The following is a 71,414-nucleotide window of genomic DNA, read 5'->3' as shown; positions in this document are numbered from 1 at the left end:
GACTTTAAAGCGGTGACGGCTACTGCAAACATGGAAGACAATGTCCGCGACGCCTTGGTGAGAGGCATACGTTCCGACTACACACGGCAAAGACTGCTTGAAGCTAAGGACATAGACCTGGACAAGGCCGAAGCCCTCGCCCTCACCCTAGAGGCCACCCAGCAAGACCAGGAAGCGTTTGCCAGGTACAATTCGCGACCCTGGGACTCGGGCCCGACCCCCACCCCACCACCCTTCACAGCGCTGCCCCCGGGACCTACCTCAGCGTCTGCATCACGGATCCGACCGGGCCCGCTAGCCCCGGTACCGGCCCCGACATCAGGCAACCCCGATCGGGCCGCTGGCTGCTTCTTTTGCGGCCAGGAGAAGCATCCGAGGTCGCGCTGCCCAGCCAAAAACTCGACCTGCAAAACCTGCCTCAAGAAAGGCCACTTCTCCAAGGCCTGCAGAAGCAAATCCTCAGAAGCCAGCAGTGCCTCATGCGAACCCTGGGGGCGGCCATCTTTGTGCGGGGCAGCCGAAGCCTGCAGAGCCTCATGGGAAAACCAGGGGCGGCCATCTTTGTGCGGGGCAGCCGAAGCCTGCAGAGCCTCATGGGAAAACCAGGGGCGGCCATCTTTGTGCGGGGCAGCCGAAGCCTGCAGAGCCTCATGGGAACAGCAGGGGCGGCCATCTTTGTGCGGGGCAAACGATTTAAACAGAGCCTCATGTGAACTACGGGGGCCGCCATCTTCGCCGCCATCTTGTCATGACAACGACGCGCTCATCTACACCCTAGCTTCCGTGACCCTGGATCAAGCCCGCCCGCACCACCTGGCCAGCTCAATGATGGACATCAAAGTCAACGGCCACGCCACGACCTGCCTGTTCGACAGCGGAAGCACGGAGAGCTTCATCCACCCAGACACGGTGAGCCACTACTCCCTCCCCGTCCTGCCAACGCGCAGCCGCATCTCGATGGCATCGAGGTCGCACGCCACAGACATCAGCGGCTACTGTGTCGTGACATTGTCGGTTAAAGGGACAGAGTATAAAAATTTTAAACTCCTCGTACTCCCCCAGCTGTGCGCTGCCGTCATACTAGGGCTGGACTTCCAATCCCACCTCCAAAGTGTTACCCTAGCATACGGTGGACCCCTCCCCCCACTCACAGTCGACAACCAGCGAAAGTTAAACCGCCCACCGCGTAACACCTGCAGCCTATCCACCCTCAAGGTACCGCCACCTTCCCTGTTCGCTAACCTCACCCCCGACTGCAAACCTGTCGCTACTAAGAGCAGGCGGTACAGCGCTGGGGACAGAGCCTTCATTAGCTCTGAGGTGCAGCGACTCCTGAAAGAGGGCATTATTGAGGGGAGCAGCAGCCCCTGTCGTGCCCAGGTGGTGGTAGTCAAGACCGGCGACAAAAATCGCCTGGTTATCGACTACAGCCAGACCATAAACAGATACACCCAGCTGGACGCATACCCCCTCCCCCGCATATCGGACATGGTCAATGAGATTGCACAATACCGCGTATTCTCGACCATCGACCTCAAGTCGGCCTACCACCAACTCCCCATCAGCCCGGAGGACAGCCAGTACACCGCCTTCGAGGCGAATGGCCGCCTCTACCAATTCCTTAGGGACCCTTTGGTGTCACCAACGGGGTCTCGGTTTTCCAACGGGAGATGGACCGGATGGTTGACCAGAACGGACTACAGGCCACTTTCCCCTATCTCGATAACGTCACCATCTGCGGCCGCAACCGGCAGGACCATGACGTGAATCTGGAGAAATTCCTCCGTACGGCCCAACGGCTGAACCTCACCTACAATAAGGAGAAATGTGTGTTTAACACAGCGCGCCTTGCCATCCATGGCTGTGTAGTAGAGAACGGAGTCATCGGCCCCGACCCCGAAAGAATGCGCCCCCTCATGGAGCTACCCCTCCCCCACTGTCCAAAAGCACTTAGGAGAACACTGGGGCTTTTCGCCTACTATGCCCAATGGGTACCCAATTATGCGGACAAAGCCAGACCCCTCCTGAAAACCACATCCTTCCCCCTCACGGAAGAGGCGTGCACGGCCTTCTCCCTCATTAAGGGAGACATAGCCAAGGCCACAATGCACGCAGTGGATGAGTCAATCCCCTTCCAAGTGGAGAGCGATGCATCCGACTTCGCCCTAGCCGCTACCCTTAACCAGGAGGGTAGGCCGGTAGCCTTCTTCTCAAGGACCCTACAGGGCCCCGAGACCCGACACTCGTCGGTCGAGAAGGAAGCCCAGGCAATTGTGGAGGCAGTACGGCGCTGGAGGCACTACTTGGCAGGCAAACGATTTACCCTCCTCACCGACCAACGCTCGGTTGCCTTCATGTTTAATAACAAGCTGAGGGGCAAGATCAAGAACGACAAAATCTTGAGGTGGAGAATCGAGCTTTCCACCTATGATTATGAGATCTTGTACCGGCCCGGTAAACTGAACGACCCCCCTGATGCTCTTTCACGCATTACATGCGCCAGCACGCAAAGTGATAGACTTCAGACCCTCCACAATGACCTCTGCCACCCCGGAGTCACCAGACTCTACCATTTCATTAAGGCCCGCAACCTGCCATACTCCATCGAGGAGGTCAGGACCATGACCAGGAACTGCCAGATCTGTGCTGAGTGCAAACCGCACTTCTATAAGCCGGACAGAGCAAGCCTGATCAAGGCCACCCGCCCCTTCGAGCGTCTGAGCATCGACTTCAAGGGGCCCCTACCGTCATCCGACCGTAATGTGTACTTCCTCAACATCGTTGATGAGTACTCCCGTTTCCCCTTTGCCTTCCCCTGCCCAGACATGACCAGTAACACGGTCATTAAATGCCTGAACAAACTCTTCGCCTTGTTCGGGTTCCCGAACTATATACATAGTGACCGGGGCGCCTCCTTCATGAGCGAGGAACTCCGTCAGTTCCTATTGGAGAGGGGTATTGCAGCAAGCAGGACCACCAGCTACAACCCCCGAGGGAACGGCCAGGTGGAAAGAGAGAACGCGACGGTATGGAAGGCCACCCTCTTAGCCTTAAAGTCTAAGGGCCTCCCAACCTCCCGCTGGCAAGAGGTCCTCCTGATTGCGCTGCACTCCATCCGGTCACTACTTTGCACTGCCATTAACACCACCCCCCATGCTCGAATGTTTGTCTTCCCCAGGAAGTCGACTACGGGAACCACCCTACCAACCTGGCTGACCTCTCCGGGACCCGTCTTGCTGCGAAAGCACGTGAGGGCCCATAAAACGGACCCCCTGGTCGAGAAGGTGAACCTCCTGCACGCCAACCCCCAGTACGCCTATGTGGCTTACCCAGACGGACGGGAGGACACTGTCTCCTTACGAGACCTCGCACCCTCACCCCCCCTCCCAACCCCCCGAGTCCAGCCGAGGTAGACGGCATGCCGGAACCCCACGAGCCTTTGCCGACTGCGCAGACACCAGCTTTAACACCGGATAATGTAACACCGCCGCTGCGACGATCGGAGAGGCTAACGAAGCCTCCGGACAGACTGACATACCAGAGCTGGTAATACACTTCACCCCGCCGGACTCTAATCTAAACAAGGGGTGAATGTGGTAAACCACTGTTATAGTTATCACTGTATATTGTTCTCACTGTTCTCACTGTCACATCACTACACGAGGTCGCCTCTTGTCGCACTGTTATACCTGGGCTGACCACCTCCGACTCCGCCCATTAACTGCCCAGGTATAAAGCTAGCTGACTGGCTAGTATTCCTCCCTGTTGGATCGGATCACCCACGAGGGTGGGCTCTGTTATTTAGCCAATAAAAACCTTCAGTTACGTTCTTAACTCGTCGCCTTTTATTGGACTAATTGATAGGCATATCACTGAGTAAATAGCTTCATGCACTTCTCCCTATTGTCTGTTCCTGCAGCCACCTTTCTATCCATTCTGCTGCTTGTCCCCAACTCCATTTGCGCTGTGATTCAGTCTGCTGTGTGGTACTTTATCGAATGGCTTTAAAAAATCAATGTATATTACATCGACTGCATTACCGTTATCAACTCTTTCTGATATGTATTCAAAGTATTCACTAAGGTTACTCAAACAAGACATTCTAAAGCGGGTGCAGGAACAGCGGGACCTGGGGGTACATGTACACAAATCGTTGAAGGTGGCAGGGCAGGTTGAGAAAGCCGTTAAAAAACCTTACGGGAATCTGGCCTTTCTAAATAGAGGCATAGAGTAAAAAAGCAAGGAAGTTATGAGGAACATCTATAAAACATTGGATCGGCCACAACTGGAATATTGTGTCCAATTCTGAGCACCGCACTTTAGGAAGTGCATGACGACTTTAGAGAGGGTGCAGAAAAGATTTACAAGAATGGTTCCAGGGATAAGGAACTTCAGTTACGTAGATATACTAGAGAAGCTGGGGTTGTTTTTCTTAAAGCAGAGATGATTGACAGGAGATTTGCTAGATGTGATCAAAATCATGAGGGGTCTAGACATAGTAGATTGAGAGAAGCTGTTCCAATTGGCAGAACGTTCGAAAACCAGAGGACACAGGTTTTAGGTGATGTACAGAACATCCAAAGGCGACATGAGGAAAAACTTTTTAAGGCAGTGATGCGCTATCAATTACTCATAAAAGACAGAGAGATAGGAGAGTAACTAAAAGGCTTTTATTAGCAAAGAACAGAGCATGCCTCTCGTGGTTGACTGGGTTCCAAGAAGGCAGGGGGCTGCAGAGCAGTCACCTTTATACCTGGGCCTGTGGGTGGAGCCAGGGGCGGAGCCAGCAGAGACATGCTGAGGCATGCATAGGTACAACAGTGTGCAACAACAACAGCAACGGTGAACAACAATAAAAGTGGTTTACCACATTCACCCCTTGTTTAAAATTGAGTCCGGTGGGGTGAAGTGTACTAAAGGTTCGTGTAAGTAAGTCTATCAGGTGGCCTTGTATGCCGTCCTGATCGTCGTGGTGGCGGCGGTGATGGTGCAGCATCCAACGTTGAATCAGGCATCTCATTGAGTGGTTGGGTGGTCAATGACGAGTCCTGGGGCTGCGGCATGCCGTCTAGCGGGGTTGGGTTGTGGGTAGTGGTGGATGGCAATGGTAGTGTTTCAGGGGCACTTGAAGGTGCGAGATCTCGTGTGGAGGCTGCGTCCTCCCGCCCGTCCGGGTACGCTACATAAGCGTACTGGGGGTAGGCGTGGGTAGTGGTGGGTGGCGAAGGATGTGTTTCGGGAGCACCTGAACGTGCGAGGTCTCGTATGGAGACTGTGTCCTCCCGCCCGTCCGGGTACACCATGTAAGCATACTGAGGGTTGGCATGGAGGAGGCTCACCCTCTCGACTAGGGGGTGTGTCTTATGGGACCTCACGTGCTTCCGCAGTAGGACAGGTCCTGGAGAAGTCAGCCATGTCGGTAACGAGGTCCCCGATGTGGACTTCCTGGGGAAGGAGAACATTCTCTCATGAGGGGTGGCATTGGTGGCTGTACAGAGCAGTGACCGAATGGAATGGAGCGCCGCAGGGAGGACCTCCTGCCAGCGAGAGGTTGGAAGGCCCTTAGATTTCAAGTTTAAAAGGACTGCCTTCCAGACCGTCGCATTCTCCCTTTCCACCTGGCCATTCCCCCGGGGGTTGTAGCTGGTGGTCCTGCTTGTAGCAATACCTCTCGCGAGCAGGTACTGACGAAGTTCGTCGCTCATAAAGGATGAGCCCCTGTCGCTATGAATATAGCTAGGGAAACCGAACAAGGCAAAGAGGTCATTCAGACATTTAATGACCGCGGTACTGCTCATGTCTGAGCAAGGGATGGCAAACGGGAAATGGCAGTACTCGTCAATTATGTTGAGGAAGTACACATTGCGGTCAGAGGAGGGGAGGGGCCCTTTAAAATCGACGCTCAGCCGTTCAAAGGGGCGCGTGGCTTTGATCAGGCTTGCTCTGTCTGGCCTATAAAAATGCGGTTTGCACTTGGCACAGATTTGGCAGTTCCTGGTCATGGTCCTGACCTCCTCGATGGAGTAGAGCAGGTTACGGGATTTGATGAAGTGAAAAAACCTGGTGACCCCCGGGTGGCAGAGGTCATTGTGGAGGGTCTTCAGTCTATCAACCTGCGCGTTGGCGCATGTTCCACGTGATAGGGCATCTGGGGGCTCATTGAGTTTCCCGGGCCGGTACAAGATATCGTAATTGTAGGTGGAGAGTTCGATTCTCCACCTCAAGATCTTGTCATTCTTGATTTTGCCCCTCTGCTTATTATTATACATAAAAGCTACTGAACGCTGGTCAGTGAGCAGGGTAAATCGTTTTCCGGCCAGGTAATGCCTCCAATGTCGCACAGCTTCCACAATGGCCTGGGCCTCCTTTTCGACAGAGCAGTGTCGAATCTCGGGGCCCTGGAGGGTCCTTGAGAAAAAGGCCACGGGACTCCCCGCCTGGTTAAGGGTTGCAGCTAGGGCAAAGTCGGATGCGTCGCTCTCCACTTGGAAAGTGATGGACTCATCCACTGCATGGATCGTGGCCCTCGCAATATCTCTTTTTATGAGAGTGAAGGCTGCACAGGCCTCTGCTGTCAGGGGGAAGGAGGTGGACTTGATGAGGGGTCTGGCTTTCTCCGCATAGTTGGGCACCCACTGAGCATAGTACGAGAAAAACCCTAGGCATCTCTTTAGTGCTTTTTGGCAGTGGGGGAGGGGGAGCTCCATAAGGGGGCGCATCCTGTCGGGGTCGGGGCCGATGATTCCGTTCTCCACTACACAGCCAAGAATGGCAAGGCGCGTGGTACGAAACATACATTTGTCCTTGTTGTATGTTAGGTTCAGCTGCTGGGCCGTACGGAGGAATTTCTCTAGATTAACATCATGGTCCTGCTGGTCGTGGCCGCAGATGGTGACGTTGTCTAGATAGGGGAAAGTGGCCTGGAGCGCGGTCTGGTCAACCATCCGGCCCATCTCCCGTTGGAAGACTGAAACCCCGTTGGTGACGCCGAAGGGAACTCTGAGGAAGTGGTCGAGACGACCATCAGCTTCAAAAGCTGTGTACTGGCGGTCCTCACCCCTGATGAGGAGCTGGTGGTATGCCGACTTCAGATCAATCGTCGAGAACTCCCGATATTGTGCTATCTGATTGACCATGTCAGATATGCGGGGGAGTGGGTATGCATCTAGCTGGGTGTAGCGATTGATCGTCTGTCTGTAGTCAATAACTAGGCGCTGTTTTTCGCCAGTCTTCACTACCACCACTTGTGCTCGCCATGGGCTGGTGCTACTTTCAATAATCCCTTCCTTCAGGAGTCTCGCTACCTCAGATTTAATGAAGCTCCTATCCCCGGCACTGTAACACCTGCTTTTGGTAGCGATGGGCTTACAGTCGCGGGTGAGGTTAGCGAACAAGGAGGGGGGGGGACTTTAAGGGTGGAGAGGCTGCAAATGGTGCGCAGCGGGCGATTTAAAAGCTGCTGGCTGCAGACTGTGTGTTGGGGGAGGGTTCCGTCGTACGCTAATGTGACACTCTTAAGGTGGCACTGAAAATCCAACCCCAGTAGAATGGCAGCGCAGAGATGTGGCATGACCAGAAGTTTAAAATTTTTGTATTCTGTGCCCCGTACTGAAAGGGTCACTACACAATAGCCACCGATATCCGCTGACTGGGCTTTGGAAGACAAAGAGATCCGATGGCGCGTCGGCAGGACCGGGAGAGAGTAACTGTGCACCGTGTCGGGGTGGATAAAGCTCTCCGTGCTCCCGCTGTCAAAAAGGCAGGTAGTGGCGCGGCCATTTACCGTAATGTCCATCATGGACCTGGACAGTTGATGAGGGAGAGATTGGTCCAGTATCACGGAGGCCAGCGTATGGTCGAGCGAGTCGATGTGGTCGTCAGATGAGGCGGTGGTTGAGTCCGGGTCCCCCGTGGTTGAAGTTGGAGACGTCCAAGATGGCGGACAAAATGGCGGCGCCCATGATCCCGAACCCCACGCGGCTGGGGGAGCCCAAGATGGCAGACAAGATGGCTGCCCCCACGGTTCGCACGCGGCGCTGCTGGCGTTAGCGGTTTTACCTTTGCAGGCGCTGACATAGTGTCCTTTCTTCCCGCAGCCAGAGCAGGTAGCGTTTCTCGCCGGGCAGCGTGCTCTGGGGTGTTTTGCCTGGCCACAGAAATAACATTTCTGTGCCTTGGAGATCACAGCAGCAGTTGAAGGTGGCGGTCCCATGACCCAAGGTTGTGGCGTCCACGTTGCGGAGTGGTTAGGGGAGAAGGCGTCCATATTCCTGTGGGCCGCGTCGAGCGAGAGCGCGAGGGACACTGCCTTTCTCAGGTCCATTTCTCCCTTTTCCAGCAGTCTCTGCCGGGAGTAGTCGGACCTTAGACCCACAACGAAAGCATCTCGGATCAGTCCTTCCGTGTGTGCTGCGGCTGATACTTCTTTGCAATCGCAGCCTCAGCCGAGTATCCGTAGTGCCCGTAGGAAGGCCTCCACCGATTCCCCGGGCTGCTGTCTGCGGGATCTTAAGAGGTGCCTGGCATAGACCGTATTTACCAGGCGTGCGTATTGCCCTTTTAGCAGATCGATAGCCGCCGCGTAGCTCATCGCGTCCTGGATTATTGTATAAACTTGGTAGCTCACCTTTGAGGCCAGGATTTCCAGCTTGTTTTCGTCCAGGGTCACAGTTGAGGCTTGCAGGTAAGCCTCGAAGCAACGCAGCCAATGCGCAAATTTGGTAGCCGAACCCGCTTCTTGGGGATCTAGGTCCAGGCATGTTGGTCTGAGGGCTCGCAGCAGCTACTGCTGCTCAGCGTTTGGTGCAGCAGCCTGCTGCCCAGCGTTTGTTGCCGACATTTTGTTTTTGCTAATAAAATTGATGCGCTATCAATTCCTCATAAAAGACGGAGAGTTAGGAGAGTAACTAAAAGGCTTTTATTAGCAAAGAACAGAGCATGCCTCTCGCGGTTGACTGGGTTCCAAGAAGGCAGGGGGCTGCAGAGCAGTCACCTTTATACCTGGGCATGTAGGTGGAGCCAGGGGCGGAGCCAGCAGAGACATGCTGAGGCATGCATCGGTACAACAGTGTGCAACAACAACAACAACAACGGTGAACAACAATAACAGTGGTTTACCACAGGCAGCGAATGGTTACGATCTGGAATGCACTGTCTTAACGCGTGGTGGAGGCAGATTCAATCGTGGCTTTCAAAAGGAAATGGGATAAGTAACTGAAGGAAAATCATTGCAGGGCTGCGGAGAAAGGGTGGGGGTTGGGACTAGCTGAAGTGCATGTGCAGAGAGTGAGCACGGGCTCGACGGGCCGAATGACCTCCTTCTGTGCTGTAACCATTCTATGTTTCCATTTTGGAAAACCTACTGACTACTTGTTATTATATTTTGTGTTTCTAGATATTTTTCTGTTACACCTTTGAGTAGGGATTCAATTACCTTCCTACCATCGACGTTATGCTAACTGGTCTGTAGATCCTTGGAATTGTTCTATCTTCCATTTTAAACACAGGAATAACGTGTAAATGGTGAACCACAGAGGCCTTCCCTTCCCTTCCTCGAATTCTCGATCTTCATTTCAAGGGCTAGGCCATCCACCAATATCTACTATAAGCCCACCGACTCTCGCAGGAATCTTGAGTAGACTTCCTCCCACCCGGCTTCCTGGAAGGGCACTATTCTATTCTCACAGTTTTCCAGCTCGGTTGCATATGTTCTGACGATGCCACCTTCCACACCCGTGCTTCTGAAATGTCTTCATATTTCCTCAGCCGAGTAATCACCTGCATTGTGATTGACAGGGCCCTCGACCATGTCAATCCTCTGCTGCTGCCATCACCCCTTGCCCTCCCTGCTAGAACCTAGTCAGGGTTCCACTTGTCCTCAGCTTCCTCTGCAACAGCCTTCACATTCAACGGATCATCCTCTGCCATTTCCGCCATGTCTAGCAAATCCAACAACAAACATATCTTCCCCGGCCCTCCCATCGCCCCGGCCTTCGCAACACCCTGGCCCACTCTTCCTTCACCCCTAACATCTGCCTTCTCCAGCACCTTCCTATGCAAGCGCAGGAGATGGAACAGCTGCCCTTTCCCCTCGTTCGTTCCCACCATCCAGGACGCCAAACATTCCAACCACGTGAAAGACTAACGTACTTGTACTTCTTCCAATTTAACACGTCATATTCGCTGCCCACGATCCAGTCTCCTGTACATTGGGTGGACTAAATGTAGATTGAATAATTGCTTTGCTGAACGCCTCCATTCAGTCCACAAGTGTGACCCTGAGCTTCAGGTCAATTGACACTTTAATTCTACATCGCACTCACAATCTGAATTCTCTGTTCTCGGCCTTCTGCACTGTTCCCCTTTTAAACTCATTGAGGAACAGCACTGTATTTTTCGATTAGGCATTTTATTGCCTTCCAGTCTCAACACTAAGTTTACAAACTTCAGATCATAACCTCTGCTCCAGTTTTCTCGGACGACATGCGCAGATAATGGAGGACGGCTCCACCAGAGCCACTGAGAGTGGAGGAGGTGTAGGCTGGGGCTTGGGTGGCGATCCCGGTACACTGCCACTGCGAGTGGAGGATGTGTGGGCTGGGGCTTGGGGTGGTGATCCCGGTACATGGCCAGTGGGAGTGGAGGAGGTGTGGGCTGGGCCTTGGGGTGGCGATTTTGATACATGGCCATCGGGCTAGTCCAAATACCTGTGGTCTACCCAAATTTCTCTTCCACGTGTGCTACCCCTCCCCCTTGTTATTCTGCTGTAACCATTTACACCTCCTCTAGAACCATCTTCTGTTTCTTTAGTTGTCCCATTCGCTTTGCACCATCAGTCATTTTGTCATTCAATCACTCCTGCCCTCCACTGATCTCAATCCTTCATCGTTGTTCTTTCTTGATGCTACCGCACATGTCTCTGAATCTAGCATTGCTTTAACACTGTTCATCTCTGATATCTTCCACTTCTGATGAAACGTCATCGACCTGAAATGATCAGGCTGTCTCTCTCTGCACAGATGCTGCCTTAACTACTGAGTATTTTCAGCAATGTGTTTTTTATCAGACTTACAGCAGTCGCAGTACTTTGCTTTTGATCAAATACTTATGCATAGTTAATAAGAGGGGTGGGTTACATAGGCGATGACACCCATGGTTTGGGGTGGATATGTAATATCAGCAAGGTGGGGGACGCCGGAGCAGGACCAGGTAGGTCTGATGCACAAATCTGGAGGGGAATGGAGCCTCCAATCCGCTGGTGTGTCCGATCACAGACCAGGTGGTTTCACTGGTCCCAGGTGTTAGACTGAGACCGGGGGTTTGACCAGTCCCAGGGGTTTGACTGGTCCAGGGTTTTGACTGGTCCCGGGGGATTGACTGGTCACAGGTGTTAGACTGAGACTGGGGATTTGACCAGTCTCGGGGGTTTGACTGGTCCCGGGGGTTTGACTGGTCCCAGGGGTTTGACCGGTCCCGGGGGTTTGACAGGTTCGGAGGGATTGACTGTTCCCAGTGGTTTGACTGGTCCCGGGGGTTTGACCGGTCCTGGGGGTTTGACTGGTCCCGGGGGTTTGAATGCACCCGGGGGGTTGACTGGTCCCGGTGGTTTTACTGTTCCCAGTGGTTTGACTGGTCCCGGGGGTTTGACCGGTCCTGGGGGTTTGAATGCACCCGGGGGGTTGACTGGTCCCGGTGGTTTTACTGTTCCCAGTGGTTTGACCGGTCCTGGGGGTTTGACCGGTCCTGGGGGTTTGACTGGTCCCGGGGGTTTGACCGGTCCCAGGGGTTTGAACAGTCCTGGGGGTTTGACAGGTTCGGAGGGATTGACTGGTCCCATGGGTTTGACTGGTCCCGGGGGTTTGACTGGTCCTGGGGGTTTGATTGGACCCGGGGGTTTGACAGGTTTGGAGGAATGGACATGTCCCGGGTGTTTGACCGGTCCTGGGGTTTGGTTGGACCCGGGGTTTTGACCGGTCACAGGGGTTAGATCATTCCCGGTGGTGTGTCCAATTCCCAGTCTTGGGGATGTGGGAACCCGGGGTTCTATCCATGGGAGTCGGGCGATGGGTAGAACTTGGGGGTGCGTGGTGAAAGCATTCCAGAAGCCCAGCAAGCCCGGCCAGCCGTAGTTAAACAGGTAAAACAGGTTAAATCCGAAGCTGCCCGCCTCATTAAAAAATGTATATTGTGTACCCGCCTCTTGGGCGCGCTTCATTGCCCCACCCACCCCCAGCTTCCGTCTCCTTTAAACTCGGAAGCGGGCGGGTTGGAGGTGGGTTGGTTCGGGAGGATGTTGTTCAATTTTCACCTCAGACCCGACCTGAACCCAACTGTTTTTGGTGCGTTAAAATCCAGCCCTTACTGTCTGGGCTCATACACAGAGAATGTGTGATCAGTAATTACCAGTCTCTTTTCCCTTCTGTGTTTTACAGTGAATTTGCTGGCGATTGTGATCCTGTCCTGGGGAAAGTGCGGGCTCTCCAACTGCACCACTCGCTACCTGGTGGCCATGGCAGCGGCCGATCTCCTTGTCATTGTCACTGAGGTCATACTGCGGAGGATCAGCATGTATTATTTCCCATGATCTTTCCGGTCCATCACCCCTGTGTGTAGTGTAAACACTGTCCTGACCGCTGCAGCCACAGACTTTTCAGTCTGGTTCACCGTCACTTTCAACCTTGATCCATTTGCGGCCATTTGTTGCCAGAAGCTGAAATCTAAATATTGCACCGAGAAAACTGCGGCTGTGGTTCTAGCAACAACCGGCATTCTGCTCTGTTTTAAAAACGTTCCCTTCTACTTTGCAATTCAACCCAGGTGTACAATTGACAACGTGCCGTGGTTCTGTGACGCAATCCTGAGCTATTATACTGAACCCGGGTGGGTGGGATTTACCTGGTTTGATCGGGCTTTACCCCCATTGCTCCCATTCGCTTTAATTCTGTCGCTCAACGCTCTGACAGTCAGACACATTTTAGTGGCCAATCTGATCCGTAAGGGGCTGAAGGGTGAGAACAAGGGAGAGAAAGCCAGAGACCCAGAGATAGAGAGCAGAAAGAAGTCTGTAATTTTGCTCTTCACCATATCTGCCAGCTTCATACTGCTCTGGCTGGTCTATGTTATAAATTTCTTATATTATAACATTGCAGGAACAAGTCCCCATTATTACAATGGCTCTTTAATTATCTTCAGACAAGTCGGAGTTATGCTGCAGATTTTAAGTTGCTGCACAAACACATTTATTTATGGGGTGACCCAGTCCAAGTTCAGAGAGCAGCTGAAGAGCGCCGTGAAATATCCACTTACCTCAATTATTCAATACATTAATAATCAGAAATAACTGAATGCAGCCCAGAGGCGGCTCCCACTGTTTCCAGCCCAGGAATGTAATATTCAGCCCCAGACTGCCATCCACTGACTTACACCAGCAATCGCTGGAGATCTGAAGATACGGCCAGCGGCGGGGCGAGCACTGTATTTAGGACTCGGCGCTGTTTCTAACTGACATTTCCCACGTTGTCTTTCGGGCAGGGACACTAGTTTGCTGCTTTCAATCTGAGCTCTTCTGTAAAGAGTCCCTTCAGCGACTGAGGGCAGCAATTCATTTGCAGCTTCCAGAGCAACAGCCTGGTCAATAAGTAGGCAGACAGAGCTGAGCTGCAGTTCAGAGGATTATATAACATGGAACATACAGCACACAAACAGGCCATTCGGCCCAATCAATCTGTGCTGGTGTTTATGCTCCACACCAGTCTCCTCTCATTGAATCTACCTCACTTCAGCCTCTCAGAATATCTTTATATACCCCTTTCTAGCATTTACACGTCTAGTTTCCTTCTCAAAAAATCTAAAGTATTTTTCTCAAGCACTTCCTGTGCTAATATGTTCCACATTCTCAACACTCTCTGAGTACAGAAATTGCTCCTTATTTACCTATAGAATTTAGTAGTAACTGTCTTGTATTTATGACCCCAAGTCTTGCATTCTCCCACAAGTGTAAAGAGTCTCTCCACATCCACCCTGTCCAACCCATTCATAATTTTCAAGATCTTTATCAGGCCTCATCAAAGTCGTCTCTCTTCTATAGCAGAAAGGCCCAACCTGTTTAATCGTTCCCGATAGCTGCAATCTTTCAGTTCTGGTGCCATCCAAATAAATATTTGTAAGACCGAAGCTATTCTTCCCGTTCACAAACTCCGTTGCCTAGGCAACGACTCCACCACTCTCCTTAGCACCAGTTTGCTGTTTGCAACATTGGTGTCTTATTTGAGCACGGGATGATCTTCCGACCAGATATTCACTCCATCACCAGGACGGCATACTTCCAACTCCGTAATATCGCCGAAATTCGCCCCTGCCTCAGCTCATCTGCTGCTCAAACCATCATCCATGCTTTTGGTAGCTCTAGTCTTGATAACACCAACTCTCTCCTGGCCAGTTTCCCATCTCCCACCCTCCCTAACTTGAGCTCCTCCAAACCTATGCTTCCTGTCACCTAAACCACACCAAATCCCGGTAAACCACCACCCCTGTGCTCCGCTGAATTACATAGGCTCCCGTTCCGGCAATTCCTCCATTTTAAAATGATCATTCTTGTTTTCAAATCCCTGCATGGCCTCGCCCTCCCTACATCTGCAAGCTCTATCAGCCCCTCAAAACTCCGGAGATCTCTGTGCTCCTCTAATTCTGGCCTATTGCACATCATTGATTTTAACAGCTCCACCATTGGCGGCTGTGCTTTCAGTTGCCTGTGGCCTCAACTCAGGAATCCCCTCCCTAAACCTCTCTGCTTCTCTAAATCGCCCTCCCTCTTTAAGATACTGGTTAAAACATACCACTTTGACTAAGCTTTTGGTCATCTTTCCTAATATCTTGCTTATGTGGCTCAGGGTAAGGTTTTGTTCAATAACGCTCGCATGAATCGCTTGGGCAAATTTGCTATGTTAAAGGCGCTATATAAATGAAATTGTTCTTGTTGTAAGTCTTTTTTTGCACGTTCTCCATTTGTTCTATTCCATTTTTATGTCATGGTGAGCATAACTATGCACAGTTCTCTAAGTGTGACCTGACCCGGGTCCTAGACATGTTTAATACTATTTACAAAGTATTTACAGCACAGAGACAGGCCAGTCGACTTAAAATTCCACGTGGTGTCCATGCTCCACAGGACCCTCCATCTAACCCAGTAAAAATATCGTTCCATTCCATTCCCCCTCATGTGCTTGTCTCACTCCCCTTTAAATATGTCTCTGCTATTCGCATCAACTGTTCCTTGTGTTAGCAAGTTGCACATTCTGACCAATCATTTCTTCAACAGGTTTCTCCTGAATTCCCTATTAGGATTATTAATGATTATCTTAAATCTATGACCCCAAGTTCTGGTCTCCCCTGCAAGTGCAAACACCTTCATCAATCTACTCTATGAAACCCTTTCGTAATCTCAAAGAACATAAGAACATAAGAACATATGAAATAGGAGCAGGAGTAGGCCAATCGGCCCCTCGAGCCTGCTCCGCCATTCAATAAGATCATGGCTGATCTGATCCTAACCGCCAATCCACTATCACAGAAACATCTCCTGAATCTAACAGAATCAGACACCCGAAATAGGAGCAGGATCAGGCTACACGGCCCCTGGGCCCGCTCCGCTACCCACAGGGCCATGACCGATCCGAACCTTGTCTCAAGTCCAATTTCCTGCCCGCTCCCCGTAACCTTTAATTCCCTTTACTTGTAGGAAACTGTCTATTTCTGTTTTAAATTTATGTAATGATGTAGCTTCTACAGCTTTTTGGGGCAGCATATTCCATGGACCTACCACCCTCTGAGTGAAGTAGTTCCTCCTCATCCCAGTTTTGAAAGAGCAGCCCCTTATTCTAAGACTATGCCCCCTAGTTCTAGTTTCACCCATCATCGGGAACATCTTCCCCGCATCCACCCGATCCAACCCCTTCACAATCTTATATGTTTCAATAAGATCGCCTCTCATACTTCTGAACTCCAATGAGTAGTGTCCCAATCTACTCAACCTATCCTCATATGTCCATCCCCTCATCCCCGGGATTAACCGAGTGAACCTTCTTTGTACTGACTCGATAGCAAGTATGTCCTTTCTTAAGTATGGACACCAAAACTGTACGCAGTATTCCAGGTGCGGTCTCACCAATACCTTGTACAACTGAAGCAATACCTCCCTATTTTTATATTCTATCCCCCTAGCAATGAAAGCCAACATTCCATTGGCCTTCTTAATCACTTGCTGCACCTGCATACCAATCTTTTGAGTTTCGTGCACCAGGACCCCCAGATCCCTTTGTACTTCAGTACTTTCCAGTTTCTTGCCATTAAGATAATAACTTGCTCTACTATTTTTCCTGCCAAAGTGCATAACCTCGCACTTTCCAGTATTGTATTCCATCTGCCAAATCTCTGCCCACTTACTTAGCCTGTCTATGTCCCCTTGCAGTTTTTTTATGTCCCCCTCACTCACTAATTTCACTCCCATCTTAGTATCATCTGCAAACTTTGATATGTTACACTCGGTCCCCTCCTCCAAATCGTTTATATGGATTGTAAAGAGTTGGGGACCCAGCACTGACCCCTGCGGAACACCACTAGTTACTGATTGCCAGTCTGAGAATGAACCATTTATCCCAACTCTCTGCCTTCTGTTAGATAGCCAATCCTCTATCCATGCCAGAATATTACCCCCAATCCCGTGATTTTTTATCTTAAGCAATAATCTTTTGTGTGGCACCTTGTCAAATGCCTTTTTGAAGTCTAAATACACTACGTCCACTGGTTCCCCTTTATCCACCCTATACGTTACTACCTCAAAGAACTCCAGCAAATTTGTCAAACATGACTTCCCCTTCATAAAACCATGCTGACTTTGTCCTATTAAATTATGATTATCCAAATGTCCTGTTACTGTCTCCTTAATAATGGACTCCAAAATTTTGCCTACCACAGATGGTAGGCTAACCGGTCTATAGTTTCCAGCCTTCTGTCGACTGCCCTTTTTAAATAAGGGTGTTACATTTGCAGTTTTCCAGTCTGCCGGGACCTTTGCCGAGTCCAGGGAGTTTTGGAAAATGATTACGAACATCCAAAATCCCTACCGCCACTTCCCTCAAGATCCTAGGATGTAAGCCATCAGGTCCAGGTGATCTATCCGCCTTGAGTCCCATTATTTTACCGAGTACCACTTCCTTAGTGATTTTGATCGTGTTTAACTACTCCCCCCCTTTAGCCCCCTGTTTGTCCAGTGTTGGAGTATTCTTAGTGTCTTCTACTGTAAAGACTGATGTAAAATATTCATTCAGTGTTTTTGCCATCTCCATATTTCCCACCATTAATTTCCCGGTCTCATCCTCTAAGGGACCAACATTTACTTTAGCCACCCTTTTTCTTTTTATATAACTATAAAACTCTTACTATCTGTTTTTATATTTTTTGCTAATTTACTTTCATAATCTATCTTCCCTTTCTTAATCAATCTTTTTGTTATTTTTTGCTGTCTTTTAAAGTTTTCCCAATGCTCTATCTTCCCACTTGATTTGGCTACCTTATATGCCCTTGTTTTTAGTCGAATACTATCCTTAATTTCTTTACTTAGCCATAGATGGCTGTCTTTGCTTTTGCACACTTTTCTTCTCAGTGGAATATATTTTTTTTGGAAGTTGTAAAATAACTCCTTAAATGTACACCACTGATCATGTATCGTCTTACCCTTTAATCTATTTTCCCAATCCACTCTACTCAATCCCGCTCTCATACCTTCATAGTCTCCTTTATTCAAGCTTAGCATGCTTGTTTGAGATCCAACCGTCTCACCCTCTAATTGAATATGGAACTCAGCCATGTTATGGTCACTCATTCCAAGGGGATCCTTTACTAGGACATTTTTAATTAATCCTGTCTCGTTACACAGGACCAGATCTAAGATGCTTGCCCCCTGGTCGGTTCAGTTACATACTGCTCAAGAAACCCATCCCTAATACAATCAATGAACTCATCTCAAGGCAGCCCTGCCCAATTTGATTTGTCCAATTAATATGATAGTTAAAATCCCCCATAATTATAGATGTTCCCTTATTACAAGCCTCAACTATTTCCTGATTGATACTCCGTCCAACAGAGTTGCCACTGTTTGGCGGCCTATAGACTACGCCCACTAGTGTTTTTTGCCCTTATTATTCCTTACCTCCACCCAAACTGTTTCATTATCCAGATCTTTTGACCCAATATCATTTCTCTGTATTACATTATCTGATTATCCCTCAGTCTTCACTTCCCTAAAGAAAAGAGCCCCAGCCTGTTGAGTCTTTCCTGACAGGTATAACCTCTCAGTTCTGGTATAATTCTCGTAAATACTTCGCCTTCGCCAGTGCCTCTGTGCCCTTTTTATAAGATGGAGACTATGCTCACAGTACACCAGGTGTGGTCTAACCAAGGTTCCATACAAGTTTAAAATAACTTCTATTTATTTACAAATCTATGCCTCTAGTAATGAACCCCATTGCTTTCTTTGTTTTTATGGCCTTATCAACCTGCATTGCAACTTATACTGATTTATATAACTGTACCCTCTCATCCCTCTGTCCCTCAACCCCGTTTAGAACTTATTTTCGAAGGAGTATGTGACCTCTGTATAATTCCTATTAAAATGCACTACCTCACATTTTTCTATATGAGGTTCATTTACCCATTCTGCCAGTTGAATTAAGTCTTCCTGGATTTTGTCGCAGTCCTCTGTATTAACTGTGAACCCTCATTTTAGGTAAGAAATCACACAACACCAGGCTATAGTCCAACAGCTTTATTTGAAATCACAAGCTTTCGGAGCGCTGCTCCTTCTTCAGGTGAAGTGGAGAAATGCATAAAGACACAGCTTATATAGTCAGAGAATCATGTCAGATGTTTACAGGTAACCTTTCCAACTGCCATTTATCGCACCTCGGCAGAGAGATAATCACAGCAGTCAAAGGTGTGAATGGTGTCCAAGCAGGTCAGTCAGGGAAACATTACATCAAAGAACAATGAGGTGGGGTCACAAGGGGTCAAATATTGCAGATGCTGGGGTCTGTATGAAAAACAAAAAAACAGACAAAAAACATTTTTTTTGGCTGGAAATCACAGCAGGTCCAGCCGCATCTGTGTAGAGAGAACAAGCCAATGTCGACTCGAGTCTGGATGACCCTGCATCAGGTGGGGTTACATGTAGCGTGACATGAACCCAAGATCTCGGTTAAGGCCGTCCTCATGGGTGCGGAACTTGGCTATCAGTTTCTGCTCGACGATTTTGCGTTGTCGTGTGTCTCGAAGGCCACCTTGGGGAATGCTTACCCGAAGATCGGAGGCTGAATGTCCTTGGCTGAATGTCATTTTAGGTGGCATCCACAATGTTTGCAATTGCACTTCCGATTCCTGAGTTCGAATTGTTTAAGTAAATGGTGAACAAATGTGTTCCCAGCACCGATGCTTGTGAATCATCACTTCCCACCATTGGCCAACTTCGCTTCTTTTGAATTCTATCACCTTAGAAATACACCCCAAATCATTATTAGCATTTTAATTGCTTTGCTGTCCAGTGATACTGCTTTTAATTTTTTGTTCACCTGTAGCCCTACAGCCCTTTGCACTTCTGCGAGGTTCAGTTTCTTATTTTCTAACGTATCTGTGATTATAGAATCATGGAATGATACAGCACAAAAGGAGGCCATTCGGCCCACCATACCTGTTCCGGCTCTTTGGAAGCACGGTCCAATTAATCCCACTCCTCTGCTCTTAACCCTGTATTTTTTTTATCTCAAATATTTTTTCCAAATCCACATTGAAAGTTACTATTGAATCTGCTTCCACCGCCCTTTCAGGCAGCGCATTCCAGATCACAACAACTCGCTGTATATAACAAAAACTTCCTCATGTTGTCTCGGGTTCTTTTGTATTAAGTATGTGTCCTCTGGCGACCCCACTGCCACTGGAAACAGTTGCTCCTTAATTACTCTATTAACTCTATTTAGGCTTATGAACAGACCGTGCACTCAATCGTCTCCACACCTTCTGCGTCTCGCTTATTCAGATAGCCACCACTTTTACATTGTTGTTTCTTCCATTTTTTACAATCTATCGACTGCCCCCCCCATTGCTGCCACTCTCGCAACCACCATCTATCCGCCGTTAAGCCGTTCACCCTTCCAAACTTGCCGTTTGAACCGCACCTGCCATCTGCTCCTGTGCTCCAATCCGATTAATATAACATGAATATTTTTTTTCCAATCTAACCTATCCAGACAGTGAAAATACATTAAGACAAGGATAAGCGAAGATCCGTTCTCTATAAGTAGGTGGTGAGCAGGAGTCTGTGTTCAGGATGCGGGTCAGATGTGTTTTTCATTCCATTCATCTGAGGAATGTTTGATTAGGAGGACAAATATTCCCTTTTATTGTCTCCTCTTATAATTGTGGTAACTTTCACGCTCAATGCGTCAGGAATAGTTCAGTTCAGAGAGCTTTAGAAGGAAGGTCACAATGAGCCACCTATGCTCAGAATTTTATTACCACAATTGGCACAATTCTCAAATATTTCTCTATGGAAATGGTTGTCGTTCTTTCATACCGTTGTTTTTTTCTTCCCTCAGGCTCGTTCTCTCCACTCTCACTGACTCTCTGCCGCCGGTTCTCCCGTTTTATTTGTTGTCCTCTTGCACTGTTTCCCATCAGGTTCACATTCTCCGCTCAAAATTGCACTTCCTTAGCGCCTTTCACCACCTCAGGGCATCCCAACGCTCTTTACAGCGAATGAAGTATTTTAAAGTGTATCAATATGACAATAATACATTTTCAGCCTGACACAGAGAGAGGAATGGATTCGATTTTAGGCGTTGTTACTTTTCCAGAGAGCACGAACGATCAGAGACTCAGTAGGCACAACACCAGCCGGCAACTCATTTCTGCCACTGGGAACAGTTGCTCCTTAATTACCCTATTAAACCTATTTAGGCTTTTGAACAGCTCTATCAAATCTCCTCTTAACATTCTCAGCTTTAATCTGAACAACCCCAGCTACTCCAGTCTCTTCACATAACTGAAGTCCCTTATCCCTGGTACCATTCTTCTAAATTTCCTCTTAACCTTCCCAACTCTAATCAGAACAAACCCAGCTTCTCCAGTCTCTCCACATAACTGAAGTCCCTTATCCCTGATACCATTCTAGCAAATCTCCTCTTAACCTTCTCAGCTCTAACCTGAACAACCCCAGCTACTCCAGTCTCTTCACATAACTGAAGTCCCTTATCCCTGGTACCATTCTAGTAAATCTCTTCTGCACACGCTCAAAGGCCTTAAAATTTTCCTAAAGTTTGGTGCCCAGAATGGGACACAATGCTCCACCTGAAGCCTAATCAGCACTTTATAAAATGTTCTCATAACTACTGTGCTTTTGTACTTTACTGCTTATTAATAAAGCGAAGGATCCCATATGCTTTATTAACATACTTATCAAATTGTCCGGCCGCCTTCAAAAATTAGTTCACATACGTGCCTAGGTCCCTCTGTTCCTGCACTCCCTTTAAAGATGTGCCATTGAGATCACATTGTTTCTTCTCATTTTTCACTTCACAATTCTCTCTGTTAAATAGAATCTGCCAAGTGCCTGCCTAATTGAATCAGATTTCGGATTATGCTGCATGCAAAGTGATTGGATTCGGAAAGAAACGCCATCAGAGAAGAGCAGGATCATGTCAAGGACGTACCTGAAGCACTCAAAACCTCCAGCCTGAAGTACAGTTTATAAGGGTAAAGACACAGCAAACTTTTCTTGGCCTTTAGATTCTTGCTTTCGGCTCCAATTATATTTTATTCTGTTAATGCAAAATATGTCAGTAAACTGAGTAACGAGATAACTTTATATGCATGAATGAGGGTCAGTTAGAAGGTGTTGCATGAATGACATTTTAACCGAAGGTCAGCCATGATCATATTGAATGGTGGAACAGGCTCGAAGTGCTGAATGGCCGACTTCTGCTCCTATTTCTTATGCACTCTTGTTGACCAGTCAGTCTGCATCCCCTTGAAGTATGTTACTATCCTCCTCGTTGTGTGCTGCTTTTCTGAGTTTCGATGCCCTATATACTTCCCTCCAGTATGAAAAACAAGCCGTCACCACGACTCTCTACTTTCTGACCCTTAGCCAATTTGGTATCCATGCTGCCCTGTCCCATTAATCCCATGGGCTATAAATTTGTGACCAGGTATGTCATGTGGTACTTTGTCAAACGCCTTTTCAAAGTCCATATACACAACATCAACCACACTACCCTCATGATGCTTCTATTTTCCTACCAAAGTGCATCGCCTTGCATTAATCGATGTTAAACTTCATTTGCCACATAACTGCGCAGTCTGTACGTTTTCTAATGTCTATTGTGAGAAGTCATATAGAGAAATGACTTTTCAATATTTGAAGCAAAGCATCAGTGTATTGAATATAAAACAATAATCCATATATATAAAAGGATTGTGGTGTCTGTCTGCGTGTCTGTGTGTCTGTCTGTCTGTGTGTATGTCCGGGCATAACTCAAAAGTTATAGAGCCTACCTGCATATATGCTATAACAAAAGAAAGCTTATGATTAGGGGAGTGTCATAGACGTATTTACTTTTTGGCCAGACAAACGTTGTTCGGACAGTATACAAAAAACTTTCACAAAACGGACAAAATCCACTCATTAGCTGTTGACCAATCCTACGGGGGAATCTGCTCATTAGCGTTGACTGACGTGAAGGTTGACCAATCCTACGGGGGGAGCGCGCTGCGTCACGGGGGGCGTTTCATGGTGTGTGTGGGCGTGGCCTAATGCTTCAAACTGCCGTTAGTGCCTCACAAAATGGCAGCCACCCATCTTCACCCACAAAATCTCCCTCCGCTCTCACCTTTTACCGGGGGAGAGGCTGCTTTAAATTAGATTCACTCAGTGGCGTCTCTCTTTATCTGTTTTGATGCGGCCCGAGAGACAGCGTGTGGGGGAGCAGCGGCGGTGGGGTGTTTGTTATGGATAAACTCTGCCTCTGTCCGACCATGGGCCCCAGTCCCACCCTCTGTCTCCTCCTCCTCCTTCTCGCCGCTTTCTCCCCTCTCTCCTGTGACCCCGGCCTCTCCGCTCTGCAGGATGTCACTGCCGAGCTCGTCGGGTCGGGGTCCCGGGGAACCATGGCCGCTTTCGGAGACTTCAACTCGGTGACAGGTGAGGAGGGTGTTTGTTATTCACGTTAGGTGGCGGGCCGAAGTGAGAGCTCAGCTCAGGTGACTCGGGCCGGGCCTCAGGTGCTACGCCGCCCATGGGGGCTCCGGGGCAGCGGACTGCAGCGCGAGTTCAGCTCGGGTGACTCGGGCCTGGACTCAGGCGCTGCGCTGCCCACTGGGGCTCCGTGGCAGCGGGCCACAGTGGGAGCTTAGCTGCGGTGACTCAGGCCGGGCCTGAGGTGCTACGTCATGCACGGGTGCTCTGGTCTATCTCCTTCCCTCACTCTCTCCTGCTCTCTCTCTCTCTGTCTCTCGCACCTTCCCTCTCTCTCTCTCTCCTTCCCTCTCTCTCTCTCTCTCCTTCCCTCTCTCTCTCTCTCATCTCCCTCCCTCTCTCTCTCTCCTTCCCTCTCTCTCTCTGTCTCTCTCCCCTTCCCTCTCTCTCTCTCTCTCTCCTTAGCACTCCCTCTCTCTCCTTCCCCGCAATGTCAATCAACAAGGCACAGGGGCAGACTTTGCACAGGCACCGCTGGGCACTCCAGCTAGTAATTAATAAAGGTTGCCATCTAAAACAATGTGTGGTTTTGGAATTTTACCCCAAAATCTGAGGATTTATTGCAGAGAAACCTCATGGCTTCTCACTTTGTACCACTGCATTTCGAAGAAGTTGGTGAAGATATTATTTTTATCAAATAACAGAATTGCCCTCCTGTATGCTTCAGCCTCACTTTGTGACTTTCGAAATCTATGTATGCATCGAACATACTAAACTCCTTCCCACCCCAGCTAATATCCGCAGCTCCTCCCCACCCCACCTAATATCCTCAGCTCTGCCCCACCACACCTAATATCCTCAGCGCCTCCCCACCCCATCTAATATCCTCAGCTCTGCCCCACCCCATCTAATATCCGCAGCTCCTCCCCACCCCACCTAATATCGTCAGCTCTGCCCCACCACACCTAATATCCTCAGCGCCTCCCCACCACATCTAATATCCTCAGCGCCTCCCCACCCATCTAATATCCTCAGCTCTGCCCCACCACACCTAATATTCTCAGCTCCTCCCCACCACATCTAATATCCTCAGCTCTGCCCCACCACACCTAATATCCTCAGCGCCTCCCCACCCCATCTAATATCCTCAGCTCTGCCCCACCCCATCTAATATCCGCAGCTCCTCCCCACCCCACCTAATATCGTCAGCTCTGCCCCACCACACCTAATATCCTCAGCGCCTCCCCACCCTATCTAATATCCTCAGCTCTGCCCCACCCCACCTAATATCCTCAGCGCCTCCCCACCACATCTAATATCCTCAGCGCCTCCCCACCCATCTAATATCCTCAGCTCTGCCCCATCACACCTAATATCCTCAGCTCCTCCCCACCACATCTAATATCCTCAGCTCTGCCCCACCACACCTAATATCCTCAGCGCCTCCCCAACCCATCTAATATCCTCAGCTCTGCCCCACCACACCTAATATCCTCAGCGCCTCCCCAACCCATCCAATATCCTCATCTCTGCCCCACCCCACGTAATATCCTCAGATCCTCCCCACCCCAACTAATATCCTCAGCTCCTCCCCACCCCAACTAATATCGTCAGCTCTGCCCCACCACACCTAATTTCATCAGCTCTGCCCCACCCCACCTAATATCCTCAGCTCTGTCCCACCACACCTAATATCCTCAGTGCCTCCTCACCCCATCTAATATCCTCAGCTCTGCCCCGCCACACCTAATATCCTCAGCGCCTCCCCACCCCATCTAATATCCTCAGCTCTGCCCCACCACACCTAATATCCTCAGCTCCTCCCCGCCCCATCTAATATCCTCAGCTCTGCCCCACCACACCTAATATCCTCAGCGCCTCCCCAACCCACCTAATATCCTCAGCTCCTCCCCACCACACCTAATATCCTCAGCTCTGCCCCACCACACCTAATATCCTCAGCTTTGCCCCACCACACCTAATATCCTCAGCGCCTCCCCACCCCATCTAATATCCTCAGCTCCTCCCCACCCCACCTAATATCCTCAGCTCCTCCCCACCCCATCTAATATCCTCAGCTCTGCCCCACCACACCTAATATCCTCAGCTCCTCCCCACCCCAACTAATATCCTCAGCTCCTCCGCACCCCAACTAATATCCTCAGCTCTGCCCCACCACATCTAATATCCTCAGCTCTGCCCCACCCCACCAAATATCCTCAGCTCTGACCCACCACACCTAATATCCTCAGCGCCTCCCCACCCCATCTAATATCCTCAGCTCTGCCCCACCACACCTAATATCTTCAGCGCCTCCCCACCCCACCTAATATCATCAGCGCCTCCCCACCCCACCTGATATCCTCAGCTCTGCCCCACCACAACTAATATCCTCAGCACCTCCCCACCCCATCTAATATCCTCAGCGCCTCCCCACCCCACCTAATATCCTCAGCTCTGCCCCACCCCACCTAATATCCTCAGCTTTGCCCCACCCCACCTAATATCCTCAGCTCTGCCCCACCACACCTAATATCCTCAGCTCCTCCTCACCCCATCTAATATACTCAGCTCTGCCCCACCCCACCTAATGTCCTCAGCTCCTCCCCACCCCACCTAATATCCTCAGCTACTCCCCACCCCACCTAATATCCGCAGCTCCTCCCCACTCCACCTAATATCCTCAGCTCCTCCCGACCCCACCTAATATCCTCAGCTCCGCCCAACCTCAGCTCATATCGTCAGCTCCTCCCCACTCCAGCTAATGTCCTCAGCTCATCCCCACGCCATCTAATATAATCAGCTCCTCCCCACCCCATCTAATACCCTCTGCTCCTCCCCAGCCCAACTAATATCCGCAGCTCCTCCCCACTCCACCTAATATCCTCAGCTCCTCCCCACCCCACCTAATATCCTCAGATCCTTCCCACCCCAGCACCTTCCACAGCTCCTCCACACGCCACGAAATATCCTCAGCTCCTCCCCACCCCACCGAATATCCTCTGCTCCGCCCTACCACACCAATATCCTCAGCTCCTCCCCACCCCACCTAATATCCTCTGCTCCGCCCAACTTCAGCTCATATCTTCAGCTCCTCCCCACGCCACCTAATGTCCTCAGCTCATCCCCACGCCACTTAATATACTCAGCTCCTCCCCACCCCATCTAATATCCTCAGCTCCTCCTCACCCCACCTAATATCCTCAGATCCTTCCCACCCCACCACCATCCACAGCTCCCCCACACGCCACGAAATATCCTCAGCTCCTCCACACCCCACCGAATATCCTCAGCTCCGCCCTACCACACCAATATCCTCAGCTCCTCCCAACCCCACCTAACATCCTTAGCTCCTCCCCAACGCACCTAATATCCTCAGCAGCTCCTGCACCCACCTAATATCCTCAGCTCCTCTCCACCCCACCTAATATCTTCAGCTCCTCCTGAACCCATCTAATATCCTGAACACCTCCCCACACCACCTAATATGCTCAGCTCCTCCCCGCCCTACCTAATATCCTCAGCTCATCCCCACCCAACCTATTATCCTTAGCTCCTCCCCACCCCACCTAATATCCTCAGCTGATCCCCACACCACCTATTATCCTCAGCTCCTCCCCACCCTACCTAAAATCCTCAGCTCATTCTCCACAGACCTAATATCCTCAGCTCCTCCCCATCCCAACTAATATCCTCAGCTCCTCCCCAACCCAGCTAATATCCTCAGCTCCTCCCCACCCCAACTAGTATCCTCAGCTCCTCTCCACCCCAACTAATATCCTCAGCTCCTCCCGACTAATGTTCCATCGAATCTTTTTGTACTCAGCGGCTGCAATCTCTTTTGAGCTCGACCTTTTCTTCCACGGGCAAATTTTAAAACAACAAATATTAGAGCAACTTTTAGAAAAGCAACTTACCCAACAACGACAGCAGCAACAACCAGTTAAAATCAGATATACAGTAATGAGATATTGCCACCCCACCACCTCAAATCATGAGGCAATCAGATAAGTTTCTGCAAGTTAAACATAACTTCCCTGCTTTTGAAATCTATTCCTCTAGAAATGAGCCCGTGCTTTATTTGCAATTTCATGGAGTTTTAACCTGCGTTGCTACTTCTGATGATTTGTGAATCTATACCCCGAGATACCTTTGCACCTCTACTCCATTTAGACTCTTATTTTCCAAGGAGTAGCTAGGCTCCTTAAACCTGCTACCACAATGCACCACCTCACACTTACGGATATTGAAATTCATTTGTAATTTACATGCCCATTCTGCTATTTTGTTTACGGTAGAATTAATTAAAAGCTTTTAGTTCGTCATGTACAAATTCTATTTAAATAAAAACTTGTCAGAAATGACTGGGATATAAAAGAACTGCAGAATAATAAATTAACACTTCAGCAACGTCACTCAGTTACACATCGACAAACAATCCAAAAGCTCACCTTGAGCTGAATGAGGCAAATCCATTCGTGCAATTTGTATTAATTTTAAGGTTTTCAACTTATTAGCCCATCCCTCTTGTCACTATAGTAAAGGCTGCACAAGCAGCAGGCGCAGTGACTTTCCCATGGCGCTGACGTGCTGTACGTCCTGATATGTAATCAGAATAATAATCACAATGCAACCAGGCAACCAACAAATATGAAGTGCTGTAGTTCTTAACACACAATATTAAAAATAATTGAACAAAAACTGTATCCATATTTCCAAATTCAATCAATCCCATTAATAAACATGGTCTTGTTGAACCGACACACCCCACATGTAACATGACAGAAATGCAGAACTTATTCACAAGTGCAGAAAAACATATACACATTTTGCGTCGCTGAATTAAAAATAAAATGCAGGGAAAGCTATGATTTAACACAAATAAATATTCATCACTCCTCCTGGATAAGAGAACCATTCAGACTGACTTCGAAATATTTACTAATATGTTGATGTAAAGATGTTAATTTACAAATTTTGCTTCCAATGTTTTTTCTCTCAAACATTCTCCACAATATTAATCCCTGCTCTTATCACGAAAAGTGTTGAATTATTTTAGGTACTTCCCAAGTAAACAGCAGGAAACAAACTTTATTGTTGTCTCAATTTTCAATCTCCTAAATCAAAAAAGTATACCTAATCAAAATGACAGATTAGCTGTTTAATCAAAGTATTTTGCGTGTCTTTCTCAATAAACAAGTAATAGTTTCTTCTAAAGTAGCTGCCTCCATTTTTCATACATCAATACAGAGTTCTTGTTTCTATTAACACTCCACTAATCATTTAAGAAGGAATCTATAGTTACGTTATTGCTGAGATTGTTCAGACTATAGAACGACAGACAAAATAAAATCGTTCACAATGGCAAAATAGAGCGGATGCTGGAATCTGAAATATACACAGAAAAAGCTGGGAATACGCAGCAGGCCCGGCAGCATCTGTGGAGAGCGAGAGATGAACAAAGTTAAGGCTTCAGGTCTGTGGCCTGTTGTCGCAACTGGATAAAGTTAGAGATTTAACCAGATGCAGAGGCCGGATTTAACCACTGCTGCCTTCCACCATATCACAGACCATCCCCTTTGTTCCTTCCGCCCGCCCGCATTTCGCTGACTCTGCACCTGGTTAAAATCTGTAACAACTCTAACATTTTTCATTTCTGAAGAAAGGTCACAGACCTGAAACGTTCAATCTGTTTTTCTCTCTCTCCACCGATGCTGCCTGGCCTGCTGAGTATATCCAGCATTTTCTCTTTTTATATTATGTAAAATAAAATTGATTGTGTTTTTCCCCATTTTTGGTTCTCTTCCTAAACGTCTTAATTATATTATTATAAAATCAATAAAAAGTAATAAGTTACTCCTCCAAAACCTCCACTACTCTCCCCGAATTCAACTGCATGTTTCTGTGAAGCTACTCACTTCATTCCATTGTTGAAAATCAAATTTTGAGCAATTTCCAATTTAAAAAGTTTTAAGCAATTTAGCGCCTGCTTAAAATAATTCCGACTTCAAGACGCGCTTGAAACTTGTTTAGATGCGGGGAACACTGATGTTTGCTTGTTTCTTCCAAAATCATATTCGAAACGTAGGGGTAAAGAAGTGTTTATAACATTTATTTTTTGAGAACATTTCTTTAAAAATCTTTAAATTCTTTCTAGTCACATTGCAGCTATGACAGAAGAAGTTGCTCCAAGTTTCTCTTTCCCTCTTGAAAGCTGTCTTTAAACATGCTGCAATAATATAAAATAAACTCTAATTACAAACGGAGCTCAAATAAGAAAGTGAATAAAGTGGTTAAACTTCCTAAGAAGGCGGTGAGGTTATCTTTCCCCAGTACCATCGTGAACCATCGTCAGAGCTGGAAACAGTTGGAGATGCAACAGGTTTTAAGCAGGTGTAAAGGCAGGGAAAGTGGGGGAGCGGAGGAAGGAAATAAAGGGACAGTCTGTGCTAGGATTGAAGGCAGGAGAGATGAAATGTTGCAAATGGGGATGGCAGAATGATCAACAGCTGCGACCTGCAAAAATAAGTTCAGGGGTTATAGTCTGAAATTGATGAACTCAGTGTTGAGTCCAGAAGGCTGTAAAGTGCCTAATCGAAAGAGGAGGTGCTGTTCCTCCAGCTTGCATTGAGCTTCATTGGATCAGTGTAACAGGCCTAGGACAGACTGGCCTGTGTTGGAGTGGAGCGGCGAATTAAAGTGACAGGCGACCAGATGCTCGAGGTCACCATTACGGACGAAATGGACGTGTTCTGCAAAGTGGTATTCCCAATCTGGCTTTGGTCTCCCCAATGAAGAGGAGACCGCATCATGAGCAGTGAATACAGTATACTAAATTGGAAGAAGTACAAGTAAATCGCTGTTTCACCTGGAAGGGTTGCTTGAAGCCCTGGACAGTGGGAAGGTAGGAAGTAAAAGGGCATGTATTGCTACTCCTGCACTTACACGGGAAGGTGCCGGGCGAACGGGAAGGAGTGTTGGGGTGATAGAGGATTGGACCAGGGTGTTGTGGAGGGAGCGGCCCCTTCAGAATGCTGAAAGTGGAGGTGAGGGCAAGATGTGCTTGTCGGTGGTATCACGCTGGAAGTGGCAGAAATGGCGGAAGATTTTTGCAGGTGGCAGCTGTTGATCCTTCTGCAATCCCCATTTGCAACATTTCATCTCTCCTGCCTTCAATCCTAGCACAGACTGCCCCATTATTTCTTTGAATGTGGAGACTGGTGGGGTGAAAGCTGATGACAAGGGGAACCCTATTGTGGTTCCGCGAGGGAGGGGAAAAGGTGAGAGCAGAAGTGCGGGAAATAGAATGGACACAGTCAAGAGCCGTGTCAGCCACGGTAGAGGGGAATCCTAGGTTGAGGAAAGAGGAAGACATGTCTGAAGCACTGGAATGGAATGAGGCATCGTCAGGCCAGAAGCGGCGGAGATGGAGCAACTGGGAGAATGGAATAAAATCCTTACATGAAGCAGGGTGGGAGGAAGTGCAGTCCAGACATCTGTGGGAGTCCGTGGGCTTATAGTGAATATAATAGAAAAATACTTCGGATATTGGACATCTTACATAACAACAAAAAACGCTGGAAATACTCAGCAGGCCAGGCAGAATATGTGGAGAGCCGAACAGAGTTAATGTTTCAGGTCTTGGACCCTTCATCAGAACTGGAGAAAGCTGGAGATGTAACAGATATTAAGCAGGTGCATGGACGGGGGAGGGGGCGTGGGTGGGAGGAATGTATTGAAGGAAAATACTGTGCTTATGTAGGAAGCGACTCATGCCCTCATTTGTTTAAAGTAATAAGCAGACAAAAACACAGGTTTTTGATCAAAATGAACCCGCAGATGACCACGCACAAATAAACAACCAGAGAGGCAGACAGAGTTGGGAAACACCAGGAAATCGACAAGAAATATTGACAAGGAGTAAAGTGCTTTGCCATCAGAAAATTGCTGGATTTTGATGCTTGTTGAACGGCATCTCCCTAACAAATTTAGCTGATCACAGCATGGCTATCAATCAATTCATTGCCAGTGTGAAAAATGCAACTCTTGATACTTAGCAACGTGTGCAAGTCTGGAATGAGAGAGTGCCTGGGCCGTGGTCAGTGATAGCTTATCCTGAGCATCAAGATATTCATTAGGCCTGAGCCCTTGCTGCGTAAGAAAATTCTCCTCATCTCCCCTCTGGGCCTTTTGCCAGTTATGTCCTTCGGTTACCGACCCTCCTGCCACTGCAAACGGTTTCTCCTTATTTATTCTTTCAATGCACCTTGCAATTATGAAAAACTCTATTAAATTTCTTCTTAAACTTCTGAGGAAAGCAATCTCAGCTTCTCCAGTCTCTCAACATAACTGAAGTCCTTCACCCCTCGGACCACTCTGTGAGACGTGAAACCGAGGCTCTCGCTCTCTGTGTGTCTCTCTCTATCTTTGTCTCTGTCTCTCTCTTTGTCTCTGTATACATTTCTGAGGGGGATTGACAGGGTAGATGCAGGAAGGATGCTTCCCCTCTTGGGGGAATCTAGAACTAGGGGGCAAAGATTCAGGCTAAGGGGTCGTCCATTTAAAACGGAGGAATTTCTTCTCTCAGAGGGTCGTGAATCTTTGGTAATCTCTAACCCAGAGAGCTGTGGAGGCGGAGTCATTGGATATAATCAAGTCGGAGATTGACAAATATTTGAGCTGCATAGAAACGTAGAAGATAGGATCAGGAGAAGTCCATTCGGCCCCTCGAGCCTGCTCCTCCGATCAATGCGGTCATGGCTGATCATCCAGATTCAGCATTCTGTCCCTGCTTTCTCCCCATATCCCTTGATCCCCTTATCCTTAAGAAATATTTCTAACGCCTTCTTGAATGTATTTAATGAATTGGCCTCAACTGTCTTCTGTGGTAGAGAATTCCACAGGTTCACCACTCTGGGTGAAGCAATTCCTCCTAATCTCAGCCCTAAATGGCTTACTCCTTATCCTTAGACAGTGACCCCTGGTTCTGGACTCCCGCACCATCGGGAACAGCCTTCCTGCATCTAATATGTCTAGTCCTGTTAGAATTTTATAAGTTTCAATGAGATCCCCTCTCATTCTTATAAACTCTAGCGAATATAAGACTAATCAATCCAATCTCTCTTCATACGTCATTCCTGCCATTCCAGGTTATCAATCTGGTGAATCTTCGCTGCACTCCCTCCAGGGCAAGATCATCCTTCGTCAGATAAGGCGACCAAAGCTGCACACAATACTCAAGGTATGGTTTCACCAAGGCCCTGTAGAATTCCATCAACACATTCTTGTTCCTGTACACGAATGTTCTCGCTGTGAAGGACAGCATACCATTTGCCTTCTTAACCGCCCGCTGCACCTGCATGCTTGCCTTCAGCGACTGGTGCACAAGGACACCCACGTCTCGTTGCACTTCCCCTTTTCCCAATCTATTGCCGTTCAGTTAATAATCTGCCTTCCTGTTTTTGCCACCAAAGTGGATAACCTCGCATTTATTTACATTATACTGCATCTCCCATGCATCTGCCCAATCGCCCAACCTATCCAAATCATACACGCCCACCCAGCTTTGTGTCGTCTGCAAACTTGCTGATATTACATCTAGTTCCCCCGTCTAGATCATTAGTATATATTGTGAATAACTGGGGTCCTAGCCCCGATCCCTCTGCTACCCCACTAGTCAGTGCCGTCAACTCGGAAAAAGACCCATTTATTCTAAATCTTTGCTTCCTGTCTGCCAACCAGTTTTCTATCCAAGTCAGTACATTACCCCCAATCCCATGTGCTTTAACTTTGCATGCTAGTCTCTTATGCAGGACCTTTTCGAAGGCCTTCTGAAATTCCAAATACACCACATCCACTTGTTCTCCCTTTTCTATTCTACCAGTTACATCTTCAAATAATTCCAGTAGATTAGTCAAGCACGATTTACCTTGTGTAAATCCATTTTGACTTTGTCCAACATAACAACAGAAAATGCTGGAAAAATCAGCAGGCCAGGCAACATCCTTGGAGAGAAAATAGAGTCTACGTTGAAAATAGACCCGAAACGTTGACACTATTTTCTCTCCACGGGTGTTGCCTGGCCTGCTGAGCTTTTCCAGCATTTCCTGTTGTTATTTCGGATTTCCAGCATCTGCAGCATTTTGCTTTTGACTTTGTCCGACCCTGTCATTGTTTTCCAAGTGCTGTGCTATTACATCTTTTATAATGGACAATAGCATTTTCCCCACTACCGATGTCATGCTTACCGGCCTATAATGCCCCGTTTTTGCTCTACCACCTTTTTTAAATAGTGGTGTTACATTACCTTCCCTCCAATCCATGGGAATTGTTCCAGAATTTATAGAATTTTGGAAGATGACCAGCATTGCATCTATTCTTTCTAGGGCCACTTCCTTAAGTACCCTAGGATGTAGATTATCAGGCGCTGAGGATTTATCGGCCCTCAGTCCCGTCAATTTCCCTAACACCATTTCCCTACAAATACTGATTTCATTCAGTTCCTCCCTTTCATTAAACCTTATGTTCCCCGACATCTCTGGGAGTTTATTCGTGTCCTCCTTTGTGAAGACAGAACCAAAGTATGGATTTAATTTGTCTGCCATGTCTTTGTTCCCCATTATAAATTCCCCTGTTTCTGAATGCAAGGGACCTGCGCTTCACTTTAACAATCTCTTTCTATTCACATATCTATAGATGCTTTTACTGTCAGTTTTTATGTTCCCTGATAGCTTACTCTCATACTCTATATTCCCCCTCTTAATTAATACCTTTGTCCTCCTTTGCTGGATCCTAAACATAGAAAGATAGAAACATAGAAGATAGGAGCAGGAGTCGGCCATTCAGCCCCTCGAGCCTGCTCCACCATTCAATGAAATCATGGCTGATCATCCAAATTCAGTACCCTGTCCCTGCCTTCTCCCCATATCCCTTGATCCCATTGGCCTGAAGAAATAGATCTAACTCCTACTTGAACATATTTAATGAATTTGCCTCCACTGCCTTCTGGTGTAGAGAATTCCACAGGTTCACCATACTGTGGCTTACCCCTTATCCTTAAACTCTGACACCTGGGTCTGGACTCGCTGGCCATCTGGAACATCCTTCCTGCATCTAGTCTGTCTAGTCCTGTTAGAATATTATAAGTTTCAATGAGACCCCCTCTCATTCTTCTAAACTCCAGCGAGTAAAAGCCCAGTCGACACAACCTCTCCTCATACATCATTCCTGCCATCCCAGGTATCAGTCTGGGAAACTGCTCCCAATCGTCAGATAGCAAAATTTTCTATAGTTATATAAAAAGAAAAAGGGTGGCTAAAGTAAATGTTGGTCCCTTAGAGAATGAGACTGGGAAATTAATGCTGGGAAACATGGATATGGCAAAAAAGCTGAACAATTATTTTGTATCAGTCTTTACGGCGGAGGACACTAAGAATATCCCAACACTGGACAAACAGTGGGCTCTAGGGGGGGGGAGGAGAAGCTAAATACGATTAAAATCACTAAGGAAGTGGTACTTGGTAAAATAATGGGACTCAAGGCGGATAAATCCGCTGGACCTGATGGTTTACATCCTAGGGTCTTGAGGGAAGTGGCGGTAGGGATTGTGGATGCATTGGTAATAATTTTCCAATACTCCCTGGACTCAACAAAGGTCCCAGCAGATTGGAAAACTGCTAATGCAACACCCTTATTTAAAAAAGGTAGTAGGCAGAAGGCTGAAAACTACAGACCTGTTAGCCTAACATCTGTGGTTTGTAAAATTTTAGAGTCCATTATTAAGGAGACAGTAACGGGACATTTGGATAAGCATAATTTAATAGGACAAAGTCAGCATGGTTTTATGAAGGGGAAGTCATGTTTGACAAATTTGCTTGTGTACTTTGAGGAACTAACATACAGGGTGGATAAAGGGGGACCAGTGGATGTATTGTATTTAGACTTCCAAAAGGCATTTGACAAGGTGCCACACAAAAGATTATTAGTCAAGATAAAAAATCATGGGATTAGGGGTAATATTCTGGCATGGGTGCAGGATTGGCTATCTAACAGAAAGCAGAGAGTTAGGATAAATGGTTCGTTCTCAGACTGGCAATCAGTAACTATTGGTGTCCCGCAGGGACCAGTGCTGGGTCCCCAACACTTTGCAATCTATATTAATGATTTGGAGGAGGGGACCGAGTGTAACATATCAAAGTTTGCAGATGATACAAAGATGGGAAGGAAAGTAGTGAATGAGGAGGACATAAAAATCCTGCAAAGGGAGATAGACAGGCTACGTTAGTGGGCAGCGATTTGCCAGATGGAATACAATCCTGGAAAGTGTGAGGTTATGCACTTTGGCAGAAAAAAATCATAGAGCAAGTTATTATCTTAATGGCAAGAAACTGGAAAGTACTGTAATACAAAGGGATCTGGGGGTCCTGGTGCACGAAACACAAAAAGTTAGTATGCAGGTGTAGCAATTGATCAAGAAGGCCAATGGAATGTTGGCTTTTATTGCTTGGGGGACAGAATATAAAAACAGGGAGGTATTGTTGCAGTTGTACAAGGTATTGGTGAGCCCGCACCTGGAATACTGCATACTGTTTTGTTGTCCATACTTAAGAAAATACATACTTGCTCTCGAGTCAGTACAAAGAAGGTTCACTCGGTTAATCCCAGGGATCAGGGGCTGGTCATATGAGAGAGGTTGAGTAGATTGGGACACTACTCAATGGAGTTCAGAAGAATGAGAGGCGATCTTATTGAAATATATAAGATTGTGAAGGGGCTTGATCGGGTGGATGTGGTGAGGATGTTCCCAATGATGGCTGAAACTAGAACTAGGGGGCATAATCTTAGACTAAGGGGCTGCTCTTTCAAACTGAGATGAGGAGAAACTTCTTCAATCAGAGGGTAGTAGGTCTGTGGAATTTGCTGCCCCAGAAAGCTGTGGAAGCTACATATTTAAATAAATTTAAAACAGAAATTGACAGTTTCTTAAAATTAACGGGAATTAGGTGTTACGGGGAGCCGGCAGGAAATTGAACATGAGGCTATGTTCGGAACGGTCATGGCCCTGTGGGTAAAGGAGCGGGCTCAGTGGCCATGTAGCCTGGTTCTGCTCCTACTTCTTATGTTCTAATTATGTGTTAGATTGCAGGAGATGGTTCTATTCCTGTTCCTGGCTGGGGTGGAAATCAACTTTTACAGAATGTAAGTACTGTAGAAAATATAGGGACAGTGATCTCCTGGACGAGTTGCGATCGCCCAGATGGGTCGGAGAGGAATTTCCCAGATTTTTATCTCCCAAATTGGCCATTGGGTTTTTTATCAGGTTTTTCGCCTCTCCCAGGAGATCACATGGGTTCGGGAGGGATGTAGAGTAATAGTAGATTTGAGGTTAGGATCAGATCAGCCATGATCTATTGAATGCTGGAGCAGGCTCGAGGTGCCGATTAGCCTACTCCTGCTCCTATTTCTTATGTTCTTTTGTTTGCTGCTTTATCTGTCCAATTGATATGTCCTCTCCTTGGAACTTATGCTATCATTAATTTCCCTTGTTAGCCAATGTTGAGGGAGTCAAGGGTTATGGGGTGCGGACGTTGAGCCGAAGATCTGATCAGCCATGATCTTATTGAATGGCGGGGCATGCTGGAGTGTCCGAATGACATACTCCTGCTCCAATTTCTTCTGTACTTATTTTTATTTCTGTCCCTTCTGCCACTTTGTCCCTCTGTTCCCAGGTCGATTATTGCTCTGACAGATTCTGCATCTTTCAGTTCCTCGTTAGCATAGCGGTGAGTATCCCCGCCTGTCATGATAACTTAACCTGAGCAGTAAGAAAAACATTACGCCTGAGCCCTTGCTGCGTAAGCCAATTCTCCCCATACTGATTATTTTGCTGGTTATCTTCAATCGGTGTCCTCTGGTTACCGTCACTCCTGCCACTGGCAAGCGTTTCTCCTTATTGCCTCTATCTGATCCCCTTATAATTTTGAAGGCCCCTTATTAAATTTCCTCTTAACTTCTGAGGAAAACAATCCCAGACTCGCAACATAACTAAAGTCCCTTAAATCTCGGGCCAATCAGCAAGACGTCAAACTGAGGGTCTCGCTCTGTATGTCTATTTTTGTCTACCTCTTTGCCCCTGTCTCTCTCTGTATAGGATTCTGAGGATGCTTGACAGGATAGATGCAGGGAGGATATTTCTCCTCCTGGGGGAATCGATAACTTGGGGGCAGAGCTCAGAATCAGTGGTCGCCCAATTAAAACAGAGATGAGGAGGAATATCTTCTCTCAGAGTGTAGCGAAACTTTGGAATCCTCTACCCCAGAGAGCTGTGCAGGCGGAGTCATTGAATATAATCAAGGCGGAGACAGACATATGCTTGAGATACAGTGGAGTCACGGGTTTTGTGGAGTGGGCGGAAAAGTGGCGTTGATTCGAAGATCTGATCAGCCATGACATTATTGAATGGCGTGGCAGGCGCGACGAGGCGAATGGCACACCCCTGCTACAATTTCTTCTGTTCTTATTCTTATCTCTGTCCCTTCTGCCTCTTGTCCCTCTGTTCACAGGTCGATTTTTGCTCTGACAGATTCGGTATGTTTTAGTTCCTCGTTAGTATAGCGGTGAGTATCCCTGCCTGTAATGTGGAGACAGGGGTTCATCCCCCAAATTTAATCCTTTGGGCAGCTCCTTAAAATGCTCCTGGGAGAAGTTGAACAGGACAAAATGAACTAAAATAATTTAAAATATGTACTGGCATAAGAAGAACTGTATAACAATTCCCCCATATTAAATTTCCTCCTAACCGTCGCAGGAAAACAATCCCAGACTCTCAACATAACTGAAGTCCGTTATCCCTCGGACCACTCTGCAAGACGTCAAACTGAGTCTGTCACGCGGGGGAACGGGGTTCAATTCCCCGACGGGGAGGATTTTTAACATTCCCAATTTTAAACCTTCAGGCAGCTGCTTAAAATGACCCTGGGAAAAGTTGAATAGAACAAAGTGAACTACAATAATTTTAAAATAGAAACTGGCATATGAAGAACTGTATAACAACTCCCAGCACCAGTTCCTCGCTAGTAGCGTGTTCTCCTTCTGATTGCCTTTTGTGTGGGGCAGTGAGGAGGGAGACTGAAAATGAGATAACAGCGGGAGAAAGCACGACTGCTCTTTCAAAGAGACAGCACAGGCACGATTGGCCGAATGGCCTCCCACCGTGCTGCCAGCCTCCATGAATGCATGACACTGAGATGGATATCTGAGACATACCCACACAAAGAGAGCACATACGGGTATTTTGTGTGTGTTTGCTGCTTTGTTTCAAGCACTGCATAACCATTTCCTCTACAATGTCGTGGATATTATCATGTTCAGTTTTCAATTCCCCGACGGCTTCTCTCTGACTTTATGCCTCTGACTCTGAGAAAAGCATAGAAGGAAATATATGGCAAATGGACGCCTGTGGCTTAGTGAACATGTCCTTTGTGTTCTCGTCTAAAAGATGTCATCTTGAACGAAAAGTTTGCCTTTTCTTTGGAATCCTTTGGAATCCTTTGGAAATCTTTGGAATCCTCTACCCCAGAGAGCTGTGGAGGCGGAGCCACTGAATATATTCAAGGTGGAGGTAGACATATATTTGAGCTGCAGTGGAGTCAAGGGTTATGGGGAGCGGGCAGGAAAGTGGCGTTGAGTAGAAGATCTGATCAGCCATGATCTTTTTGAATGGCGGGGCGGGTTCGAGGGGCCGAATGGCCCACTCCTGCTCCTATTCCTTCTATTCTTATTTCTGTCCCTTCTGCCTCTGTCTCTCTGTTCACAGGTCGATTTTTGCTCTGACAGATTCGGCACTTTTCAGTTCCTCGTTAGTATAGTGGTGAGTATCCCCGCCTGTCACGCGGGAGACCGGGGTTCAATTCCCCGACGGGGAGAATTTTTAACATCCCCAATTTTAAACCTTTGGGCAGCTCCTTAAAAAGACCCTGGGAAAAGTTGAATAGAACAATTTGAACGAAAATAATTTTAAAATATGAACATGACGAAATGTATAACAACTCCCTGCACCAGTTCCTCGTTAGTAGAGTGTTCTCCTTCTGTTTGCCTGTTGTGTGGGGCACTGAGGAGGGAGAGAGAAAATGAGATAACAGCGGGAGAAAGCACGACTGCTCTTTCAAAGAGACAGCACAGGCACGATTGGCCGAATGGCCTCCCACCGTGCTGCCAGCCTCCATGAATGCATGACACTGAGATGGATATCTGAGACATACCCACACAAAGAGAGCACATACGGGTATTTTGTGTGTGTTTGCTGCTTTGTCTCAAGCACTGCATAACCATCTCCTGGACAATGTCGTGGATATTATGATGTTCAGTTTTCACTTCCCCGACGGCTTCTCTCTGACTTTATGCCTCTGTCTCTGAGAAAAGCATAGAAGGAAATATATGGCAAATGGACCCCTTCCCGCACTTGATGCTGTGGCTTAGTGAACATGTCCTTTGTGTTCTCGTCTAAAAGATGTCATCTTGTACGAAAAGTTTGCCTGGCGTGAAAGTGATCTGAATTTCAAAGCAGCAAGGAGGAAAGTCTGCGTTGCTCTGCTTGCTGGCAGGCAGCTTCTTGCAGCTCCCTGCAGCTTCCCTGGTGGTCTAGTGGTTAGGATTCGGCGCTTTCACCACCGCGGCCCGGGTTCGATTCCCGGTTAGGGAACAGTGCGTTTTGAGGCTGTTTGAAATGCCTCCAATCAATGCACCCGCGCGAAGCAATGTCTGCTCCTGATCAACCTTTGCAATTTCAACACTGCTGATGCCTCAACAGGGACACAATGCACTTCCTTGCCTTTTGTAAAATGCCTGCTGTTTCAAAGTCAGCAGGAAATTACATTTGGGACGAGACAATTTAAACGTGTACATGCCCACATTTAACTGCAGCTGACAGTGTCAGAACAGTCACGGTTATTATCAAACTTCCATGTATTTTCTTGCAGGCTGCACCCCCCTAACAAACTTAGCTTATCACAGCACGGCTATCAATCAACTCAACGCCAGTTTGAAGAATGCAACATTTGAAAGTTAGCAACGTGTGCAAGACTTTAGTGAGAGAGAGTTGGGCCGTGATAACATTTCTAAGCAGTAAGATATTCAGTAGGCCTGAGCCCTTGCTGCGTAATACAATTCTCCCCATACTGATTCTGCTATCTTCAATTGGTCTCCTCTGGTTACCGTCATACCTGCCACTGGCAAGCGTTTCTCCTTATTACCTCAATCAAATCCCCTTGTAATTTTGAAAGCCTCTTATTAAATTTCCTCTTAACCGTCTGAGGAAAACAATCACAAACTCTCAACATAACTGAAGTTCCTTATCCCTCGGACCACTCTGCAAGACGTCAAACTGACTGTCTCGCTCTGTATGTCTATCTTTGTCTCCCTCTTTGTCCCTGTCTCTCTCTGTATAGGATTCTGAGGGTGCTTGACAGGATAGATGCAGGGAGGATGTTTCCCCTCCTGGGGGAATCTACAACTCGGGGGCAAAGCTCCAGGATATCCGGTCGCCCATTTAAAACGGAGATGAGGAGGAATTTCTTCTCTCAGAATGTCGTGAATCTTTGGAATCCTCTACCCCAGAGAGCTGTGGAGGCGGAGCCACTGAATATATTCAAGGTGGAGGTAGACATATATTTGAGCTGCAGTGGAGTCAAGGGTTATGGGGAGCGGGCAGGAAAGTGGCGTTGAGTAGAAGATCTGTTCAGCCATGATCTTATTGAATGGCGGGGCAGGCTCGAGGGGCCGAATGGCCCACTCCTGCTGCTATTCCTTCTGTTCGTCTTCTGATTTCTGTCCCTTCTGCCTCTGACCCTCTGTTCACAGGTCGATTTTTGCTCTGACAGATTCGGCACTTTTCAGTTCCTCGTTAGTATAGTGGTGAGTATCCCCGCCTGTCACGCGGGAGACCGGGGTTCAATTCCCCGACGGGGAGAATTTTTAACATCCCCAATTTTAAACCTTTGAGCAGCTCCTTAAAAAGACCCTGGGAAAAGTTGAATAGAACAAAATGAACGAAAATAATTTTAAAATATGTACATGACGAAATTTATAACAACTCCCTGCACCAGTTCCTCGTTAGTAGAGTGTTCTCCTTCTGTTTGCCTGTTGTGTGGGGCTCTGAGGAGGGAGAGAGAAAATGAGATAACAGCGGGAGAAAGCACGACTGCTCTTTCAAAGAGACAGCACTGGCACGATTGGCCGAAAGGCCTCCCACCGTGCTGCCAGCCTCCATGAATGCATGACACTGAGATGGATATCTGAGACATACCCACACAAAGAGAGCACATACGGGTATTTTGTGTGTGTTTGCTGCTTTGTCTCAAGCACTGCATAACCATTTCCTCGACAATGTCGTGGATATTATGATGTCAGTTTTCACTTCCCCGACGGCTTCTCTCTGACTTTATGCCTCTGTCTCTGAGAAAAGCATAGAAGGAAATATATGGCAAATGGACGCCTTCCCGCACTTGATGCTGTGGCTTAGTGAACATGTCCTTTGTGTTCTCGTCTAAAAGATGTCATCTTGTACGAAAGGTTTGCCTGGCGTTAAAGTGATCTGAATTTCAAAGCAGCAAGGAGGAAAGTCTGCGTTGCTCTGCTTGCTGGCAGGCAGCTTCTTGCAGCTTTTTGCAGCTTCCCTGGTGGTCTAGTGGTTAGGATTCGGCGCTTTCACCGCCGCGGCCCGGGTTCGATTCCCGGTTAGGGAACAGTGCGTTTTGAGGCTGTTTGAAATGCCTCCAATCAATGCACCCGCGCGAAGCAATGTCTGCTCCTGATCAAACTTTAGCAATTTCAACACTGCTGATGCCTCAACAGGTACACAATGCACTTCCTTGCCTTTTGTAAAATGCCTGCTGTTTCAAAGTCAGCAGGAAATTAGATTTGGGACGAGACAATTTAAACGCGTATATGCCCACATTTAACTGCAGCTGACAGTGTCAGAACAGTCACGGTTATTATCAAACTTCCATGAATTTTCTTGCAGGCTGCACCCCCTAACAAACTTAGCTTATCACAGCACGGCTATCAATCAACTCAACGCCAGTTTGAAGAATGCAACATTTGAAAGTTAGCAACGTGTGCAAGACTTTAGTGAGAGAGAGTTGGGCCGTGATAACATTTCTAAGCAGTAAGATATTCAGTAGGCCTGAGCCCTTGCTGCGTAATACAATTCTCCCCATACTGATTCTGCTATCTTCAATTGGTCTCCTCTGGTTACCGTCATACCTGCCACTGGCAAGCGTTTCTCCTCATTACCTCAATCAAATCCCCTTGTAATTTTGAAAGCCTCTTATTAAATTTCCTCTTAACCGTCTGAGGAAAACAATCACAAACTCTCAACATAACTGAAGTTCCTTATCCCTCGGAACACTCTGCAAGACGTCAAACTGAGTGTCTCGCTCTGTATGTCTATCTTTGTCTCCCTCTTTGTCCCTGTCTCTCTCTGTATAGGATTCTGAGGTTGCTTGACAGGATAGATGCAGGGAGGATGTTTCCCCTCCTGGGGGAATCTACAACTAGGGGGCAAAGCTCCAGGATATCCGGTCGCCCATTTAAAACGGAGATGAGGAGGAATTTCTTCTCTCAGAATGTCGTGAATCTTTGGAATCCTCTACCCCAGAGAGCTGTGGAGGCGGAGCCACTGAATTAATTCAAGGTGGAGGTAGACATATATTTGAGCTGCAGTGGAGTCAAGGGTTATGGGGAGCGGGCAGGAAAGTGGCGTTGAGTAGAAGATCTGATCAGCAATGATCTTATTGAATGGCGGGGCAGGTTCGAGGGGCCGAATGGCCCACTCCTGCTCCTATTCCTTCTATTCTTATTTCTGTCCCTTCTGCCTCTGTCCCTCTGTTCATAGGTCGATTTTTGCTTTGACAGATTCGGCACCTTTCAGTTCCTCGTTAGTATAGTGGTGAGTATCCCCGCCTGTCACGCGGGAGACCGGGGTTCAATTCCCCGACGGGGAGAATTTTTAACATCCCCAATTTTAAACCTTTGGGCAGCTCCTTAAAAAGACCCTGGGAAAAGTTGAATAGAACAAAATGAACGAAAATAATTTTAAAATATGAACATGACGAAATTTATAACAACTCCCTGCACCAGTTCCTCGTTAGTAGAGTGTTCTCCTTCTGTTTGCCTGTTGTGTGGGGCACTGAGGAGGGAGAGAGAAAATGAGATAACAGCGGGAGAAAGCACGACTGCTCTTTCAAAGAGACAGCAAAGGCACGATTGGCCGAATGGCCTCCCACCGTGCTGCCAGCCTCCATGAATGCATGACACTGAGATGGATATCTGAGACATACCCACACAAAGAGAGCACATACGGGTATTTTGTGTGTGTTTGCTGCTTTGTCTCAAGCACTGCATAACCATTTCCTGGACAATGTCGTGGATATTATGATGTTCAGTTTTCACTTCCCCGACGGCTTCTCTATGACTTTATGCCTCTGTCTCTGAGAAAAGCATAGAAGGAAATATATGGCAAATGGACCCCTTCCCGCACTTGATGCTGTGGCTTAGTGAACATGTCCTTTGTGTTCTCGTCTAAAAGATGTCATCTTGCACGAAAAGTTTGCCTGGCGTGAAAGTGATCTGAATTTCAAAGCAGCAAGGAGGAAAGTATGCGTTGCTCTGCTTGCTGGCAGGCAGCATCTTGCAGCTTCCCTGGTGGTCTAGTGGTTAGGATTCGGTGCTTTCACCGCCGCGGTCTGGTTCGATTCCCGATTAGGGAACAGTGCGTTTTGAGGCTGTTTGAAATGCCTCCAATCAATGCACCCGCGCGAAGCAATGTCTGCTCCTGATCAACCTTAGCAATTTCAACGCTGCTGATGCCTCAACAGGTGCGCAATGCACTTCCTTGCCTTTTGTAAAATGCCTGCTGTTTCAAAGTCAGCAGGAAATTACATTTGGGACGAGACAATTTAAACGTGTACATGCCCACATTTAACTGCAGCTGACAGTGTCAGAACAGTCACTGTTATTATCAAACTTCCATGTATTTTCTTGCAGGCTGCACCCCCCTAACAAACATAGCTTATCACAGCACGGCTATCAATCAACTCAACGCCAGTTTGAAGAATGCAACATTTGAAAGTTAGCAACGTGTGCAAGACTTTAGTGAGAGAGAGTTGGGCCGTGATAACATTTCTAAGCAGTAAGATCTTCAGTAGGCCTGAGACCTTGCTGCGTAATACAATTCTCCCCATACTGATTCTGCTATCTTCAATTGGTCTCCTCTGGTTACCGTCATACCTGCCACTGGCAAGCGTTTCTCCTTATTACCTCAATCAAATCCCCTTGTAATTTTGAAAGCCTCTTATTAAATTTCCTCTTAACCGTCTGAGGAAAACAATCACAAACTCTCAACATAACTGAAGTTCCTTATCCCTCGGACCACTCTGCAAGACGTCAAACTGACTGTCTCGCTCTGTATGTCTATCTTTGTCTCCCTCTTTGTCCCTGTCTCTCTCTGTATAGGATTCTGAGGGTGCTTGACAGGATAGATGCAGGGAGGATGTTTCCCCTCCTGGGGGAATCTACAACTAGGGGGCAAAGCTCCAGGATATCCGGTCGCCCATTTAAAACGGAGATGAGGAGGAATTTGTTCTCTCAGAATGTCGGGAATCTTTGGAATCCTCTACCCCAGAGAGCTGTGGAGGCGGAGCCACTGAATATATTCAAGGTGGAGATAGACATATATTTGAGCTGCAGTGGAGTCAAGGGTTATGGGGAGCGGGCAGGAAAGTGGCGTTGAGTACAAGATCTGATCAGCCATGATCTTATTGAATGGCGGGGCAGGCTCGAGGGGCCGAATGGCCCACTCCTGCTCCTATTCCTTCTGTTCTTATTCTTATTTCTGTCCCTTCTGCCTCTGTCCCTCTGTTCACAGGTCGATTTTTGCACTGACAGATTCGGCACCTTTCAGTTCCTCGTTAGTATAGTGGTGAGTATCCCCGCCTGTCACGCGGGAGACCGGGGTTCAATTCCCCGACGGGGAGAATTTTTAACATCCCCAATTTTAAACCTTTGGGCAGCTCCTTAAAAAGACCCTGGGAAAAGTTGAATAGAACAAAATGAACGAAAATAATTTTAAAATATGTACATGACGAAATTTATAACAACTCCCTGCACCAGTTCCTCGTTAGTAGAGTGTTCTCCTTCTGTTTGCCTGTTGTGTGGGGCTCTGAGGAGGGAGAGAGAAAATGAGATAACAGCGGGAGAAAGCACGACTGCTCTTTCAAAGAGACAGCACAGGCACGATTGGCCGAATGGCCTCCCACCGTGCTGCCAGCCTCCATGAATGCATGACACTGAGATGGATATCTGAGACATACCCACACAAAGAGAGCACATACGGGTATTTTGTGTGTGTTTGCTGCTTTGTCTCAAGCACTGCATAACCATTTCCTGGACAATGTCGTGGATATTATGATGTCAGTTTTCACTTCCCCGACGGCTTCTCTCTGACTTTATGCCTCTGTCTCTGAGAAAAGCATAGAAGGAAATATATGGCAAATGGACGCCTTCCCGCACTTGATGCTGTGGCTTAGTGAACATGTCCTTTGTGTTCTCGTCTAAAAGATGTCATCTTGTACGAAAAGTTTGCCTGGCGTTAAAGTGATCTGAATTTCAAAGCAGCAAGGAGGAAAGTCTGCGTTGCTCTGCTTGCTGGCAGGCAGCTTCTTGCAGCTTCCCTGGTGGTCTAGTGGTTAAGATTCGGCGCTTTCACTGCCGCGGCCCGGGTTCGATTCCCAATTGGAGAACAGTGCGTTTTGAGGCTGTTTGAAATGCCTCCAATCAATGCACCCGCGCGAAGCAATGCCTGCTCCTGATCAACCTTTGCAATTTCAACACTGCTGCTGCCTCAACAGGTACACAATGCACTTCCTTGCCTTTTGTAAAATGCCTGCTGTTTCAAAGTCAGCAGGAAATTACATTTGGGACGAGACAATTTAAACGTGTACATGCCCACATTTAACTGCAGCTGACAGTGTCAGAACAGTCACGGTTATTATCAAACTTCCATGTATTTTCTTGCAGGCTGCACCCCCCTAACAAACTTAGCTTATCACAGCACGGCTATCAATCAACTCAACGCCAGTTTGAAGAATGCAACATTTGAAAGTTAGCAAAGTGTGCAAGACTTTAGTGAGAGAGAGTTGGGCCGTGATAACATTTCTAAGCAGTAAGATATTCAGTAGGCCTGAGCCCTTGCTGCATAATACAATTCTCCCCATACTGATTCTGCTATCTTCAATTGGTCTCCTCTGGTTACCGTCATACCTGCCACTGGCAAGCGTTTCTCCTTATTACCTCAATCAAATCCCCTTGTAATTTTGAAAGCCTCTTATTAAATTTCCTCTTAACCGTCTGAGGAAAACAATCACAAACTCTCAACATAACTGAAGTTCCTTATCCCTCGGACCACTCTGCAAGACGTCAAACTGACTGTCTCGCTCTGTATGTCTATCTTTGTCTCCCTCTTTGTCCCTGTCTCTCTCTGTATAGGATTCTGAGGGTGCTTGACAGGATAGATGCAGGGAGGATGTTTCCCCTCCTAGGGGAATCTACAACTAGGGGGCAAAGCTCCAGGATATCCGGTCGCCCATTTCAAACGGAGATGAGGAGGAATTTCTTCTCTCAGAATGTCGTGAATCTTTGGAATCCTCTACCCCAGAGAGCTGTGGAGGCGGAGCCACTGAATATATTCAAGGTGGAGATAGACATATATTTGAGCTGCAGTGGAGTCAAGGGTTATGGGGAGCGGGCAGGAAAGTGGCGTTGAGTAGAAGATCTGATCAGCCATGATCTTATTGAATGGCGGGGCAGGCTCGAGGGGCCGAATGGCCCACTCCTGCTCCTATTCCTTCTGTTCTTATTCTTATTTCTGTCCCTTCTGCCTCTGTCCCTCTGTTCACAGGTCGATTTTTGCTCTGACAGATTCGGCACCTTTCAGTTCCTCGTTAGTATAGTGGTGAGTATACCCGCCTGTCACGCGGGAGACCGGGGTTCAATTCCCCGACGGTGAGAATTTTTAACATCCCCAATTTTAAACCTTTGAGCAGCTCCTTAAAAAGACCCTGGGAAAAGTTGAATAGAACAAAATGAACGAAAATAATTTTAAAATATGTACATGACGAAATTTATAACAACTCCCTGCACCAGTTCCTCGTTAGTAGAGTGTTCTCCTTCTGTTTGCCTGTTGTGTGGGGCTCTGAGGAGGGAGAGAGAAAATGAGATAACAGCGGGAGAAAGCACGACTGCTCTTTCAAAGAGACAGCACAGGCACGATTGGCCGAAAGGCCTCCCACCGTGCTGCCAGCCTCCATGAATGCATGACACTGAGATGGATATCTGAGACATACCCACACAAAGAGAGCACATACGGGTATTTTGTGTGTGTTTGCTGCTTTGTCTCAAGCACTGCATAACCATTTCCTCGACAATGTCGTGGATATTATGATGTCAGTTTTCACTTCCCCGACGGCTTCTCTCTGACTTTATGCCTCTGTCTCTGAGAAAAGCATAGAAGGAAATATATGGCAAATGGACGCCTTCCCGCACTTGATGCTGTGGCTTAGTGAACATGTCCTTTGTGTTCTCGTCTAAAAGATGTCATCTTGTACGAAAGGTTTGCCTGGCGTTAAAGTGATCTGAATTTCAAAGCAGCAAGGAGGAAAGTCTGCGTTGCTCTGCTTGCTGGCAGGCAGCTTCTTGCAGCTTTTTGCAGCTTCCCTGGTGGTCTAGTGGTTAGGATTCGGCGCTTTCACCGCCGCGGCCCGGGTTCGACTCCCGGTTAGGAAACAGTGCGTTTTGAGGCTGTTTGAAATGCCTCCAATCAATGCACCCGCGCGAAGCAATGTCTGCTCCTGATCAACCTTTAGCAATTTCAACACTGCTGATGCCTCAACAGGTACACAATGCACTTCCTTGCCTTTTGTAAAATGCCTGCTGTTTCAAAGTCAGCAGGAAATTACATTTGGGACGAGACAATTTAAACGCGTATATGCCCACATTTAACTGCAGCTGACAGTGTCAGAACAGTCACGGTTATTATCAAACTTCCATGAATTTTCTTGCAGGCTGCACCCCCTAACAAACTTAGCTTATCACAGCACGGCTATCAATCAACTCAACGCCAGTTTGAAGAATGCAACATTTGAAAGTTAGCAACGTGTGCAAGACTTTAGTGAGAGAGAGTTGGGCCGTGATAACATTTCTAAGCAGTAAGATATTCAGTAGGCCTGAGCCCTTGCTGCGTAATACAATTCTCCCCATACTGATTCTGCTATCTTCAATTGGTCTCCTCTGGTTACCGTCATACCTGCCACTGGCAAGCGTTTCTCCTCATTACCTCAATCAAATCCCCTTGTAATTTTGAAAGCCTCTTATTAAATTTCCTCTTAACCGTCTGAGGAAAACAATCACAAACTCTCAACATAACTGAAGTTCCTTATCCCTCGGACCACTCTGCAAGACATCAAACTGACTGTCTCGCTCTGTATGTCTATCTTTGTCTCCCTCTTTGTCCCTGTCTCTCTCTGTATAGGATTTTGAGGTTGCTTGACAGGATAGATGCAGGGAGGATGTTTCCCCTCCTGGGGGAATCTACAACTAGGGGGCAAAGCTCCAGGATATTCGGTCGCCCATTTAAAACGGAGATGAGGAGGAATTTCTTCTCTCAGAATGTCGTGAATCTTTGGAATCCTCTACCCCAGAGAGCTGTGGAGGCGGAGCCACTGAATATATTCAAGGTGGAGATAGACATATATTTGAGCTGCAGTGGAGTCAAGGGTTATGGGGAGCGGGCAGGAAAGTGGCGTTGAGTAGAAGATCTGATCAGCCATGATCTTATTGAATGGCGGGCAGGCTCGAGGGGCCGAATGGCCCACTCCTGCTCCTATTCCTTCTGTTCTTATTCTTATTTCTGTCCCTTCTGCCTCTGTCCCTCTGTTCATAGGTCGATTTTTGCTTTGACAGATTCGGCACCTTTCAGTTCCTCGTTAGTATAGTGGTGAGTATCCCCGCCTGTCACGCGGGAGACCGGGGTTCAATTCCCCGACGGGGAGAATTTTTAACATCCCCAATTTTAAACCTTTGGGCAGCTCCTTAAAAAGACCCTGGGAAAAGTTGAATAGAACAAAATGAACGAAAATAATTTTAAAATATGTACATGAGGAAATTTATAACAACTCCCTGCACCAGTTCCTCGTTAGTAGACTGTTCTCCTTCTGTTTGCCTGTTGTGTGGGGCACTGAGGAGGGAGAGAGAAAATGAGATAACAGCGGGAGAAAGCACGACTGCTCTTTCAAAGAGACAGCACAGGCACGATTGGCCGAATGGCCTCCCACCGTGCTGCCAGCCTCCATGAATGCATGACACTGAGATGGATATCTGAGACATACCCACACAAAGAGAGCACATACGGGTATTTTGTATGTGTTTGCTGCTTTGTCTCAAGCACTGCATAACCATTTCCTGGACAATGTCGTGGATATTATGATGTTCAGTTTTCACTTCCCCGACGGCTTCTCTATGACTTTATGCCTCTGTCTCTGAGAAAAGCATAGAAGGAAATATATGGCAAATGGACCCCTTCCCGCACTTGATGCTGTGGCTTAGTGAACATGTCCTTTGTGTTCTCGTCTAAAAGATGTCATCTTGCACGAAAAGTTTGCCTGGCGTGAAAGTGATCTGAATTTCAAAGCAGCAAGGAGGAAAGTCTGCGTTGCTCTGCTTGCTGGCAGGCAGCTTCTTGCAGCTTCCCTGGTGGTCTAGTGGTTAGGATTCGGCGCTTTTACTGCCGCGGCCCGGGTTCGATTCCCGGTTAGGGAACAGTGCGTGTTTTGAGGCTGTTTGAAATGCCTCCAATCAATGCACCCGCGCGAAGCAATGTCTGCTCCTGATCAACCTTTGCAATTTCAACACTGCTGCTGCCTCAACAGGTACACAATGCACTTCCTTGCCTTTTGTAAAATGCCTGCTGTTTCAAAGTCAGCAGGAAATTACATTTGGGACGAGACAATTTAAACGTGTACATGCCCACATTTAACTGCAGCTGACAGTGTCAGAACAGTCACTGTTATTATCAAACTTCCATGTATTTTCTTGCAGGCTGCACCCCCCTAACAAACATAGCTTATCACAGCACGGCTATCAATCAACTCAACGCCAGTTTGAAGAATGCAACATTTGAAAGTTAGCAACGTGTGCAAGACTTTAGTGAGAGAGAGTTGGGCCGTGATAACATTTCTAAGCAGTAAGATCTTCAGTAGGCCTGAGACCTTGCTGCGTAATACAATTCTCCCCATACTGATTCTGCTATCTTCAATTGGTCTCCTCTGGTTACCGTCATACCTGCCACTGGCAAGCGTTTCTCCTTATTACCTCAATCAAATCCCCTTGTAATTTTGAAAGCCTCTTATTAAATTTCCTCTTAACCGTCTGAGGAAAACAATCACAAACTCTCAACATAACTGAAGTTCCTTATCCCTCGGACCACTCTGCAAGACGTCAAACTGACTGTCTCGCTCTGTATGTCTATCTTTGTCTCCCTCTTTGTCCCTGTCTCTCTCTGTATAGGATTCTGAGGGTGCTTGACAGGATAGATGCAGGGAGGATGTTTCCCCTCCTGGGGGAATCTACAACTAGGGGGCAAAGCTCCAGGATATCCGGTCGCCCATTTAAAACGGAGATGAGGAGGAATTTGTTCTCTCAGAATGTCGGGAATCTTTGGAATCCTCTACCCCAGAGAGCTGTGGAGGCGGAGCCACTGAATATATTCAAGGTGGAGATAGACATATATTTGAGCTGCAGTGGAGTCAAGGGTTATGGGGAGCGGGCAGGAAAGTGGCGTTGAGTACAAGATCTGATCAGCCATGATCTTATTGAATGGCGGGGCAGGCTCGAGGGGCCGAATGGCCCACTCCTGCTCCTATTCCTTCTGTTCTTATTCTTATTTCTGTCCCTTCTGCCTCTGTCCCTCTGTTCACAGGTCGATTTTTGCACTGACAGATTCGGCACCTTTCAGTTCCTCGTTAGTATAGTGGTGAGTATCCCCGCCTGTCACGCGGGAGACCGGGGTTCAATTCCCCGACGGGGAGAATTTTTAACATCCCCAATTTTAAACCTTTGGGCAGCTCCTTAAAAAGACCCTGGGAAAAGTTGAATAGAACAAAATGAACGAAAATAATTTTAAAATATGTACATGACGAAATTTATAACAACTCCCTGCACCAGTTCCTCGTTAGTAGAGTGTTCTCCTTCTGTTTGCCTGTTGTGTGGGGCTCTGAGGAGGGAGAGAGAAAATGAGATAACAGCGGGAGAAAGCACGACTGCTCTTTCAAAGAGACAGCACAGGCACGATTGGCCGAATGGCCTCCCACCGTGCTGCCAGCCTCCATGAATGCATGACACTGAGATGGATATCTGAGACATACCCACACAAAGAGAGCACATACGGGTATTTTGTGTGTGTTTGCTGCTTTGTCTCAAGCACTGCATAACCATTTCCTGGACAATGTCGTGGATATTATGATGTCAGTTTTCACTTCCCCGACGGCTTCTCTCTGACTTTATGCCTCTGTCTCTGAGAAAAGCATAGAAGGAAATATATGGCAAATGGACGCCTTCCCGCACTTGATGCTGTGGCTTAGTGAACATGTCCTTTGTGTTCTCGTCTAAAAGATGTCATCTTGTACGAAAAGTTTGCCTGGCGTTAAAGTGATCTGAATTTCAAAGCAGCAAGGAGGAAAGTCTGCGTTGCTCTGCTTGCTGGCAGGCAGCTTCTTGCAGCTTCCCTGGTGGTCTAGTGGTTAAGATTCGGCGCTTTCACTGCCGCGGCCCGGGTTCGATTCCCAATTGGAGAACAGTGCGTTTTGAGGCTGTTTGAAATGCCTCCAATCAATGCACCCGCGCGAAGCAATGCCTGCTCCTGATCAACCTTTGCAATTTCAACACTGCTGCTGCCTCAACAGGTACACAATGCACTTCCTTGCCTTTTGTAAAATGCCTGCTGTTTCAAAGTCAGCAGGAAATTACATTTGGGACGAGACAATTTAAACGTGTACATGCCCACATTTAACTGCAGCTGACAGTGTCAGAACAGTCACGGTTATTATCAAACTTCCATGTATTTTCTTGCAGGCTGCACCCCCCTAACAAACTTAGCTTATCACAGCACGGCTATCAATCAACTCAACGCCAGTTTGAAGAATGCAACATTTGAAAGTTAGCAAAGTGTGCAAGACTTTAGTGAGAGAGAGTTGGGCCGTGATAACATTTCTAAGCAGTAAGATATTCAGTAGGCCTGAGCCCTTGCTGCATAATACAATTCTCCCCATACTGATTCTGCTATCTTCAATTGGTCTCCTCTGGTTACCGTCATACCTGCCACTGGCAAGCGTTTCTCCTTATTACCTCAATCAAATCCCCTTGTAATTTTGAAAGCCTCTTATTAAATTTCCTCTTAACCGTCTGAGGAAAACAATCACAAACTCTCAACATAACTGAAGTTCCTTATCCCTCGGACCACTCTGCAAGACGTCAAACTGACTGTCTCGCTCTGTATGTCTATCTTTGTCTCCCTCTTTGTCCCTGTCTCTCTCTGTATAGGATTCTGAGGGTGCTTGACAGGATAGATGCAGGGAGGATGTTTCCCCTCCTAGGGGAATCTACAACTAGGGGGCAAAGCTCCAGGATATCCGGTCGCCCATTTCAAACGGAGATGAGGAGGAATTTCTTCTCTCAGAATGTCGTGAATCTTTGGAATCCTCTACCCCAGAGAGCTGTGGAGGCGGAGCCACTGAATATATTCAAGGTGGAGATAGACATATATTTGAGCTGCAGTGGAGTCAAGGGTTATGGGGAGCGGGCAGGAAAGTGGCGTTGAGTAGAAGATCTGATCAGCCATGATCTTATTGAATGGCGGGGCAGGCTCGAGGGGCCGAATGGCCCACTCCTGCTCCTATTCCTTCTGTTCTTATTCTTATTTCTGTCCCTTCTGCCTCTGTCCCTCTGTTCACAGGTCGATTTTTGCTCTGACAGATTCGGCACCTTTCAGTTCCTCGTTAGTATAGTGGTGAGTATACCCGCCTGTCACGCGGGAGACCGGGGTTCAATTCCCCGACGGTGAGAATTTTTAACATCCCCAATTTTAAACCTTTGAGCAGCTCCTTAAAAAGACCCTGGGAAAAGTTGAATAGAACAAAATGAACGAAAATAATTTTAAAATATGTACATGACGAAATTTATAACAACTCCCTGCACCAGTTCCTCGTTAGTAGAGTGTTCTCCTTCTGTTTGCCTGTTGTGTGGGGCTCTGAGGAGGGAGAGAGAAAATGAGATAACAGCGGGAGAAAGCACGACTGCTCTTTCAAAGAGACAGCACAGGCACGATTGGCCGAAAGGCCTCCCACCGTGCTGCCAGCCTCCATGAATGCATGACACTGAGATGGATATCTGAGACATACCCACACAAAGAGAGCACATACGGGTATTTTGTGTGTGTTTGCTGCTTTGTCTCAAGCACTGCATAACCATTTCCTCGACAATGTCGTGGATATTATGATGTCAGTTTTCACTTCCCCGACGGCTTCTCTCTGACTTTATGCCTCTGTCTCTGAGAAAAGCATAGAAGGAAATATATGGCAAATGGACGCCTTCCCGCACTTGATGCTGTGGCTTAGTGAACATGTCCTTTGTGTTCTCGTCTAAAAGATGTCATCTTGTACGAAAGGTTTGCCTGGCGTTAAAGTGATCTGAATTTCAAAGCAGCAAGGAGGAAAGTCTGCGTTGCTCTGCTTGCTGGCAGGCAGCTTCTTGCAGCTTTTTGCAGCTTCCCTGGTGGTCTAGTGGTTAGGATTCGGCGCTTTCACCGCCGCGGCCCGGGTTCGACTCCCGGTTAGGAAACAGTGCGTTTTGAGGCTGTTTGAAATGCCTCCAATCAATGCACCCGCGCGAAGCAATGTCTGCTCCTGATCAACCTTTAGCAATTTCAACACTACTGATGCCTCAACAGGTACACAATGCACTTCCTTGCCTTTTGTAAAATGCCTGCTGTTTCAAAGTCAGCAGGAAATTACATTTGGGACGAGACAATTTAAACGCGTATATGCCCACATTTAACTGCAGCTGACAGTGTCAGAACAGTCACGGTTATTATCAAACTTCCATGAATTTTCTTGCAGGCTGCACCCCCTAACAAACTTAGCTTATCACAGCACGGCTATCAATCAACTCAACGCCAGTTTGAAGAATGCAACATTTGAAAGTTAGCAACGTGTGCAAGACTTTAGTGAGAGAGAGTTGGGCCGTGATAACATTTCTAAGCAGTAAGATATTCAGTAGGCCTGAGCCCTTGCTGCGTAATACAATTCTCCCCATACTGATTCTGCTATCTTCAATTGGTCTCCTCTGGTTACCGTCATACCTGCCACTGGCAAGCGTTTCTCCTCATTACCTCAATCAAATCCCCTTGTAATTTTGAAAGCCTCTTATTAAATTTCCTCTTAACCGTCTGAGGAAAACAATCACAAACTCTCAACATAACTGAAGTTCCTTATCCCTCGGACCACTCTGCAAGACATCAAACTGACTGTCTCGCTCTGTATGTCTATCTTTGTCTCCCTCTTTGTCCCTGTCTCTCTCTGTATAGGATTTTGAGGTTGCTTGACAGGATAGATGCAGGGAGGATGTTTCCCCTCCTGGGGGAATCTACAACTAGGGGGCAAAGCTCCAGGATATTCGGTCGCCCATTTAAAACGGAGATGAGGAGGAATTTCTTCTCTCAGAATGTCGTGAATCTTTGGAATCCTCTACCCCAGAGAGCTGTGGAGGCGGAGCCACTGAATATATTCAAGGTGGAGATAGACATATATTTGAGCTGCAGTGGAGTCAAGGGTTATGGGGAGCGGGCAGGAAAGTGGCGTTGAGTAGAAGATCTGATCAGCCATGATCTTATTGAATGGCGGGCAGGCTCGAGGGGCCGAATGGCCCACTCCTGCTCCTATTCCTTCTGTTCTTATTCTTATTTCTGTCCCTTCTGCCTCTGTCCCTCTGTTCATAGGTCGATTTTTGCTTTGACAGATTCGGCACCTTTCAGTTCCTCGTTAGTATAGTGGTGAGTATCCCCGCCTGTCACGCGGGAGACCGGGGTTCAATTCCCCGACGGGGAGAATTTTTAACATCCCCAATTTTAAACCTTTGGGCAGCTCCTTAAAAAGACCCTGGGAAAAGTTGAATAGAACAAAATGAACGAAAATAATTTTAAAATATGTACATGAGGAAATTTATAACAACTCCCTGCACCAGTTCCTCGTTAGTAGACTGTTCTCCTTCTGTTTGCCTGTTGTGTGGGGCACTGAGGAGGGAGAGAGAAAATGAGATAACAGCGGGAGAAAGCACGACTGCTCTTTCAAAGAGACAGCACAGGCACGATTGGCCGAATGGCCTCCCACCGTGCTGCCAGCCTCCATGAATGCATGACACTGAGATGGATATCTGAGACATACCCACACAAAGAGAGCACATACGGGTATTTTGTATGTGTTTGCTGCTTTGTCTCAAGCACTGCATAACCATTTCCTGGACAATGTCGTGGATATTATGATGTTCAGTTTTCACTTCCCCGACGGCTTCTCTATGACTTTATGCCTCTGTCTCTGAGAAAAGCATAGAAGGAAATATATGGCAAATGGACCCCTTCCCGCACTTGATGCTGTGGCTTAGTGAACATGTCCTTTGTGTTCTCGTCTAAAAGATGTCATCTTGCACGAAAAGTTTGCCTGGCGTGAAAGTGATCTGAATTTCAAAGCAGCAAGGAGGAAAGTCTGCGTTGCTCTGCTTGCTGGCAGGCAGCTTCTTGCAGCTTCCCTGGTGGTCTAGTGGTTAGGATTCGGCGCTTTTACTGCCGCGGCCCGGGTTCGATTCCCGGTTAGGGAACAGTGCGTGTTTTGAGGCTGTTTGAAATGCCTCCAATCAATGCACCCGCGCGAAGCAATGTCTGCTCCTGATCAACCTTTGCAATTTCAACACTGCTGCTGCCTCAACAGGTACACAATGCACTTCCTTGCCTTTTGTAAAATGCCTGCTGTTTCAAAGTCAGCAGGAAATTACATTTGGGACGAGACAATTTAAACGTGTACATGCCCACATTTAACTGCAGCTGACAGTGTCAGAACAGTCACGGTTATTATCAAACTTCCATGTATTTTCTTGCAGGCTGCACACCCCTAACAAACTTAGCTTATCACAGCACGGCTATCAATCAACTCAACGCCAGTTTGAAGAATGCAACATTTGAAAGTTAGCAAAGTGTGCAAGACTTTAGTGAGAGAGAGTTGGGCCGTGATAACAGTTCTAAGCAGTAAGATATTCAGCAGGCCTGAGCCCTTGCTGCATAATACAATTCTCCCCATACTGATTCTGCTATCTTCAATTGGTCTCCTCTGGCTACCGTCATACCTGCCACTGGCAAGCGTTTCTCCTTATTACCTCAATCTAATCCCCTTGTAATTTTGAAAGCCTCTTATTAAATTTCCTCTTAACCGTCTGAGGAAAACAATCACAAACTCTCAACATAACTGAAGTTCCTTATCCCTCGGACCACTCTGCAAGACGTCAAACTGAGTGTCTCGCTCTGTATGTCTATCTTTGTCTCCCTCTTTGTCCCTGTCTCTCTCTGTATAGGATTCTGAGGGTGCTTGACAGGATAGATGCAGGGAGGATGTTTCCCCTCCTGGGGGAATCTACAACTAGGGGGCAAAGCTCCAGGATATTCGGTCGCCCATTTAAAACGGAGATGAGGAGGAATTTCTTCTCTCAGAATGTCGTGAATCTTTGGAATCCTCTACCCCAGAGAGCTGTGGAGGCGGAGCCACTGAATATATTCAAGGTGGAGATAGACATATATTTGAGCTGCAGTGGAGTCAAGGGTTATGGGGAGCGGGCAGGAAAGTGGCGTTGAGTACAAGATCTGATCAGCCATGATCTTATTGAATGGCGGGGCAGGCTCGAGGGGCCGAATTGCCCACTCCTGCTCCTATTCCTTCTGTTCTTATTCTTATTTCTGTCCCTTCTGCCTCTGTCCCTCTGTTCACAGGTCGATTTTTGCTCTGACAGAGTCGGCACCTTTCAGTTCCTCGTTAGTATAGTGGTGAGTATCCCCGCCTGTCACGCGGGAGACCGGGGTTCAATTCCCCGACGGGGAGAATTTTTAACATCCCCAATTTTAAACCTTTGGGCAGCTCCTTAAAAAGACCCTGGGAAAAGTTGAATAGAACAAAATGAACGAAAATAATTTTAAAATATGTACATGACGAAATTTATAACAACTCCCTGCACCAGTTCCTCGTTAGTAGAGTGTTCTCCTTCTGTTTGCCTGTTGTGTGGGGCTCTGAGGAGGGAGAGAGAAAATGAGATAACAGCGGGAGAAAGCACGACTGCTCTTTCAAAGAGACAGCACAGGCACGATTGGCCGAATGGCCTCCCACCGTGCTGCCAGCCTCCATGAATGCATGACACTGAGATGGATATCTGAGACATACCCACACAAAGAGAGCACATACGGGTATTTTGTGTGTGTTTGCTGCTTTGTCTCAAGCACTGCATAACCATTTCCTGGACAATGTCGTGGATATTATGATGTCAGTTTTCACTTCCCCGACGGCTTCTCTCTGACTTTATGCCTCTGTCTCTGAGAAAAGCATAGAAGGAAATATATGGCAAATGGACGCCTTCCCGCACTTGATGCTGTGGCTTAGTGAACATGTCCTTTGTGTTCTCGTCTAAAAGATGTCATCTTGTACGAAAAGTTTGCCTGGCGTTAAAGTGATCTGAATTTCAAAGCAGCAAGGAGGAAAGTCTGCGTTGCTCTGCTTGCTGGCAGGCAGCTTCTTGCAGCTTTCCTGGTGGTCTAGTGGTTAAGATTCGGCGCTTTCACTGCCGCGGCCCGGGTTCTATTCCCAATTGGAGAACAGTGCGTTTTGAGGCTGTTTGAAATGCCTCCAATCAATGCACCCGCGCGAAGCAATGCCTGCTCCTGATCAACCTTTGCAATTTCAACACTGCTGCTGCCTCAACAGGTACACAATGCACTTCCTTGCCTTTTGTAAAATGCCTGCTGTTTCAAAGTCAGCAGGAAATTACATTTGGGACGAGACAATTTAAACGTGTACATGCCCACATTTAACTGCAGCTGACAGTGTCAGAACAGTCACGGTTATTATCAAACTTCCATGTATTTTCTTGCAGGCTGCACCCCCCTAACAAACTTAGCTTATCACAGCACGGCTATCAATCAACTCAACGCCAGTTTGAAGAATGCAACATTTGAAAGTTAGCAAAGTGTGCAAGACTTTAGTGAGAGAGAGTTGGGCCGTGATAACATTTCTAAGCAGTAAGATATTTAGTAGGCCTGAGCCCTTGCTGCATAATACAATTCTCCCCATACTGATTCTGCTATCTTCAATTGGTCTCCTCTGGTTACCGTCATACCTGCCACTGGCAAGCGTTTCTCCTTATTACCTCAATCAAATCCCCTTGTAATTTTGAAAGCCTCTTATTAAATTTCCTCTTAACCGTCTGAGGAAAACAATCACAAACTCTCAACATAACTGAAGTTCCTTATCCCTCGGACCACTCTGCAAGACGTCAAACTGACTGTCTCGCTCTGTATGTCTATCTTTGTCTCCCTCTTTGTCCCTGTCTCTCTCTGTATAGGATTCTGAGGGTGCTTGACAGGATAGATGCAGGGAGGATGTTTCCCCTCCTAGGGGAATCTACAACTAGGGGGCAAAGCTCCAGGATATCCGGTCGCCCATTTCAAACGGAGATGAGGAGGAATTTCTTCTCTCAGAATGTCGTGAATCTTTGGAATCCTCTACCCCAGAGAGCTGTGGAGGCGGAGCCACTGAATATATTCAAGGTGGAGATAGACATATATTTGAGCTGCAGTGGAGTCAAGGGTTATGGGGAGCGGGCAGGAAAGTGGCGTTGAGTAGAAGATCTGATCAGCCATGATCTTATTGAATGGCGGGGCAGGCTCGAGGGGCCGAATGGCCCACTCCTGCTCCTATTCCTTCTGTTCTTATTCTTATTTCTGTCCCTTCTGCCTCTGTCCCTCTGTTCACAGGTCGATTTTTGCTCTGACAGATTCGGGACCTTTCAGTTCCTCGTTAGTATAGTGGTGAGTATCCCCGCCTGTCACGCGGGAGACCGGGATTCAATTCCCCGACGGTGAGAATTTTTAACATCCCCAATTTTAAACCTTTGAGCAGCTCCTTAAAAAGACCCTGGGAAAAGTTGAATAGAACAAAATGAACGAAAATAATTTTAAAATATGTACATGACGAAATTTATAACAACTCCCTGCACCAGTTCCTCGTTAGTAGAGTGTTCTCCTTCTGTTTGCCTGTTGTGTGGGGCTCTGAGGAGGGAGAGAGAAAATGAGATAACAGCGGGAGAAAGCACGACTGCTCTTTCAAAGAGACAGCACAGGCACGATTGGCCGAAAGGCCTCCCACCGTGCTGCCAGCCTCCATGAATGCATGACACTGAGATGGATATCTGAGACATACCCACACAAAGAGAGCACATACGGGTATTTTGTGTGTGTTTGCTGCTTTGTCTCAAGCACTGCATAACCATTTCCTCGACAATGTCGTGGATATTATGATGTCAGTTTTCACTTCCCCGACGGTTTCTCTCTGACTTTATGCCTCTGTCTCTGAGAAAAGCATAGAAGGAAATATATGGCAAATGGACGCCTTCCCGCACTTGATGCTGTGGCTTAGTGAACATGTCCTTTGTGTTCTCGTCTAAAAGATGTCATCTTGTACGAAAGGTTTGCCTGGCGTTAAAGTGATCTGAATTTCAAAGCAGCAAGGAGGAAAGTCTGCGTTGCTCTGCTTGCTGGCAGGCAGCTTCTTGCAGCTTTTTGCAGCTTCCCTGGTGGTCTAGTGGTTAGGATTCGGCGCTTTCACCGCCGCGGCCCGGGTTCGACTCCCGGTTAGGAAACAGTACGTTTTGAGGCTGTTTGAAATGCCTCCAATCAATGCACCCGCGCGAAGCAATGTCTGCTCCTGATCAACCTTTAGCAATTTCAACACTGCTGATGCCTCAACAGGTACACAATGCACTTCCTTGCCTTTTGTAAAATGCCTGCTGTTTCAAAGTCAGCAGGAAATTACATTTGGGACGAGACAATTTAAACGCGTATATGCCCACATTTAACTGCAGCTGACAGTGTCAGAACAGTCACGGTTATTATCAAACTTCCATGAATTTTCTTGCAGGCTGCACCCCCTAACAAACTTAGCTTATCACAGCACGGCTATCAATCAACTCAACGCCAGTTTGAAGAATGCAACATTTGAAAGTTAGCAACGTGTGCAAGACTTTAGTGAGAGAGAGTTGGGCCGTGATAACATTTCTAAGCAGTAAGATATTCAGTAGGCCTGAGCCCTTGCTGCGTAATACAATTCTCCCCATACTGATTCTGCTATCTTCAATTGGTCTCCTCTGGTTACCGTCATACCTGCCACTGGCAAGCGTTTCTCCTCATTACCTCAATCAAATCCCCTTGTAATTTTGAAAGCCTCTTATTAAATTTCCTCTTAACCGTCTGAGGAAAACAATCACAAACTCTCAACATAACTGAAGTTCCTTATCCCTCGGACCACTCTGCAAGACATCAAACTGACTGTCTCGCTCTGTATGTCTATCTTTGTCTCCCTCTTTGTCCCTGTCTCTCTCTGTATAGGATTCTGAGGTTGCTTGACAGGATAGATGCAGGGAGGATGTTTCCCCTCCTGGGGGAATCTACAACTAGGGGGCAAAGCTCCAGGATATCCGGTCGCCCATTTAAAACGGAGATGAGGAGGAATTTCTTCTCTCAGAATGTCGTGAATCTTTGGAATCCTCTACCCCAGAGAGTTGTGGAGGCGGAGCCACTGAATTAATTCAAGGTGGAGGTAGACATATATTTGAGCTGCAGTGTAGTCAAGGGTTATGGGGAGCGGGCAGGAAAGTGGCGTTGAGTAGAAGATCTGATCAGCCATGATCTTATTGAATGGCGGGGCAGGTTCGAGGGGCCGAATGGCCCACTCCTGCTCCTATTCCTTCTATTCTTATTTCTGTCCCTTCTGCCTCTGTCCCTCTGTTCATAGGTCGATTTTTGCTTTGACAGATTCGGCACCTTTCAGTTCCTCGTTAGTATAGTGGTGAGTATCCCCGCCTGTCACGCGGGAGACCGGGGTTCAATTCCCCGACGGGGAGAATTTTTAACATCCCCAATTTTAAACCTTTGGGCAGCTCCTTAAAAAGACCCTGGGAAAAGTTGAATAGAACAAAATGAACGAAAATAATTTTAAAATATGAACATGACGAAATTTATAACAACTCCCTGCACCAGTTCCTCGTTAGTAGAGTGTTCTCCTTCTGTTTGCCTGTTGTGTGGGGCACTGAGGAGGGAGAGAGAAAATGAGATAACAGCGGGAGAAAGCACGACTGCTCTTTCAAAGAGACAGCACAGGCACGATTGACCGAATGGCCTCCCACCGTGCTGCCAGCCTCCATGAATGCATGACACTGAGATGGATATCTGAGACATACCCACACAAAGAGAGCACATACGGGTATTTTGTGTGTGTTTGCTGCTTTGTCTCAAGCACTGCATAACCATTTCCTGGACAATGTCGTGGATATTATGATGTTCAGTTTTCACTTCCCCGACGGCTTCTCTCTGAATTTATGCCTCTGTCTCTGAGAAAAGCACAGAAGGTAATATATGGCAAATGGACCCCTTCCCGCACTTGATGCTGTGGCTTAGTGTACATGTCCTTTGTGTTCTCGTCTAAAAGATGTCATCTTGTACGAAAAGTTTGCCTGGCGTGAAAGTGATCTGAATTTCAAAGCAGCAAGGAGGAAAGTCTGCGTTGCTCTGCTTGCTGGCAGGCAGCTTCTTGCAGCTTCCCTGGTGGTCTAGTGGTTAGGATTCGGCGCTTTTACTGCCGCGGCCCGGGTTCGATTCCCGGTTAGGGAACAGTGCGTGTTTTGAGGCTGTTTGAAATGCCTCCAATCAATGCACCCGCGCGAAGCAATGTCTGCTCCTGATCAACCTTTGCAATTTCAACACTGCTGCTGCCTCAACAGGTACACAATGCACTTCCTTGCCTTTTGTAAAATGCCTGCTGTTTCAAAGTCAGCAGGAAATTACATTTGGGACGAGACAATTTAAACGTGTACATGTCCACATTTAACTGCAGCTGACAGTGTCAGAATAGTCACGGTTATTATCAAACTTCCATGTATTTTCTTGCAGGCTGCACCCCCCTAACAAACTTAGCTTATCACAGCACGGCTATCAATCAACTCAACGCCAGTTTGAAGAATGCAACATTTGAAAGTTAGCAAAGTGTGCAAGACTTTAGTGAGAGAGAGTTGGGCCGTGATAACATTTCTAAGCAGTAAGATATTCAGTAGGCCTGAGCCCTTGCTGCATAATACAATTCTCCCCATACTGATTCTGCTATCTTCAATTGGTCTCCTCTGGTTACCGTCATACCTGCCACTGGCAAGCGTTTCTCCTTATTACCTCAATCAAATCCCCTTGTAATTTTGAAAGCCTCTTATTAAATTTCCTCTTAAGCGTCTGAGGAAAACAATCACAAACTCTCAACATAACTGAAGTTCCTTATCCCTCGGACCACTCTGCAAGACGTCAAACTGACTGTCTCGCTCTGTATGTCTATCTTTGTCTCCCTCTTTGTCCCTGTCTCTCTCTGTATAGGATTCTGAGGGTGCTTGACAGGATAGATGCAGGGAGGATGTTTCCCCTCCTAGGGGAATCTACAACTAGGGGGCAAAGCTCCAGGATATCCGGTCGCCCATTTAAAACGGAGATGAGGAGGAATTTCTTCTCTCAGAATGTCGTGAATCTTTGGAATCCTCTACCCCAGAGAGCTGTGGAGGCGGAGCCACTGAATATATTCAAGGTGGAGATAGACATATATTTGAGCTGCAGTGGAGTCAAGGGTTATGGGGAGCGGGCAGGAAAGTGGCGTTGAGTAGAAGATCTGATCAGCCATGATCTTATTGAATGGCGGGGCAGGCTCGAGGGGCCGAATGGCCCACTCCTGCTCCTATTCCTTCTGTTCTTATTCTTATTTCTGTCCCTTCTGCCTCTGTCCCTCTGTTCACAGGTCGATTTTTGCTCTGACAGATTCGGCACCTTTCAGTTCCTCGTTAGTATTAGTGGTGAGTATCCCCGCCTGTCACGCGGGAGACCCGGGTTCAATTCCCCGACGGGGAGAATTTTTAACATCCCCAATTTTAAACCTTTGAGCAGCTCCTTAAAAAGACCCTGGGAAAAGTTGAATAGAACAAAATGAACGAAAATAATTTTAAAATATGTACATGACGAAATTTATAACAACTCCCTGCACCAGTTCCTCGTTAGTAGAGTGTTCTCCTTCTGTTTGCCTGTTGTGTGGGGCTCTGAGGAGGGAGAGAGAAAATGAGATAACAGCGGGAGAAAGCACGACTGCTCTTTCAAAGAGACAGCACAGGCACGATTGGCCGAAAGGCCTCCCACCGTGCTGCCAGCCTCCATGAATGCATGACACTGAGATGGATATCTGAGACATACCCACACAAAGAGAGCACATACGGGTATTTTGTGTGTGTTTGCTGCTTTGTCTCAAGCACTGCATTACCATTTCCTCGACAATGTCGTGGATATTATGATGTCAGTTTTCACTTCCCCGACGGCTTCTCTCTGACTTTATGCCTCTGTCTCTGAGAAAAGCATAGAAGGAAATATATGGCAAATGGACGCCTTCCCGCACTTGATGCTGTGGCTTAGTGAACATGTCCTTTGTGTTCTCGTCTAAAAGATGTCATCTTGTACGAAAGGTTTGCCTGGCGTTAAAGTGATCTGAATTTCAAAGCAGCAAGGAGGAAAGTCTGCGTTGCTCTGCTTGCTGGCAGGCAGCTTCTTGCAGCTTCTTGTAGCTTCCCTGGTGGTCTAGTGGTTAAGATTCGGCGCTTTCACTGCCGCGGCCCGGGTTGGATTCCCGATTAGAAAACAGTGCGTTTTGAGGCTGTTTGAAATGCCTCCAATCAATGCACCCGCGCGAAGCAATGTCTGCTCCTGATCAACCTTTAGCAATTTCAACACTGCTGATGCCTCAACAGGTACACAATGCACTTCCTTGCCTTTTGTAAAATGCCTGCTGTTTCAAAGTCAGCAGGAAATTACATTTGGGACGAGACAATTTAAACGCGTATATGCCCACATTTAACTGCAGCTGACAGTGTCAGAACAGTCACGGTTCTTATCAAACTTCCATGTATTTTCTTGCAGGCTGCACCCCCTAACAAACTTAGCTTATCACAGCACGGCTATCAATCAACTCAACGCCAGTTTGAAGAATGCAACATTTGAAAGTTAGCAACGTGTGCAAGACTTTAGTGAGAGAGAGTTGGGCCGTGATAACATTTCTAAGCAATAAGATATTCAGTAGGCCTGAGCCCTTGCTGCGTAATACAATTCTCCCCATACTGATTCTGCTATCTTCAATTGGTCTCCTCTGGTTACCGTCATACCTGCCACTGGCAAGCGTTTCTCCTTATTACCTCAATCAAATCCCCTTGTAATTTTGAAAGCCTCTTATTAAATTTCCTCTTAACCGTCTGAGGAAAACAATCACAAACTCTCAACATAACTGAAGTTCCTTATCCCTCGGACCACTCTGCAAGACGTCAAACTGAGTGTCTCGCTCTGTATGTCTATCTTTGTCTCCCTCTTTGTCCCTGTCTCTCTCTGTATAGGATTCTGAGGTTGCTTGACAGGATAGATGCAGGGAGGATGTTTCCCCTCCTGGGGGAATCTACAACTAGGGGGCAAAGCTCCAGGATATCCGGTCGCCCATTTAAAACGGAGATGAGGAGGAATTTCTTCTCTCAGAATGTCGTGAATCTTTGGAATCCTCTACCCCAGAGAGCTGTGGAGGCGGAGCCGCTGAATATATTCAAGGTGGAGGTAGACATATATTTGAGCTGCAGTGGAGTCAAGGGTTATGGGGAGCGGGCAGGAAAGTGGCGTTGAGTAGAAGATCTGATCAGCCATGATCTTATTGAATGGCGGGGCAGGCTCGAGGGGCCGAATGGCCCACTCCTGCTCCGATTCCTTCTGTTCTTATTCTTATTTCTGTCCCTTCTGCCTCTGTCCCTCTGTTCACAGGTCGATTTTTGCTCTGACAAATTCGGCACCTTTCAGTTCCTCGTTAGTATGGTGGTGAGTATCCCCGCCTGTCACGCGGGTGACCGGGGTTCAATTCCCAGACGGGGAGGATTTTTAACATCCCCAATTTTAAACCTTTGGGCAGCTCTTTAAAAAGACCCTGGGAAAAGTTGAATAGAACATAATGAACGAAAATAATTTTAAAATATGTACATGACGAAATTTATAACAACTCCCTGCACCAGTTCCTCGTTAGTAGAGTGTTCTCCTTCTGTTTGCCTGTTGTGTGGGGCACTGAGGAGGGAGAGAGAAAATGAGATAACAGCGGGAGAAAGCACGACTGCTCTTTCAAAGAGACAGCACAGGCACGATTGGCCGAATGGTCTCCCACCGTGCTGCCAGCCTCCATGAATGCATGACACTGAGATGGATATCTGAGACATACCCACACAAAGAGAGCACATACGGGTATTTTGTGTGTGTTTGCTGCTTTGTCTCAAGCACTGCATAACCATTTCCTCGACAATGTCGTGGGTATTATGATGTTCAGTTTTCACTTCCCCGACGGTTTTCTCTGACTTCATGCCTCTGTGTCTGAGAAAAGCATAGAAGGAAATATATGGCAAATGGACGCCTTCCCGCACTTGATGCTGTGGCTTAGTGAACATGTCCTTTGTGTTCTCGTCTAAAAGATGTCATCTTGTACGAAAAATTTGCCTGGCGTGAAAGTGATCTGAATTTCAAAGCAGCAAGGAGGAAAGTCTGCGTTGCTCTGCTTGCTGGCAAGCAGCTTCTTGCAGTTTCTTGCAGCTTCCCTGGTGGTCTAGTGGTCAAGAATCGGCGCTTTCACCACCACGGCCCGGGTTCGATTCCCGGTCATGGGACCAGTGCGTTTTGAGGCTGTTTGAAATGCCTCCAATCAATGCACCCGCGCGAAGCAATGCCTGCTCCTGATCAACCTTTGCAATTTCAACACTGCTGCTGCCTCAACAGGTACACAATGCACTTCCTTGCCTTCTGTAAAATGCCTTCTGTAAAATGCCTGCTGTTTCAAAGTCAGCAGGAAATTACATTTGGAACGATACAATTTAAACGTGCACATGCCCACATTTAACTGCAGCTGACAGTGTCAGAACAGTCACGGTTATTATCAAGCTTCCATGTATTTTCTTGTAGGCTGCACCCCCCGAACAAACTTAGCTTATCACAGCACGGCTATCAATCAACTAAACGCCAGTGTGAAGAATGCAACATTTGAAAGTTAGCAACGTGTGAGAGACAGTTGGGCCGTGATAACATTTCCAAGCAGTAAGATATTCACTAGGCCTGAGCCCTTGCTGCGTAATACAATTCTCCCCATACTGATTCTGTTATCTTCAATTGGTCTCCTCTGGTTACCGTCATACCTGCCACTGGCAAGCGTTTCTCCTTATTACCTCAAACAAATCCCCTTGTAATTTTGAAAGCCTCTTATTAAATTTCCTCTTAACCGTCTGAAGAAAACAATCACAAACTCTCAACATAGCTGAAGTTCCTTATCCCTCGGACCACTCTGCAAGACGTCAAACTGAGTGTCTCGCTCTGTATGTCTATCTTTGTCTCCCTCTTTGTCCCTGTCTCTCTCTGTATAGGATTCTGAGGGTGCTTGACAGGATAGATGCAGGGAGGATGTTTCCCCTCCTGGGGGAATCTACAACTAGGGGGCAAAGCTCCAGGATATCCGGTCGCCCATTTAAAACGGAGATGAGGAGGAATTTCTTCTCTCAGAATGTCGTGAATCTTTGGAATCCTCTACCCCAGAGAGCTGTGGAGGCGGAGTCACTGAATATATTCAAGGTGGAGATAGACATATATTTGAGCTGCAGTGGAGTCAAGGGTTATGGGGAGCGGGCAGGAAAGTGGCGTTGAGTAGAAGATCTGATCAGCCATGATCTTATTGAATGGCGGGGCAGGCTCGAGGGGCCGAATGGCCCACTCCTGCTCCGATTCCTTCTGTTCTTGTTCTTATTTCTGTCCCTTCTGCCTCTGTCCCTCTGTTCAGAGGTCGATTTTTGCTCTGACAGATTCGGCACCTTTCAGTTCCTCGTTAGTATAGTAGTGAGTATCCCCGCCTGTCACGCGGGAGACCGGGGTTCAATTCCCCGACGGGGAGAATTTTTAACATCCCCAATTTTAAACCTTTGGGCAGCTCCTTAAAAAGACCCTGGGAAAAGTTGAATAGAACATAATGAACGAAAATAATTTTAAAATATGTACATGACGAAATTTATAACAACTCCCTGCACCAGTTCCTCGTTAGTCGAGTGTTCCCCTTCTGTTTGCCTGTTGTGTGGGGCACTGAGGAGGGAGAGAGAAAATGAGATAACAGCGGGAGAAAGCACGACTGCTCTTTCAAAGAGACAGCACAGGCACGATTGGCCGAATGGTCTCCCACCGTGCTGCCAGCCTCCATGAATGCATGACACTGAGATGGATATCTGAGACATACCCACACAAAGAGAGCACATACGGGTATTTTGTGTGTGTTTGCTGCTTTGTCTCAAGCACTGCATAACCATTTCCTCGACAATGTCGTGGGTATTATGCTGTTCAGTTTTCACTTCCCCGACGGCTTATCTCTGACTTTATGCCTCTGTCTCTGAGAAAAGCATAGAAGGAAATATATGGCAAATGGACGCCTTCCCGCACTTGATGCTGTGGCTTAGTGAACATGTCCTTTGTGTTCTCGTCTAAAAGATGTCATCTTGTACGAAAAATTTGCCTGGCGTGAAAGTGATTTGAATTTCAAAGCAGCAAGGAGGAAAGTCTGCGTTGCTCTGCTTGCTGGCAGGCAGCTTCTTGCAGTTTCTTGCAGCTTCCCTGGTGGTCTAGTGGTTAAGAATCGGCGCTTTCACCACCACGGGCCGGGTTCGATTCACGGTCAGGGACCAGTGCGTTTTGAGGCTGTTTGAAATGCCTCCAATCAATGCACCCGCGCGAAGCAATGCCTGCTCCTGATCAACCTTTGCAATTTCAACACTGCTGCTGCCTCAACAGGTACACAATGAACTTCCTAACCTTCTGTAAAATGCCTGCTGTTTCAAAGTCCGCAGGAAATTACATTTGAAACGAGACAATTTAAACGTGCACTTGCCCACATTTAACTGCAGCTGACAGTGTCAGAACAGTCACGGTTATTATCAAGCTTCCATGTATTTTCTTGTAGGCTGCACCCCCCGAACAAACTTAGCTTATCACAGCACGGCTATCAATCAACTCAACGCCAGTGTGAAGAATGCAACATTTGAAAGTTAGCAACGTGTGCAAGACTTTAGTGAGAGAGAGTTGGGCCGTGATTACATTTCCAAGCAGTAAGATATTCACTAGGCCTGAGCCCTTGCTGCGTAATACAATTCTCCCCATACTGATTCTGTTATCTTCAATTGGTCTCCTCTGGTTACCGTCATACCTGCCACTGGCAAGCGTTTCTCCTTATTACCTCAAACAAATCCCCTTGTAATTTTGAAAGCCTCTTATTAAATTTCCTCTTAACCGTCTGAAGAAAACAATCACAAACTCTCAACATAGCTGAAGTTCCTTATCCCTCGGACCACTCTGCAAGACGTCAAACTGAGTGTCTCGCTCTGTATGTCTATCTTTGTCTCCCTCTTTGTCCCTGTCTCTCTCTGTATAGGATTCTGAGGGTGCTTGACAGAAAAGATGCAGGGAGGATGTTTCCCCTCCTGGGGGAATCTACAACTAGGGGGCAAAGCACCAGGATATCCGGTCGCCCATTTAAAACGGAGATGAGGAGGAATTTCTTCTCAGAATGTCGTGAATCTTTGGAATCCTCTACCCCAGAGAGCTGTGGAGGCGGAGTCACTGAATATATTCAAGGTGGAGATAGACATATATTTGAGCTGCAGTGGAGTCAAGGGTTATGGGGAGCGGGCAGGAAAGTGGCGTTGAGTATAAGATCTGATCACTCATGATCTTATTGAATGGCGGGGCAGGCTCGAGGGGCCGAATGGCCCACTCCTGCTCCGATTCCTTCTGTTCTTATTCTTATTTCTGTCCCTTCTGCCTCTGTCCCTCTGTTCACAGGTCGATTTTTGCTCTGACAGATTCGGCACCTTTCAGTTCCTCGTTAGTATAGTGGTGAGTATCCCCGCCTGTCACTCGGGAGACCGGGGTTCAATTCCCCGACGGGGAGGATTTTTAACATCTCCAATTTTAAACCTTTGGGCAGCTCCTTAAAAAGACCCTGGGAAAAGTTGAATCGAACATAATGAACGAAAATAATTTTAAAATATGTACATGACGAAATTTATTACAACTCCCTGCACCAGTTCCTCGTTAGTCGAGTGTTCTGCTTCTGTTTGCCTGTTGTGTGGGGCACTGAGGAGGGAGAGAGAAAATGAGATAACAGCGGGAGAAAGCACGACTGCTCTTTCAAAGAGACAGCACAGGCACGATTGGCCGAATGGTCTCCCACCGTGCTGCCAGCCTCCATGAATGCATGACACTGAGATGGATATCTGAGACATACCCACACAAAGAGAGCATATACGGGTATTTTGTGTGTGTTTGCTGCTTTGTCTCAAGCACTGCATAACCATTTCCTCGACAATGTCGTGGGTATTATGCTGTTCAGTTTTCACTTCCCCGACGGCTTATCTCTGACTTCATGCCTCTGTGTCTGAGAAAAGCATAGAAGGAAATATATGGCAAATGGACGCCTTCCCGCACTTGATGCTGTGGCTTAGTGAACATGTCCTTTGTGTTCTCGTCTAAAAGATGTCATCTTGTACGAAAAGTTTGCCTGGCGTGAAAGTGATTTGAATTTCAAAGCAGCAAGGAGGAAAGTCTGCGTTGCTCTGCTTGCTGGCAGGCAGCTTCTTGCAGTTACTTGCAGCTTCCCTGGTGGTCTAGTGGTTAAGAATCGGCGCTTTCACCACCACGGGACGGGTTCGATTCACGGTCAGGGACCCGTGCGTTTTGAGGCTGTTTGAAATGCCTCCAATCAATGCACCCGCGCGAAGCAATGCCTGCTCCTGATCAACCTTTGCAATTTCAACACTGCTGCTGCCTCAACAGGTACACAATGCACTTCCTTGCCTTCTGTAAAATGCCTGCTGTTTCAAAGTCAGCAGGAAATTACATTTGGAACGAGACAATTTAAACGTGTACATGCCCACATTTAACTGCAGCTGACAGTGTCAGAACAGTCACGGTTATTATCAAGCTTCCATGTATTTTCTTGTAGGCTGCACCCCCCTAACAAACTTAGCTTATCACAGCACGGCTATCAATCAACTCAACGCCAATGTGAAGAATGCAACATTTGAAAGTTAGCAACGTGTGAGAGAGAGTTGGGTCGTGATAACATTTCCAAGCAGTAAGATGTTCACTAGGCCTGAGCCCTTGCTGCGTAATACAATTCTCCCCATACTGATTCTGTTATCTTCAAATGGTCTCCTCTGGTTACCGTCATACCTGCCACTGGCAAGCGTTTCTCCTTATTACCTCAAACAAATCCCCTTGTAATTTTGAAAGCCTCTTATTAAATTTCCTCTTAACCGTCTGAAGAAAACAATCACAAACTCTCAACATAGCTGAAGTTCCTTATCCCTCGGACCACTCTGCAAGACGTTAAACTGAGTGTCTCGCTCTGTATGTCTATCTTTGTCTCCCTCTTTGTCCCTGTCTCTCTCTGTATAGGATTCTGAGGGTGCTTGACAGGATAGATGCAGGGAGGATGTTTCCCCTCCTGGGGGAATCTACAACTAGGGGGCAAAGCTCCAGGATATCCGGTCGCCCATTTAAAACGGAGATGAGGAGGAATTTCTTCTCTCAGAATGTCGTGAATCTTTGGAATCCTCTACCCCAGAGAGCTGTGGAGGCGGAATCACTGAATATATT

The 71,414-nt window shown here is 47.2% G+C and overlaps 10 non-coding genes across 10 annotated transcripts; all 10 read left to right on the top strand.

Annotated features, from left to right (window-relative positions):
• Nucleotides 1-39,090: 39,090 nt before the first annotated feature.
• trnad-guc (transfer RNA aspartic acid (anticodon GUC)) lies at nt 39,091-39,162 on the top strand. Its single transcript has one exon. It is a non-coding gene; the product is annotated as a tRNA-Asp (tRNA).
• A 1,970-nt stretch (nt 39,163-41,132) lies between these two features.
• On the top strand, nt 41,133-41,204 carry trnad-guc (transfer RNA aspartic acid (anticodon GUC)). Its single transcript has one exon. It is a non-coding gene; the product is annotated as a tRNA-Asp (tRNA).
• Nucleotides 41,205-41,907: 703 nt separating this feature from the next.
• Nucleotides 41,908-41,979, top strand: trnae-uuc (transfer RNA glutamic acid (anticodon UUC)). The gene has a single exon. It is a non-coding gene; the product is annotated as a tRNA-Glu (tRNA).
• Nucleotides 41,980-43,167: 1,188 nt separating this feature from the next.
• Nucleotides 43,168-43,239, top strand: trnad-guc (transfer RNA aspartic acid (anticodon GUC)). The gene has a single exon. It is a non-coding gene; the product is annotated as a tRNA-Asp (tRNA).
• Nucleotides 43,240-45,198: 1,959 nt separating this feature from the next.
• Nucleotides 45,199-45,270, top strand: trnad-guc (transfer RNA aspartic acid (anticodon GUC)). The gene has a single exon. It is a non-coding gene; the product is annotated as a tRNA-Asp (tRNA).
• A 3,999-nt stretch (nt 45,271-49,269) lies between these two features.
• trnad-guc (transfer RNA aspartic acid (anticodon GUC)) lies at nt 49,270-49,341 on the top strand. The gene has a single exon. It is a non-coding gene; the product is annotated as a tRNA-Asp (tRNA).
• Nucleotides 49,342-51,303: 1,962 nt separating this feature from the next.
• On the top strand, nt 51,304-51,375 carry trnad-guc (transfer RNA aspartic acid (anticodon GUC)). Its single transcript has one exon. It is a non-coding gene; the product is annotated as a tRNA-Asp (tRNA).
• A 3,999-nt stretch (nt 51,376-55,374) lies between these two features.
• trnad-guc (transfer RNA aspartic acid (anticodon GUC)) lies at nt 55,375-55,446 on the top strand. Its single transcript has one exon. It is a non-coding gene; the product is annotated as a tRNA-Asp (tRNA).
• Nucleotides 55,447-57,408: 1,962 nt separating this feature from the next.
• On the top strand, nt 57,409-57,480 carry trnad-guc (transfer RNA aspartic acid (anticodon GUC)). The gene has a single exon. It is a non-coding gene; the product is annotated as a tRNA-Asp (tRNA).
• Nucleotides 57,481-61,474: 3,994 nt separating this feature from the next.
• Nucleotides 61,475-61,546, top strand: trnad-guc (transfer RNA aspartic acid (anticodon GUC)). The gene has a single exon. It is a non-coding gene; the product is annotated as a tRNA-Asp (tRNA).
• The last annotated feature ends 9,868 nt before the right edge of the window (nt 61,547-71,414 follow it).

The sequence above is a fragment of the Somniosus microcephalus genome, unplaced genomic scaffold (assembly GCF_052327205.1).
Source record: "Somniosus microcephalus isolate GS21.2 unplaced genomic scaffold, FLI_Smic_1.0 unresolved_chr5, whole genome shotgun sequence".
Lineage (NCBI taxonomy): Eukaryota > Metazoa > Chordata > Chondrichthyes > Squaliformes > Somniosidae > Somniosus > Somniosus microcephalus.
Note: the sequence above shows the minus strand (reverse complement) of the source record. Positions and strands in the feature narration are given on the sequence as shown.